This window comes from Dendrobates tinctorius, unplaced genomic scaffold (assembly GCF_039654945.1).
Source record: "Dendrobates tinctorius isolate UK_male_01 unplaced genomic scaffold, ASM3965494v1 ptg000131l, whole genome shotgun sequence".
NCBI classification, from domain to species: domain Eukaryota; kingdom Metazoa; phylum Chordata; class Amphibia; order Anura; family Dendrobatidae; genus Dendrobates; species Dendrobates tinctorius.
The window spans coordinates 1448168-1520256 of NW_027361799.1; positions in this window are offsets into that span (position 1 = coordinate 1448168).

Here is a 72089-nt window from a genome sequence, read left to right on the forward strand (position 1 = left end):
TATCCTATGTATAAGAAATATAATGCCAATACATTTTGAGCAAGTTTTTGAGGGGGTATAAACCAATGAAATATACTCATGAACATGTAACACTGTATGGATGGTCAACATAATACCAAAAAAATCATGACAGAAAAGCGTATCAATTCTAGTCTTACACACACTGAACATAAAGCATTAAATATACTAGGAGCCAATGAAAATATCGTCATAAAAAAATCAGACAAAGATGGGTCCATCGTGATACTTTGACAAAGTAGTATATGAAAAGGAAATCCTAAACATGTTACAGGGTAGAAGAGTTTACTGCAAAATATCTAATGACCCTACCAAACAATCTGAAGATAAATTATCATCACTTCTACAACATGGAATAATGGATACAGATGTCAGAAATAACAAACAGATGGAATATCTCAACCCAGAATATCCAAGAACTTCACTTTCCCACACTCTTCCCAAGACACATAAACAAAAGTTTCCTCCATCATTTAGATCCATAGTGTCGGGAACTGGGTCTATTAGCCAATAGTCTAAAACCATTAATTCAAATTTCTCCTAGTTATATAGAAGACAGTAAACATGTCCTCAATATAGTGGAGAAAATGATATGCGATGAAGATTATTCTTGGATTACCTGCAATGTCAATCCACTATATACAGAAATATCGCACAATCTAGCAATTATCGCAGAGTATAAACGGCTTCACAAATTACTCAAACGAGCTAATAGAATTTACAGTATTTTGGAAGTGATGGAATATTTATTGACACAGAATTATTTTTCTTTCATGAGTGTATTTTAAATTCAGTGCCCAGGTTGCTCTATGGGCGCTGCGTTTTAAATGTCCTTAGCAAATATTTTATGAATTGGTGGGAAGAGAAATAAAAATATATAATGTATCTAACCCATAATTGGCATCCACTGTTTGATTCAGATGTTATATTGATGATGTCATAATTATATGGCAGGGAGGTGAACTATCTGTTCCTAATTTCATTGTATATGTAAATGATGATCCTGATAACATATGATTCGCCTACAATTACAATCGAGTTAAAGTTCCCTTTCGCGATATTTTATTATATGGAGATCCATCCAAAAATGACGTAAAATGTGATCTGTACAGGGAAGCCACGGCAGGCAGCTCACTATTATATGCCACTAGTTGTCATCCCAGACATGTCCTAAACAACTTAACCACAGGTGAATATATTAGAGCCAAACACTGTTGCTACTTAGACAGGAAATACATCACTGAATGCTCTGTCATTGATGCCAGCTTCCAAAACCGGGGTTATTCATAACAGGTTTTAAATCGTACCAAAAAAATGCCAACTCAAAGAATAGAACAAAATAGCAGTCTAAAACCTAAAAAAACTACAATTCAATAAACAACCAGTAGTGTTTTCTACAAATTAAAATGCTAATTAATATGAAGTGATAAATATCCTAAAAATAAAAAGCGAGGTGTTTTTTTTATTTGTTTTTTTTTTGTTTGTTTTTTTTGACAGATAATGAACTTAAAAATATTTTATACACTGGATGTAACTTTGTGTCAAAGCATAGCTTTGCAATTGGCAATCAAATTACACCTAGGTCCCAAACTAATATGGGGATCAAAAGTAAAAATAAAACCTGGTTATCCACTGTCTGCGTCTTCAGAGTCAGACAAAATACATGGACTGTGTCCATATATGTACAATTACTAAGAAATGCAAATCAAAGAAAGATGACATAGAACATAACATAGATGATTTCATAAACTGCGGTGCAAATTATATTTTCTATATCTTATGACAAATGAGAGTACAATATGTTGGGTGCACTACCCGAACTCTGCGCAGACTCATCTCAGAACACGTATATGACATATTACATAAAATTACACGCAGTCCTTCAGGTGCTTCACAGCATTTTATTACCAAAGTGGAGATCTGAACAGTCTCAAAGTGAATGCAAATCGAAAAAGTCCCTCCACCCAAAATGGAAGGTGACAGATCATATACGGTAATTCAGGACAAAAAGAAGCATCATGGATAGTGTTGAGCATTCCGATACCGCAAGTATCGGGTATCGGCCGATATTAGCGGTATCGGAATTCCGATACTGACTTCCGATACTTTTGTCATATCGGATACCGGAATCGGAAGTTCCCATCATGCTATGAGCCTGCTTGCTTTGATTAAGCCAATGGGAATCCTCCGAAGTGTGGGCACATCCTGTTAGGCATGTAGGCATGTTAACTATTGGCATGGCTGTGATTGGCTGCCGAAATGTCATGATGCACTATAAAAGCCACCGCAGCCGCCATTTCTGGTTCACTCTGCTGTGAATTCAGTTAGGGACAGGCTGCTGTAGAAGACTGTGAGGGACAGTTAGAAATAGCGATTCCACCAAACATCTAGTGCTTTACCCAGGCTACATAAACCACCACTGTAGCCTTCTTTGCCCTAGCAGCAGTGTTCACAGCTGTCTGCAAGGGCTGTGTGAGTGCAGCTCACGCTGTGGAGTGGGTCCTGCAGCCAGTAGGCCACCCAGTGTGATCACTGCTGCCTCATACATCTTTTATTTTTTGAGCTGCATTTTTTACATAATTTCAATCTAGTGTGCTTCCATCCGAATCCATATACGTTGGTTGCAAACACTAGTAGTAGACAGCGGAGCCTTTCTGTAGCCTTTCAGTGCTAGTGTCCACTTTGCTGCACTGTTCACGGCTGTCTGAGAGGTCTCTGACTGTGTGTGAGTGCAGCTCACGCTGAGTAGAGTGTCCTGCAGCTATGTCTGGTTGTAGGACGCTCAACGTGCGTCACTGCCTCACACATATTTGTCTTTGAGTGCAGCTCATTTTTTCTTCTCCTATTAGTGTGCATCCATCCGTATCCATCAACATTGGTTGGTTGCAAACACTATATAGGAGTAGATAGAGGAGCCTTTTTTTTCTGGCTTGTGCCCTGCCGGCGCAGCCAGATTAGTATTACCCAATTTTTTTGGAGCCTCATCTTTTGCATTGTAGGTTACCTGCCTGCATTGTAATGGCTCCAAAAAGTTGGTGATACTATCAGTTTCAATTCTTTGTTCACATACTTTGAGTTTGTTTCCAACAAAGAAACCACAAAAAAAGTTCACCAAACACTACATTTGGAACTTGTGTAGGCCACTCACACACTTCATAAAATTAGTGTTTCTTGTACCTGTAACCAGCTGTTCAGGAATAAGCACACTAAGGCCCCCCTTAGGCAGAAAAGTACCATCTTAAGCAGTCTGGCAAGATGAAGAAGGCAGGGAGTAAGGCGCGTGGGCGTGGAGTTTCAGCAGGGAGAGGACGTGGGGATTCTGCAGGGAGAGGACGTGGGGATTCTGGGCCTGCTGCGGGCACCAGTGGATCAGCATCCCCCAGTTTTAGCAGGCAACAGTCCTTTATGCGCAGCTTTGTAGGACCTCAATGTACCCCACTGCTGCGGGAGGAACAAATTGAAGCCGTTGATGGATGGCAGCTAACGCATCGACTTCAATTACTTCCACAGCCTCTCAGGACCAGAGCACCGAAGAGCAACCATCTGTCTCTTCACCACCTGCCAAAGTGCCCAGGCAGTCAGAGAGACATGGACAGGAGCCATCACAGTCTCTACTTCTGTTCTCGGAATCTGTTGGCTTCGAAAGAGGGGGCCAGCCAAGCATCATTCCTGAATGTGAAGAAGAGGGAGTATGCAGTGATGCGCAACTTCTTTGTCCCTCTGAATCTGAAGAGGCGAGTGGGCCAGTGCCTATAGTCAGCACACCTCAGTACGCATCAGATGATGACGAGACTCAGTTGCCACTTTCTGGTGCGTACGGTGCTGGCGAGACAACCCCGGAGAAGCAGCTGTTTGAAGAGGGGAGGGAAGATGATGAGGTCCTTGACCCATCATGGTGTGAGGAACAGGAAGGTGGTGGGAGCAGCTCGGAGGAAGAGATTCCCCTACCGGCCAAAACAGGAGGCAGAGGGAGGGGGAAGACTTGGTTGCCTGTACCCTCCACTTTGGCACCCGTTAGGAGCATTCCTCATTCCAAAGGCAAAACGGGCGCTCCCAAGAGTTGCAGTGCGTGGTCCTTTTTTGACACAGTTGCAGATGACATTTGCTTTGTCAAATGCAAGCTGTGTCATCAGAAAGTTAAGAGGGAGAAATGTCAGAAACCTCAATACCACAAATATGTGGAAACATGTGCGCACCAAGCACGAGTTGGAGTTGCAGAGACACCCTGAAGACGTAGGCCAACGTACAGCACCACCTACCACCTCTTCAGTTCGTGTTGGGGCCTCTTCCTCCAGCTCACACACTGCTGGTTCGGCTTCCTCACAGGATCGCAAAGGAAGAACCTCTGCCACTGTTGTCCGGAGACCCTGTCAGATTCCACCCATAGCAGCATGTTCCCATCCATCACAGCCATCGGTAGCACAGGCATGGGATAAAAGGCGCCCTTACTCGGCAAACCATCCCCGAGCGCAGTCTCTGAATGCTGGCATTGCCAAACTTCTGGCAGTTGAAATGCTGTCATTCGGGCTGGTTGACACTGACACCTTCCGGGACTTAATGGCATTGGCAGTCCCCCAATACAACGTGCCCAGCCGCTTTTATTTCAGCAGGCGAGCCGTCCCTGCCCTGCAGAAACATGTTGAGGGCAAAATAAATCATGCGCTACTAAACGCCGTTAGTAGCAAGGTCCACCTGACCACCGATGCGTGGACCAGTAACCATGGACAGGGACGATACCTTTCCCTCACTGCCCACTGGGTCAATGTTGTGGAGCCGGGTACAGATCTGGAGAGTGGCGCTGTACGTGTTCTTCCAACGCCACGGATTGCAGGAATCCAGTCTGTACACATAGACTCCTCCTCCTACTCAAGTTCCTCAGAAACAGCAGAGCAGGAGCCTGTTACCACCGATATGAGCACAGCCATGGCCAAACGTCAACAGGCTGTACTCAAATTAATTTCTTTGGGGAATCGAAGCCACACAGCGCAGGCGCTCTGGAATGCTATCAAGCAGGAGAGCGATGTGTGGTTTGGGCCAGCGAATCACCAGCCGGGCTTGGTAGTGTGTGACAATGGCCGAAATCTGGTGGCAGCTCTTGGCCTAGGCAACCTCACACACATCCCATGTCTGGCACATGTGCTTAACTTGGTCGTGCAGAGCTTTCTGAGGGACTATCCGGATCTTGATGCACTGTTGCACAAGGTCCGCATAGAGTGCGCTCACTTGCGGCGTTCCAGCACGGCAAGATCACGCCTCGCTGCTCTGCAGCGACGATTTGGCCTTCCGGAACATCGCATCATATGTGACCTACCCACCCGGTGGAATTCAACGTTACATATGTTGGAGCGGTTGTGTGAGCAGCAGTCGTGGAGTACCAGCTGCATCAGGCGCAAACAAGTCGCACTGTGCGCCGTTCACACTTCAGCACCATTGAGTGGGCCTCTATGAAGGACATCTGCCTCGTTTTGCGTGCCTTCGATGAATCCACGTGGATGGCGAGTGCAGATATTCAACGTTACATATGTAACGTTGAATTGCATGCACTAGTCAGCATGACTGTCCCCCTTATCTGCCTGCTTCAACAAACACTGCAAGCACTAAGGGATGAGGTTTCGGAAGAGGTGGAGGATGAGGAGTACCAAATGCCATCTGCTTCTGGACAGTCTGCGCTACGTGTTTCCTCACAAAGGCCTAGGCAGGGGACACTTTGTGAGGAGGATGAGGAGGAGTCGATGGATGAGGAAGACATCTCTCCAGAGGAGGGAGGTACACAAACCTCTACTCAGTATGTACAGCGAGGGTGGGGTGATGCAGAGCAGGGCGAGGTCACGCCTCAAACAGGGGACAGCGGTTCTTTGGCAGTTGGGAGTCTGCAGCACATGGTTGATTTCATGCTGCAGTGCCTGAGAAACGACAGCCGCATCGCCCACATTCTCATCTCAGCTGATTATTGGGTGTACACCCTCCTAGATCCTCGCTACCGGGACAGCGTACAAAGGCTCATACCAATGTTGGACCGGGAGCGTAAACTGCGGGAGTACGAAGAGTCACTGGTGCAGTCCATAATGTTTTCCATTCCACCCGACAGCATTGTTGCTAGTGCTTTACAAAGCAGCTCTGTGCGTCGAGGCAGTGGAGGAAACTCTGCACAAAGAGGGAGCAGAGGCAGCGCCGCAGCACAAGGCAAGACCACTCTGGCCCAAATGTGGCAAAGTTTTGTGTGTCCACCACAATTGTCTACACCATCAGCGATGCCTCGAGTCAGCAGGAGGCAACGCTTCCGTCAGATGGTGTCAGACTACATGTCTTGCCCTGTCACTGTACTCCCAGATGGCTCTTCCCCCTTCAAGTTTTGGGTCTCTAAGCTGGATACATGGCCAGAGCTTAGCCAGTATGCATTGGAGGTGCTGGCTTGCCCTGCTGCCAGTGTATTATCGGAACGTGTCTTTAGTGCCGCAGGTGGTGTACTAACAGACCGTCGCACGCGACTATCTTCCGATAATGTTGACCGGCTGACTTTTCTGAAAATGAACAAGGCCTGGATCTCCAAAGACTTTGCCATTCCTCTTGCAGACTAAATTAGTGGTTGGCAACTGTATCCAGGTCTGCTGGTGTGTTCATTTTTCTACCACCTGAACTATAATCCCTGTGCTTCAACACAGCCAGTTGTTGCTCAGATGTGTCGTCTGCACAGAGAAACACACTAGCTCCTGTGTTAGTGGGGTTCAGTAACGCCAGCTGATCCCCTGCTGTGTGGACGGCAAAGTCACCAGCTCCATCAACATTCAAACCACTACTGATTTTTAACCATGCCCAACTTAGGTCTCTGGCTCCACTGTCTCTACTATTTCCCCAGGCCTCCAACCCCGCCATCTACATCTCTGAAGTGGCGTCAGCACAATCTACACTTGTTCCTGTGGCTCAGTCCCATCAGTTTATCCGCTGATGTGTGTCCGGCAAGGTCTCCTGCTCTGTCCACATTCCCATAACCAGTAGTGGGAATGAGGACAGAGCTGGCGAACTTGCCGGACAAACATCAGGGGATCAACTGACGGGACCGAGCACCAGTAACACAGGAACAAGTGTAGATTGTGCTGACGCCACTTCAGAGATGTAGCTGGCGGGGTTGGAGGCCAGGGTAAATAGTAGAGACAGTGGAGCCAGAGGCCTAAGTGGAGCATGGTTAGAATCAGTAGTAGTCAACAACCTCCATAAAAACCGCTGCCCATTGGCCTCTGCATGCGGCATGCATAATCCTGGGCTCCAACAGCATCAGTTGGTGTTCAGAAGTGTCGTCTCCACAGAGCCAAACACATTCGTTCAAGTGTTAGTGAGGTTCAGCACTGCCAGCTGTTCCCCTGCTGTGGAGATGGCAAGTCTCCTGCTGCCTTCACCTGCCAAAAGCAACAGGCCCCAGCCTGCTCCTCGCCTAATCCTGGGCTCCAACAGCGTCAGTTGGTGTTCAGAAGTGTTGTCTCCACAGAGCCAAACACATTCGTTCAAGTGTTAGTGGGGTTCAGCACTGCCAGCTGTTCCCCTGCTGTGGAGATGGCAGTCTCTCCTGCTGTCTCCACATTCCAAAGACAGTAGGCCTCAGCCTACACCCAGATTTTGCCTGGGCTTCAACACAGCCAGTTGTAGCTCGGAAATGCCGTCCACACGGAAAGAGACACTTGCTCCCATGTCTCAAGGGGGTTCAGTAACGCCAGCTGTTCCCCTGCTGTGTGGATGGCAAAGTCTCCTGCTGCCTACACAGTCCTACTACTACTGATTTTTAACCATGCTCCAATTAGGCCTGTGGCTCCACTGTCTCTCATATTTCCCCTGCCCTCCAACCCTGCCAGTTACATATCCGAAGTGGCGTCTGCACAATCCACACTTGTTCCTGTGTGACCGGACTGAACACCTGTAACACAGGAACAAGTGTGGATTGTGCCGACGCCACTTCGGAGCTGTAACTGGCGGGGTTGGAGGACAGGGGAAATACGAAAATCAGTGAAGCCACAGGCCTAAGTGGAGCTTGGTTCAAATTAGTAGAAGTCTACAACCGATCTTAAAATTTCTTCAATGCAGCCTCAGCCTGCTCCGTGCTTGTCCCTGGGCTTCAACACAGCCAGTTGTTGCTCGGAAGTGCCGTCTTCACAGAGTAAAACACTAGCTCCTGTGTTTGTGGGGTTCAGTAACGTCAGCTGTTCCCCTGCTGTTTTGATGGCAATCTGTCCTGCTGCCTCCCAATTGACAGCACATCAGGCCTCAGCCTGCTAAGTGCTTGTCCCTGGGCTCCAACATCGCCAGTTGCTGCTCATAACTGACTTTGGCACGGTTACTCCCTCCTGCCCAGCTTGGTTCCAGCCCTGCCTGCTGTTTCCGGGAAGTGTCAATGTCAGTTTGCCACCCCAAGTTGCCATGTCGTGTTGCGGTTGGGTTAGCCGAGGCTAGGGTGCCAGGAAGCACCTAAACTGCTATTTGGACTTCGGGTTCTGGTAAGAAAGGCTTGTTCCGTAGTGCCAGTAGGACAAGCACCCCCTGTAGGACTGTGTGATTCGGTAACTGTGGCCAGCTTGCGGCATGCCAACTTTGCTTTTCAGGGGTAACTTCAGCTGCCCCTCCGGGTTCCAGCAAGAATAAGAAAGAAGAAGAAGACATACATGTCTGGCAAAATATAAATGAGGCTAACATAGTCAATATCTTTGTAACTCCTAACGTCTTTAAAAAAAAAGTTTAATTCCTGCTATTCCATTTGATTGGGCTAAACCTCTATGTCTTTAATGTCTCCTACACCTCCCACAATACATTCTACATTATTCTTAGTTGTTTTTCTTCATGTAGAATTAACCTACAAGGAAAGAAAGGGTTTTTTTTTAATTCCGATATTTTGGCCCCATTGACTTGCATTGGTTCCCGGTATCGGAATCGGCGATACCGATACTTTTTTTTTCGATCCGATATTTTCAAGTATCGGCTGGTATCGCTCAACTCTAATCATGGATTTATTTTGAAATTAAATAAAAGAATGAATAGACAAACAGATCTGATGAGTATATATTGATTTTCTTTTTAACACTCAGCACAAAATATATTTCTGTATTCTAATGAAATGATGCAGTCACTATATAAAACCGCCCTTGTGATAGTCGGTATCTTGTTACTCTACGAATAAGAACTTATTGTTCAGAACGTGTCAGTGCCAGTATACCAGGTGTACATAAGAACCTTTATTTTATGTTGAATCTATTTTCTCCACAGAGCCAAACACATTCGTTACAGTGTTAGTGGGGTTCAGCACTGCCAGCTGTTCCCCTGCTGTGGAGATGGCAGTCTCTCCTGCTGTCTCCACATTCCAAAGACAGTAGGCCTCAGCCTACACCCAGATTTTGCCTGGGCTTCAACACAGCCAGTTGTAGCTCGGAAATGCCGTCCACATGGAAAGAGACACTTGCTCCCGTGTCTCAGTGGGGTTCAGTAACGCCAGCTGTTCCCCTGCTTTGTGGAAGACAGTCTCTCCTGCTGTCTCCGCATTCCAAAGACAGTAGGCCTCTGCCTACACCCTCCTATTTCCTGGGCTTCAACACAGCCAGTTGTAGCTCGGAAGTGCCGTCCACACGGAAAGAGACACTTGCTCCCGTGTCTCAAGGGGGTTCAGTAACGCCAGCTGTTCCCCTGCTGTGTGGATGGCAAAGTATCGGCTGGTATCGCTCAACTCTAATCATGGATTTATTTTGAAATTAAATAAAAGAATGAATAGACAAACAGATCTGATGAGTATATATTGATTTTCTTTTTAACACTCAGCACAAAATATATTTCTGTATTCTAATGAAATGATGCAGTCACTATATAATACCGCCCTTGTGATAGTCGGTATCTTGTTACACTACGAATAAGAACTTATTGTTCAGAACGTGTCAGTGCCAGTATACCAGGTGTACATAAGAACCTTTATTTTATGTTGAATCTATTTTTATTGAAAGAAAAATCAAGTAGACAGACATAGTAACAAGGTAAACATACAAAATGGTAAAGATTGTACATCATCTGAACATTTTCACATTATAACAATCCCTTATAACTTTATCACATCTGCTTAAGGTAAAGTTTCGCATCTTCCCAATAGAATGCATGTTGAGTATACCCTTATCCACTGTCGCTACCCAAGTTCCACCTGAATGATTGACCCTTAGTATTTGTTAACCCCGTCATATGGGTTGCATTAAACACTCTGTTTACATGAAATGGTGCGGTCAGGGGAGTAAACCTTCCTCCCATTATCTTAATTCTTAATACCATAGATGGGCAGGAGCAATGCGGTAGCGGTTGTTTGAAATATCTTTTACATTTCGCAGCGGGGGTACGTTATAGAAAGAAGGAAAGATAAAAAAAAAAAAAAGAAAAAAGGTGGAAGAAAGGACACAAAAATTATTATTAGAATGTTTAAGGGTAGTAAAGAAGGGAGAACGTGGGAGGAAGGGGAGAAAAAGAGTAATTGGGCGCTAGACTCCCGAACTGGCCCCTAAGAAGCCTCCTCAACCAGTCGGGGCAGCCCAGCAGTTTCTTTGAACAAGATCCATGGACGCCAAGTATGAATCAAGCGGGAGTTGTCCCCTCCATCTCGGCCATCAGCTCTTCCATTCGGAAAATTTCTGCAAATTCTGACACCCATTCTGCCATGGTCGGCGGTGATGTTGCTCTCCAATGGCGTGGGATTACCATACGTGCTGCAGTTATACAAAATCTGAGAATGCTCCGTTTCTGAGCTGATATGGAGCCTGGGAGGATCGAGAGGATGGCGACTTGTGGGGAAGGGGGAACATCATCACCAGTGTTTGATAAGCCTGAAACACTCTCTTCCAGAAGGGCTGTATCGCGGAGCACTGCCACCATATATGGTATAGTGTGCCCCTCTCAGTTCCACATCACCAACAAGTGTCCACCACCGACGGAAAGATAGACTTTAATCTAACGGGGGACAAATACCATCTGGTCAGTATCTTAAAATTTTTCTCCTGTGCGCCCCCGGCTGGGGACATTTTATGTGTAAATAGGTAGGCTTTGTTAAGATCCTCTACCGAGAATCTACATCCCATCTCCTCCTCCCATGCCCGGATATAGCTCGTGATCGTCTCCGAGTTCTCAACATGGAGCTCTCTATACAATAGAGAGATCAAGTGGGAAGGGGGTTCTTGTTGCTGTAATAATTTTTCCAGTCTTGTCTCTAGGAGGCGAGATGTACGACCAGCTTTGTGGCTCTGAACAAACGACCTCAACTGATTATATTCCAACCAAGAGAGCCTCTCAGTGGAAAACTGATCTTGTAGAGACCCCAAAGATGGAATATCTCCCCCCACCAATACTTGCCCCAAGAGTAAATCAGAACTAATATGCCAGCCCAAGAAACGGTTCCTGAAACGTCCCGGAGGGAAGTCTGGATTGCCAAAAATTGGTGTCAACGGGTTCAGGGCACTAATTAATCCCTTCTTAATTTTTATGCGATTCCATAGACTTAATGTCTCCTGTGCCAAAAAATCGGTCGATCCCTCAGAGCCGCTTGTCGTGAAATCGCAGCTTCGGATCCAAGGGAGGTGTCTTAAGGGAATATCAAAGGATGTCTGTTCCAGTTGGACCCATTGTTTAGAGCGATGGCTGTATCACCAGTCAAACAGGCGTACTAATGTGGATGCCCTATGATAAAGTTCTAAGTCAGGGAGACCTGCACCGCCTCTGGACTTTGGAGCCGTCAGACAGGCATATTTTAAACGGGGCCTAGAAGCCTGCCAAACGAATCGGATCAATGCGGATCTGATGGTCTGGAAGAAAGCCTTCGGCGGAGTGATCGGGACTGCCTGAAACAAATATAGAAATCTGGGAAGAACATCCATCTTGAAAGAGTTCATCCTCCCAAACCATGAGAGATTTTTTTCATCCATATTCCCTCAAACGCCTCAGGGTCGACTCTAGAAGGGGTAAATAATTGAGTTTATAAAGGTCGGTCATGTCAGTAGGAATTTGAATGCCCAAATATTGAATAGCTCCGTTCTTCCATCTAAAGGGGAAATTCACCATTATTCTCGTAAGTTCTGCTTGTCCCAAGGATATGTTAAGGGCTTCAGTTTTCTGAAGATTGATTTTAAAATTACTGACTGAACCATATTTTCTAAACTCCATCATTAGTGATGGGAGGGAAATGTGTGGCTGAGATATATACAATAAAAGGTCATCCGCGTAAAGAGAGACCTTATAATGGACACTGTCCACCCATAGACCGTGCACACTAGGGTTCTTCCTAATTGCTACTGCCAAATGTTCCATGACCACCGTGTATAGGAGGGGTAACAAAGGGCATCCCTGTCGTGTACCGTTTCCGATAACTATAGGGTCTGACAATGCGCCATTGACCCTTACTCTCGCCGAAGGGCTGGAATATAGAGCCGCAATTCTTTGTAGAAAGCGGCTCCCCAGGCCCATCTGTCGCAAGGCTGAGAACATGAACCCCCAGTGTACCCGGTCAAAGGCCTTCTCTGCGTCAATCGACAGTAGTGCCATTGGCTTATTTTTTATTTTAGTATGTGCAGTCAGAATAATGGTCTTGTTTATCCCGTCTCTTGCCTCCCTTCCTCGTACAAATCCCACCTGATCTGAATGTATAGCTAAAGGCAGAAGGGGGGCCAGTCTGTTTGCCAAAATTTTTGCGTAAAGTTTCACGTCCACATTAATGAGTGATATTGGATGGTAATTGGTCACTACCGTAGGGTCCTTTCCCGGTTTCGGTATCACTGTGATGAAAGCCTCTAAAGATTGTGGAACAAATGGGGCCTCGCCGGTAATGGAATTAAAGACCTGTGTCATAGTGGGGCTAAGTTGTTCCCGAAACATTTTTTAAAAATGAGGGGAAAAGCCGTCCGGTCCCGGGCTCTTACCGGCCGGAGTGCTCCGAATAACCTCATCTATCTCCTCCATGGTGAAATCGGTTTCTAATGTATCCGTTAGGTCTGTAGTCAGTGTCGGAAGTGCGGTATCGTGTATATAAGACTCGATTTGCGATTGGGGGTCTAGAGGTGACCGAGAGGGGTCCCCTCCGTTTATGTTGTACAATGCGTGGTAGTATCGTCTCATTATATCTAGGATTTCGGTTGGATTCGACGTCGTCTGTCCATGTTGCTTCTGAAGGGATGGAATATATGAGGTCTGACAACGTGGATGTAGATATCTAGCCATCATACGTCCACATTTATTGGCTTGGCCATATAAGAGACTTTTAAAACGATTTCTATGAATACGAGACTTCTCATTTAACAGGGCCTTCAGGTCGTCTCTACATTTGATCAAGTCACTTTGTGTCTCTGCTCTTAAGTCATTCTTGTGATTCGTCTCCAAAATTAGAATTATTTTTTCCGTAAGATCCCTAATTTCCTTATTTTTCATTTGATTCAGACGGGAACCATGTTTAATGAGTACCCCTCTAAGGACACATTTAAGAGTTTCCCATTTGATGGCCATAGCGGTGTCGTCATATGTGTGATCTTGTAAAAATGTCGTTATGGTAGTTTTAACGTCAGCTACACATGTAGGATCTTTTAAAAGATTATCGTTCAATCTCCACGTCCACTGCCTCGTCCCTGAATCAGGGGGGCTGATGTCTAGAAAGACTGGGGCATTATCCGACCATAGAAAACTACCAATAGTCGGTTTTGGATGCCAAGCCAGTGCACAGTGGCTAAGAAGAAACAAATCTATTCTACCATACGAGTCATGCGGCGTGGAGAAGAACGTGTAATCCTTCACATTGGGGTTAAGGAGCCTCCATACATCGGTGAGGTGCAAGTCATGAAGGTCTTTCTTCAAAGAGGCCATCTGTCGGGGAGAGAGGTAGGACCTCGCCGCTGTAGAGTCCAGTGTCGGGTTAAGAGTCAAATTAAAGTCCCCCCAGTATAACAACCCCGTCAGCAAAATCAGCTAAAGTCTTCAAAAAAGACCTAACGGCTCGAATTTGATCCCTATCGGGGGCGCACCATCCCCCTATGGTATACTTTGTTGAAAAAATCTGGATCTTCAAAATCACAAACCTCCCCTCTGTGTCAACCAGTGTGTCTAGTATAGTGTCTTGGAGGGATTTGTGGAGTGAAATGGAAACCCCTCGCGATCGTGAACCCGGGTTGGCGCTGTGGAACCACGATGTGTAATAGCGGTTGGATATATTAGGAACATGTCCGATCTTAAAATGTGTTTCTTGTAGTATCAATACATTAACTTTTTTCTTGTGCATACCGTACAGAACTTGTGACCGTTTCTGTGGCATGTTAAAGCCCCTGACATTTAAGGAGCCCAATGTGATCTTTGGTGTGGTAGTCTTACCAGGCATCTTATTCTAGTCTAGGGTCGAGAAAATCAGGCTTCCTCCAAAGGGGTGGGTCCGTTCCGGGGTCCAGCGCCCGCTGTGGGAAGGGGAAAGGCTAGTGGGGTGAGGTTAGGGTAGACAAGGAGTCAGAAACTAGAAAAGCAAAAAGTAACGGTAAAGTTAACAATGCGGGTGTGATTAAGCACACGCCCGCCAATAACATGAAACCAGGTGGAGGTATGTGCTAATGCTGTATGCCTCGATGGCAAGACAGCACCTCCAAGGGGGTGAGTGTACGGCAAGAAGAGAAATGGAGACCCGTCTCCTCCGGTCCCCAACCTTATAATGAAGTAATATTCGCTTGACCCTGAGGCAAGAAGATCAACCCCTTAAACTTATAATGAACATTTTCAACCACCACCCAAATCGTTGATATATCGCATCTCGCTTTCGCCTTCAAAACCATTAAAACTGAGAGTGATGACGGCTTTACAACCAAAAATCTGTTACCAGAAACTTCCATTAATCATATTTCCCATTAAATGAAACTCTATAAGATGGCGGTCCCACCACGCATCCGTAAATATTTAGCACAAAGACACATCCATCCAGGAACAATGGGGTAAAGAGGAGAGAGGGTAAAGAGGAAAGGAAAGGGGGAGACCGGCCACTCGCATCATCTGGTGTAGTCCTTTCTCCTTACATTGCCAATAAAGCCCCCTCCCCATCACGTCCCCCGTCCACCCCCGCAGAGAACCCCCCAAAGTCACATGAACCCGTTATCAGTTATTTTCTCCTCCCAACTGTGCTCATCCACGTCTATTGGGCTGTCTCTGGGGAAGTTGTCCTCCTCAAGCGTCGCCCATTCTGTAAAGGGATGGTAGGGGTGGCCAGTCGAGGACGTCCACCTCGTGTAGGTCCAAGGCAGCCGAGAATGCTGGGATTCCGCTGGGGTGGCTCAGCCGGTGCACTCTGCCCCTTTTCTGAACTCGAAGGCAGAGCGGGAACCCCCAGGTATAGGGAAGATCCTGCTGTCGCAGTTCCACCAATAGTGTGCGAAGGGCTTTACGTCTCTGCAAGGTCCATCTGGATAAATCTGGTAGGAGCTGTATGTGGGTATCCAAGTACTTAATGGGTCCCGCTCTCCTCGCCGCTCCCATGACTGCGTCCATAAGCTGGTACTTATGTACCCGACAGATCACATCTCTCTGTGGGTCCTGTGCATTAGGATGCGGGCCTAAGGCCCTATGGGCTTGGTCTAATTCCAGCGGGGTATCCTGGGGTCTATTCAATACCGAATTGAAAATGTCTCTCAAGGTGGTTCTCAGCTCCTGAGGGGGGACTGATTCGGGTAATCCCCGTATTCTTATGTTGTTCCTGCGTCCCCTATTTTCAGAATCGTCCAGCATCTCTGCCAGAGTCTGTAGCTGTCTAGCCTGAGCAGCCATGGCAGCTTCCTGAGCCTCTACTTTCATTCATGGAGGTCAGGAGTTGATTATGAGATTCGACTTTCTCTCCGCATTGCTGGATGTCATCCTTAAGTATAGAAAGCTCCGTTTTATAAGAAGATTCCAAGCGAGCAACGTATTGTTCCATATCCTGTTTCGTCGGGATATCCTTAATCTTATTATACAGCAATGCGAGATCGATTCCAATAGGTAGCATAGGCTGTCCCGTCGAGAGGGGGGTCGTAGGCCCGCATTGTGAGGTTATGGGTGTAACTAGCTGAGGAGCAGGTGGGGGAGACATGTCAGACAGTAAGTTCTCCTGATGAGCGTTTGTTGTGGAGTGATTAGGCCGCTCTCCTGTCTTGGGGTCCGCTCTCTCTCTTGAATTGTCTCCTCTCCCATGGTGACAGGATTGCTGCCCGGAGGATTGGAGCCACGTCCCTGGGAGTGTGATGTAGGGTATAACTGGTGGGCCCTTTCTGTGCCTATGCTGGCTGCATCAGCGTCAGATCTCTCCTGCCTGTCTGCGGGGTCTCCCTGTGGAGCGCATGGTGACAGGGGCTCAGTGGCGCTTCCCTCGCCATAAGAAGCCTGCCTCGCTCCCTTCACAGCCGCTAAGGCTGCCTTACCAGATCCTGGGGAGGTCCCCCTGCTGTCTCTTCTCCCTCCACTCCGCTCCCCCACCTCTGTCACCTTACTCCCTGCTGTCGGCGGGCCCGTCTGTCCCCTGTGTGCCGGTTCCAACATGGCGCCTGCGCCTGCAGTCCTCCTCTTCCCCGCTCCTGTAAAGTAGCGGGAGATGCTGTGGGGAGCTTTATCAGGTGCCGCGGGGCCTGTAGACGCACTCCCCCGGCTTCTCCTTGTGGGCATTGGGGTGCCAAACATCAGGGTGAGTCTCTTTTATGGTTGGTTCTCAGAATAGGAGCTCTCCGGTGTGCGTCCTCACTCCTCGCCCGCCATGCCATGCCCCCCAAGAACCCTTATTTTAATCGTGACTCTTTTTAAGAATTTTATTCAATAAACTATTGTTTTATGACATTTTTTTCATCTGAAATTGTTGCTGGATGTTTTTTTGATCAATTATCTTTTGCCTGGATACCAACCCAAGCCTCACATCCCTGCACCAACCGGACAAATCTTTCTTGGTGAGCTGGATATTCTTCCTTTTTTCATATTTGAGTGATAGCCGAGTATCACCAGGCACGTTCGCTCATCTCTAATCACAACACAAGAAGCAAAGAGACAACGTCCTACAAAAAATCTTCAATTGCACTGTTATCACAGACTATAATAATGTAACGATGCACTTATCTGACTCCTTGCACTTTAATGCAACCATGCGTCACTCAAAAGGCCTGGTGTGGAGTCTGAGACTTGTTGTGCGCTACATGATATGTTAAAAGCCACTGATGAACTGTTTATTATTAACACATTTTCATCTAATGTGAATGGGGCCTTTACCCTTTAGACCCCGTCTCACATAGCGAGATCACTGAAACGTCATAGACTTTGTGACGCAACAACGATCTCGCTATGTGTGACACAGCGGTGACCGGGCCCCCGCTGCGATGTCGCTGATTGAGCTCGAATGTCCTAGGCCATTTTTTGATCGTTGGCATCCCGCTGGCCAGCATGCATCACTGTGTTTGATGCCATAACAACGAAGAGCGACCTCGTTGGCAACTCAGAACTCAGCGACGCAGGCATGATTTTTGCTTTTTCTTTTCAATGCCCCTTCAGCTCCAATTGGTGGCCACTACTGCGCTATTATTCTCTGATTGGGCGACCTCATCATAAAAGAAGACCATGTAGTAGCGCTTCCATGCTTTGTTCCTGAGTGCTGAGGATAGTATTATACGGTTTTCCTTCAGCGTCCCTGTGTGAGTCGCTAGTGCGTTATTATTCGTGGATTTTACTACACCTTCTGGTTGCTCTGAGAATTTTGCAAGGTAGGCATTGTTTGGGGTCTCAAATTAGGATCTTTGTATCGTTTCCCTTTATAGGTCGGCTATCAATTATATGCAATCATAACTCTATTCTACATTGTGGTCATGCTTTTACACTTGAAAGCAAATGTGGGGGCTGCTTGGCTTCTATTTGTGTACATATGCTTTGCCATGGGCAGCCATTTTAGTTTTGCTGCCACCGCCCAACAAACACTAGTGCTTTTCAAACATAGATTTTGAGTTTTCTAAAATGTTACATGTATTGTGCTGTTCTCACTGGTGGGTTTTTTTTTTTTTTTTTCAGATGTCCTCAGATACCCAGGAATTTATTCGGAAATTGATTGAAATGTATCGCGCCCTGCCCTGCCTTTGGAAGATAAAATCTGCTGACTACTGCATTAAATATGAAAAAAGAGGCTTATAAAAGCTAGTTGCCCTCTTCAAGCAGCACAATCCCGTAGGACTCTAAATTAGTTTTGTATTACCAGCTTCTCAATAGGACATATGTACAGTTCTGTTCTTTCCATGTGATAATAATGTCAGCTGGCACAAGACTATTCTAAAAGATATGCTAAGTGAATTTACTGCCATAATCACTGGACAGGAGCCTGCAGGACAAATTAATATTACTATAAAAACACAGGTCCAGTTTCTCTTTTGGTGAAAGCAGCAGGAGGTCGGGAAGGTGAGATGTGACTGTAGGAATAAAATCACTTCAGAACTGATTACATTAGCATTTTACTAGAAGGATAAACCATACTGAGGTTTAGCCTCCCTGATACCATTGTGGCCCAACCAGCTCCTTCCATCGTCTGTTTACAGCCAATTAAATGATAATAGAGTGTACATGCCAGCTCAAGAGGATGGTGATGCCAGATGCTGTGCTTTACCCTTCAGAGAAATGGACGACGGGAAAAACCCTACTGAACTGTCAACCTTTTCCTTCTGTAAACAGCTCTGTGAGGGAGGATTTGGAGAAGTATTGATTTATGCTCAACAGTGTTCCCCAATGTATCCTGCACCAGGTACACTGGAGGGACATACATATTCATTGTAGTGATCCATTACACAGATTCATATAATATATGGCAGTTTGTTCTGATCTCTTCTGATTTTCCTCCAGGTCGTCTTGGCATCACACCCAGTCAGCGAGTTACTTATGACTGTAAAAATAATGGAAAAAAATCAGCGTAAAAAGGAGAAAGTGTACAAAGAATTAGAGATTATGAAACTTGCCACCAGGTGCCGTTACTTAATGTCACTGCGGGCATTTGCGGAGACACCAGACGATTATTTAATTGGTATGGACTATATGGTCAGAGGAGACCTGTTCAACCACATGACACATTGGATGCCGTTTATTATTCAGACAACAAGGTAAAAGTCTTATACTGAACTCTGACAATCATGCACCTGTACATTGAAGTCCTTGTATGTAACCACTGATCCATCCTCTACAGGGCCGGCCCGAACGTATAGGCGAACTAGGCGGCCGCCTAGGGCGCCGACCCAAAGGGGCGCCAGAGAAAAAATAGAAAAAAATTTATAAAAAATCTTTTCAAAAGGCAAAAAGTTTTAGGGATGGAAAGAAAAGTGTACATATTTAAGGGCAAATATGACGCAAGAGAGGTTGGTTGGATTGGCAACAATTTCGATAGAATCTGAAGTTGCTAAACAAATTAATCTCGGTGACTTAGTGTCATCCTTTTTAAAAAAAAAAAAAAAAAAAAAGCAAGGAAACAAAAATTTTAATTACCTATGGTCGTTTTTGTTTTGTGTTATTGATTACTTTGTATATATTTGTCCTATACAACTTCTCAGAACATTAAAGAGTTAGGAGAGAGTTAATTAATTATTGTTGTTGTGGTTTATTTTGCTCCTAAATTTATATCCCAAGTTTTCATCTACTGCCAAGAATAGTAGGGGCGCAACAAAATGGTTTCGCCTAGGGCGCCGTAATCTCTCGGGTCGGCCCTGATCCTCTACTTTCTACTACACAGGCTCTTTGCAGCAGAGATGGTATGAGGCCTCCAATTCCTGCATGAACATGGCATCATACATTGGTAATCAGTTCATTTTCATAAATCTGTCCCCTCTGTTGTCTAATTACATTGGCTTTCTAATGGTATATCTTACTGACCAGTCATGAATAGGAATGTATGAGATTATACCAGAACAATTCTGCTGTTATGTTGCAAATTGCCTCTTCAGAAAGAAAGAGGACTTTTACTCTACAGCACCACCTATTGGTAGTAGCGATCCTACAAGTCACAATCAACCCTTTAACGAGTCTTGTAGTATGACTTAGGATACAAGCCAAATCAGAATCTCAATACAGCAATCTTGCTGTTATGTTGTAATTCATGTCTATGTTCTGTTGCTGTGATGCTGTAGTTTCCCTCGGTATCAATAGTATCGTATCTATTGTTGAAAATTATTTTCATGACTTATTCTGACATTCAATGTCTGCTCTTTCCTCTTGCAGCGACCTGAAGCCAGAGAACATTCTTATTGATCACAATGGACACATAAAAATCACAGACTTTGGCTTATCAGCCATAAATGTGTTTCAGGGAGTGATATTGAAGAACTTTGTTGGCTCAAAGGGATACATGGCACCCGAGGTAAGGAACATCCCCGTATGATTAGTGCCAATAGTAGGACTGAGGTGCAATCTGATCCCAATATATCCTGCTCATATCTAATCACAGACCGGTCCTGACTGAGTGTGTGCAGAACTCCTTAATGGTATAGTCAGCTCATCTCCAATCTTATTTTCCAACAGGTAATGGATGGTCAAGGTTATAACCATCTAGCCGACTCCTTTTCCTTAGGCGTGATCCTATATATAATGGCTGTTGGTCATCAGCCATTTTATAGCCGAGGATCACTGGAGGAGTACCGCCAGTCTCTGGAGGAGGATGTTCCGCATTTTCCACTCGGGATCTGCTTTGATGCCGTTGACCTCATAGATGGGTGAGTAGTATTATATGAAGACGGATTATGGAGGATAACGAGGGATAAAAGAGAAAATGTGGACAGTACATAAATTTTGTGTAATAACTTGATACATGATGTAATGACTAATGGTCTCAATTCTTTTTTAGCTTCTGTGCAAAAATCCTTTTTTCTGGTATACCATAACATCGTACTTCAGAACCCACCCTTTCTTCTCCTCTATTTCCTGGAGTGAGGTTGACTCTGGCAGATCTGACCCACCATTCAGATGGAACACTTGTAAGTACAATATGTAGGGACATCCATGGTGTGATCATTACCCAGTAACACACTTGCCCACTTTACACCTTATCGTTATATCTCCCAGTATTCTGCATATACATGAGTATCTTATTTTGACATGTATATTTCTTTTCTTACAGAGTATTAGACTGATAACAATCAGCCCCATGCAAGTATCATCCATGAAGGAAGCTTTACGCTGTGATATGAAAATAATCTGACATTGAGTCCTCTGAGTTAGTTTTTTCCTTTCTCTTGATCTAAATAGCAAGTTATTAAAAGCTTAAATTGAAGGACGTATTTCAGCCATACTTGCTCTTCCACCATCTGGTAGACTCATCTACAGCTTGATGGTAAGGAGAAGACAACCTGATATGGACAGAAAGCAGGCAGAAGCTGCTCACTGACCTACCTGGCCATGTAGAAACAAAAATTTGCCCAAGCAACACGATCAGAAAATCTGTGGTTGTTTCTCTGAGATGTTTGGATAAACCACCCTACCGAACTCCTTCAAAAACTCTGTGTACGTGGCAAATACCTAGACGAGCTGATGAAGACAATGGGTGGTCACTAAATATATATGTAATTTAGATTTATGTTTTGTTTAATCATTTTGTTTTTTATTAATAAAAAGACTATTTACACTTTTTTTTTTTTTAATCTTACGTTAGAGGTTTTTCTCCACACATGCCTGAGTGTATCTGCACACGTTGCGGCTTTGCCTGTGGAACTCTTCTGCACAGATTGTACATCTCTTGGTGCAGATAAAAATCTTTGTGTGTTTTCATGCTTTTTTATGCATTTTTTTTCTGCAGATTTTAATGAGTTGTTTTCATGCAGCTGTATTTGCATTTTTGAAAGCTAAATAAAGATATATTATTTATCAAAAAAAGACTTGTGTTGTCATTTCCTTGTCCAACCCTTTCTTTTACATACTGCATTGAAGAATAATGTTTACACACAGATGGATATAGATCAATAGAGACTGTAGGTAGGTATGCATTACAATATACAGTCATATGTTAAAGTTTGGGCACCCCTATTAATGTTAACCTTTTTTCTTTATAACAATTTTGGTTTTTGCAACAGCTATTTCAGTTTCATATATCTAATAACTGATGGACTCGGTTATATTTCTGGATTCAAATGAGGTTTATTGTACTAACAGAAAATGTGCAATCTGCATTTAAACAAAATTTGACCGGTGCAAAAGTATGGGCACCCTTATCATTTTCTTGATTTGAACACTCCTAACTACTTTTTACTGACTTCCTGAAGCACTAAATTGGTTTTGTAACCTCATTGAGCTTTGAACGTCATAGCCAGGTGTATCAAATCATGAGAAAAGGTATTTAAGGTGGCCACTTGCAAGTACTTCTCCTATGAAGAGTGGCATCATGGGCTCCTCAAAACAGCTCTCAAATGATTTGAAAACAAAGATTATTCAACATAGCTTTTCAGGGGAAGGATACAAAAAGTTGTCTCAGAGATTTAACCTGTCAGTTTCCACTGTGATGAACATGGTAAGCTAATTATGCAAATTGTCTCTTCAGAGAGGAAGAGGACTAGAACTCTAGTGCCACCTATTGGAGGTAGCAATCCTAAAAGTCAATGTTGACCCATTAACGAGCCTAGTTACATGACTTAGGATAAAAGCCAAGCCAGAATCTCCATTTGCAGACACTGTTTCGGGGTACTGCCCCTCATCAGTGCAAAGTGGGAGATCTGGTTTGGCTGTGAGAGAGGCGTCTGACCAATATCCAAGAAGTATCATTTCTCCTTGCGGAGAATGACATGCTAAGCATGTCGAGGTGAGGAGACTTAAAGCCAAACCAGATCTCCCACTTTGCACTGATGAGGGGCAGTACCCCGAAACACAGTGTCTGCAAATGGAGATTCTGGCTTGGCTTTTATCCTAAGTCATGTAACTAGGCTCGTTAACGGGTCAACATTGACTTTTAGGATTGCTACCTCCAATAGGTGGCACTAGAGTTCTAGTCCTCTTCCTCTCTGCAGAGACAATTTGCATAATTAGCATATTTCCCAGAGGAGCATTGCGGCTTTAAGTCTCCTCACCTCGACATGCTTAGCATGTCATTCTCCGCAAGGAGAAAAGAACATAGTAAGGAAATGGAAGAACACAGGTACAGTTCTTGTTAAGCCCAGAAGTGGCAGGCCAAGAAAAATATCAGAAAGGCAGAGAAGAAGAATGGTGAGAACAGTCAAGGACAATCCACAGACCACCTCCAAAGACCTGCAGCATCATCTTGCTGCAGATGGTGTCACTGTGCATCGGTCAACAATACAGTGCACTTTGCACAAGGAGAAGCTGTATGGGAGAGTGATGCGAAAGAAGCCGTTTCTGCAAGCATGCCACAAACAGAGTCGCCTGAGGTATGCAAAAGCACATTTGGACAAGCCAGTTACATTTTGGAAGAAGGTCCTGTGGACTGATGAAACAAAGATTGAGTTGTTTGGTCATACAAAAAGGCATTATGCATGGAGGCTAAAAACACAGCATTCCAAGAAAAACACTTGCTACCCACAGTAAAATTTGGTGGAGGTTCCATCATGCTTTGGGGCTGTGTGGCCAATGCCGGCACCGGGAATCTTGTTAAAGTTGAGGGTCGCATGGATTCAACTCCGTATCAGCAGATTCTTGACAATGTGCGAGAATCAGTGACAAAGTTGAAGTTACACAGGGGATGGATATTTCAGCAAGACAATGATCCAAAACACCGCTCCAAATCTACTCAGCCATTCATGCAGAGGAACAATTACAATGTTCTGGAATAGCCATCCCAGTCCCCAGACCTGAATATCATTGAACATCTGTGGGATGATTTGAAGCGGGCTGTCCATGCTCGGCGACCATCAAACTTAACTGGAATTGTTTTGTAAACAGGAATGGTCACAAATACCTTCATCCAGGAACTCATTAATAGCTACAGGAAGCGACTAGAGGCTGTTATTTTTGCAAAAGGAGGATCTACGAAATATTAATGTCACTTTTATGTTGAGGTGCCCATACTTTTGCACCGGTCAAATTTTGTTTAAATGCAGATTGCACATTTTCTGTTAGTACAATAAACCTCATTTGAATCCAGAAATATAACTGAGTCCATCAGTTATTAGATATATGAAACTGAAATAGCTGTTGCAAAAACGAAAATTGTTATAAAGAAAAAAGGTTAACATTAATAGGGGTGCCCAAACTTTAACATATGACTGTATGGAGGACTATGGGGAGCCATTTCTATGCTATGAAAGGTTGTGTAGAATGCATGATAGTGTTTGGAGCGCTTAGATGATTTCTTTATACTTTATGGAGGGCTGTATTGAGGGCGTTCATACAGTGCAAAGTGGTGCGGGGGCCATTATACTGCATGTAGGGCTGTGTGCGTCCCAGGTGTACCGGGGTCACCATACAGTGCCAAAGTAGTTGAGGGTATGGGAAGCAAGATGTGCCACAGTCCGCGCTGCTGAATCCACAAAATCACCTGGGATGCAAGATGTAGTAACAAAGTACTTCTTTATTCCTTCCTACGTGTTTCGGCGCCCTTCCTGGCACCTTCGGTGCCAGGAAGGGCGCCGAAACGCGTAGGAAGGAATAAAGAAGTACTTTGTTACTACATCTTGCATCCCAGGTGATTTTGTGGATTCAGCAGCGCGGACTGTGGCACATCTTGCTTCCCATATTCTCTGGCAGTTTTTCCACTTTGGAGTGGTCGGTGGAGGTCCTGCAGCAGCTGATACTATGTTATGTCTTCAAGCCAGTTGTGGGTCACACAACTGGAATAGGTGAGTGGAACTGCATTACACCACTCACATCGTAGTGTCACTAGTGATAGGGCACTATTGCGCCTCTTGTTCCCCCACCCTTTTTGTATTGATAAAGTAGTTGAGGGGGTACAGTGGGGGTCACAGTGTGTGGAGGCTACTGTGAAGGAATTAATTATGGCGTATCATAGTGTATGAGGGGCACTTTTGTTGGCTTCATGCTTTATGGGGCCAATGAAAGGGGAATCTAAGGGCTCAATAGGAGGGAAATTTGCAAGGGCAGCAATAGGGCACTGGGAGAGAGCACCAGAGGTCCCCCCAATTTACAATCGCCGCTGTGTAATTGCAGAGCCACAATCTACCACCAACTGCATGGGATGATTTGTCAGGTGGATGATTGCCCGACAGATTATTAGATTTAAAATTGTTCTTCCTCTCTAGGTTTGTGCTTGGTTTCATCTTCTCTTGTTTGGCGTGTGAATCCAGGAAATCCCTGGATTGTTTCAGTAATTCATAGTTCTTGTGGCCTCTGACCTACAGAAAGGTGTGTGATTAAGTGTATGGAGGAGAAATAGGAATGTGGACAGATGGGGGCAGGACATTACCTGCAAGAAAAAGATCTTCCTCCATTTCCTCCTCCATTCATTGTCAATTTCCTGGTCTTTCATTAACTGAAGCAGCTGAAATCCATAAATATCAAATTGTTAGTGAATATTTTATGTTACATCACAACCTAATATTCTTTATGACTCCTATGTATTTTCTAGCCAAAAGGAATTGTGGAGTCCCGAGATGGAAAGGACTTATTTTTTGCACAGCGTTTATGCTGCGTTTTTCAGCTGCACAAACACTGTAGTATAAAAATAAGCACAAATGCCAAGTGGGCACTTATCCTTAAGACTTGCACTGAAGGCTCATGTACCATGCCACAGTAGTGCTGCGTCCCCCCCATGTGAATCATCATCATTAGAATCAGAGGACTGTGCTTCCACATATGGGGTAACCATTCACTAAATTACTAAGTAAATAAATGTAGTAATTATATTCTGCACAGGTATGTTTCCACGAAATTGCTGAGGATTGGACGCTGCGTATAGCTGCAGTGTCCAATCCGCAGCGGCCAGATGTTACAGCATAGTGGAGGGGATTTTATGAAATCCCATCTCCTCTGAGTGCAGAGATGCAGGCGGCAGACCCGCGTATACACACATGCGGCGCGTATTCAAAGACCGCAGAATGTCTATTTATCTTGCGGAGACTCTCATTCCTGCACTGCTTCAGAAGTAGTCACAAGTTCACACTCCCAGACTGAGTCCTCTAAGGGTATGTGCACACGGTGCGGATGCTTCTGCAGTTTGGCTCAGTGGTTAGCGCTGCAGCACTGGAGTCCTGGGTTTGAATCCCACCAAGGACAACATCTGCAAGGAGTTTGTATGTTCTCCCTGTGTTTGCGTGGGTTTCCTCCGGTTTCCTCCCACATTCCAAAGATGTACTGATAGGGAATTTTAGATTGTGAGCCCCATCGGGGACAGTGATGAAAATGTGTGCAAACTGTAAAGCGCTGCGGAATATGTTAGCGCTATTTAAAAATAAAGATTATTATTAGTTCTGCAGCAGATTTGGCCCTGCAGAACTGTAGCAGAGCTGCAAGTGATGTACAGTACCATTGAAGGCTATATAAAACAAAAACCGCTGTGCACATGCTGCAGATATTTCCGCACAGATTTGGTGCGGATTTAAAACTGCAGCATGTCACTTCTTCTGTGCAGTTCTGCTGCAGTTTTACATCTGCTCCACTATAGAAATCCGCAGGTGTAAAACTGCAGGGGAAATCCGCACAAAAACTGCACTAAATCGGCAGGTAAAACGCGGGTCATTTTACCTGTGGATTTAGCAAAATCTGTGCGGAAAATTCCACAGCAGAATCTGCAACCTGTGCACACACCCTTAGAGTTGAAGTTACGTTTTATTACAATTAATTTCATGCCCATAGTGCTGTGATCAGGGATATAAAAATATATGCTGGCACATGGCATCTATATAGCACTGTCTTTGCAGAGCATTAACTCTTTCACCATCAATAGATGAGCGGTAATGGGAATATTTAAAGGCTGTGTGCCTGGTCACCTGACACCAAGCAGCAGCTCATGAGACTGAGGAGCCACAGAAGTTAACCCTTAACCCCTTTCCTACATTAGAAGTACTATTCCATCCTTGTGACCTGGGACCTAAGTCGCAAGGATGGAATAGTACGTCATAGCAAGCAGGGGCGCCCCCTGTGTAGAGCGCCGCTGATCGTGGCTGGGTGTCAGCTTCTTATCACAGCAGACACCAGGCACTATGTGTCAAACATGATCTCAGTGCATAGGGGGCACAGGAGAGTAGCGTGCAGGGAGACCCCTGAGACCCCCGCAGCAGTGCAGTGCTGCTGCTGGGATCTCCTTTCCCGCAGGTCCCTGGATCCAATATTGTGGCGGGGGCCTGTAGGGAGCCGGCCTCCTCACTGTCCGCAGAGCGCAGGCATGAGGAAGCCTGTGTAGCGCCTGTGTCACACTGCTGATTTGTCACAGCGATCTGTGATGTGTCAGATCAGCGATCTGTCACATGACAGTGATGTCCCCCCTGGGACAGTGTAAAAAAGTAAAAAATAAAAAGTGTAAAAATAATTTTATATAAAATCGCTAAATAAAATAAGAAAAAAAAAATTCCCTAATAAATTCATTTTTTGAAAATAAAAAAAATAAATAAAAGTACACATTTGGTATCGCCATGTCTGTTACGACCCACCCTATAAAACTGTCCCACTAGTTATCCCCTTTATTGAACCCCTTAAAAAATAAAAATAAAAAACAAAGCAAAAAATAATGCTTTATCATCATACCACCGAACAAAAAGTGCAATAACGTGCGATCAGAAAGACGGATATAAATATCCATGGTACCGCTGAAAACGACATCTTATTCCACAAAAAATGAGCCATGATACAGCGTCATCAGCTAAAAAATAAAAAAGTTATAGCTCACACAATAAAGTGATGCAAAAATAATTATTTTTTATATAAAATTGTCTTCATAGCATAACAGCGCCAAAACATAAAAAAATGACATAAATGAGGTATCGCTGTAACCGTACTGACCTATAGAATAAAACTGCCTTATCAATTTTACCGCACGTGGAACAGTGTAAACGCACCACCCAAAAGAAATTCATGAAAAGCTGGTATTTGTTCATTCTACGACACAAAAATCGGAATAAGAGGCGATTAATTGGTCACGTGCCCGAAAAGGATACCAATAGAAACGTCAACTCGTACCACTAAAAAGACCTCACATGACTCGGTGGGTCAATATATGGAAAAAATATAGCTCTCAATATGTGGTGATTAGTGTTGAGCATTCCGATACCGCAAGTATCGGGTATCGGCCGATATTAGCGGTATCGGAATTCCGATACTTAGTTCCGATACTTTTGTCATATCGGATTCCGGAATCGGAATCGGAAGTTCCCATCATGCTATGAGCCTGCTTGCTTTGATTAAGCCAATGGGAATCCTCCGAAGTGTGGGCACATCCTGTTAGGCATGTAGGCATGTTAACTATTGGCATGGCTGTGATTGGCTGACGAAATGATGTCATGATGCACTATAAAAGCCACCGCAGCCGCCATTTCTGGTCACTCTGCTGTGAATTCAGTTAGGGACAGGCTGCTGTAGAAGACTGTGAGGGACAGTTAGAAATAGAGATTCCACCAAACATCTAGTGCTTTACCCAGGCTACATAAACCACCACTGTAGCCTTCTTTGCCCTAGCAGCAGTGTTCACAGCTGTCTGCAAGGGTTGTGTGAGTGCAGCTCACGCTGTGGAGTGGGTCCTGCAGCCACGTCAGGCTGTAGGCCACCCAGTGTGATCACTGCTGCCTCATACATCTTTTATTTTTTGAGCTGCATTTTTTACATAATTTCAATCTAGTGTGCTTCCATCCGTATCCATATACGTTGGTTGCAAACACTAGTAGTAGACAGCGGAGCCTTTCTGCAGCCTTTCAGTGCTAGTGTCCACTTTGCTGCACTGTTCACGGCTGTCTGAGAGGTCTCTGACTGTGTGTGAGTGCAGCTCACGCTGAGTAGTGTGTCCTGCAGCTACGTCTGGCTGTAGGACGCTCAGCGTGCGTCAGTGCCTCACACATATTTTTATTTGAGTGCAGCTCATTTTTTCTTCTATTAGTGTGCATCCATCCGTCTCCATCTACGGTGGTTGCAAACACTATATAGGAGTACACATCGGAGCCTTTCTGCAGCCTGTCAGTGCCAGTGCCCACTTAGCTGCACTGTTGACGGCTGTCTGAGAGGCCTCTGACTGTGTGTGAGTGCAGCTCACGCTGAGTAGAGTGTCCTGCAGCTACGTCTGGTTGTAGGACGCTCAACGTGCGTCACTGCCTCACACATATTTGTCTTTGAGTGCAGCTCATTTTTTCTTCTCCTATTAGTGTGCATCCATCCATATCCATCAACATTGGTTGGTTGCAAACACTATATAGGAGTAGATAGAGGAGCCTTTTTTTCTGGCTTGTGCCCTGCCGGCGCAGCCAGATTAGTATTACCCAATTTTTTTGGAGCCTCATCTTTTGCATTGTAGGTTACCTGCCTGCATTGTAATAGCTCCAAAAAGTTGGTGATACTATCAGTTTCAATTCTTTGTTCACATACTTTGAGTTTGTTTCCAACAAAGAAACCACAAAAAAAGTTCACCAAACACTACATTTGGAACTTGAGTAGGCCACATCAGCTCCTATTAAAGTCTAGTCCACACACACACACTTCATAAAATTAGTGTTTCTTGTACCTGTAACCAGCTGTTCAGGAATAAGCACACTAAGGCCCCCCTTTGTACTTTTTTGCCTATCTTAAGCAGTCTTGCAAGATGAAGAAGGCAGGGAGTAAGGCGCGTGGGCATGGGTGTGGAGTTTCAGCAGGGAGAGGACGTGGGGATTCTACAGGTAGAGGACGTGGGGATTCTGGGCCTGCTGCGGGCACCAGTGGATCAGCATCCCCCAGTTTTAGCAGGCAACAGTCCTTTATGCGCAGCTTTGTAGGACCTCAACGTACCCCACTGCTGCGGGAGGAACAAATTGAAGCCGTTGTCGGATGGATGGCAGCTAACGCATCGACTTCAATTACTTCCGCATCCTCTCAGGGTCAGAGCACCGAAGAGCAACCATCTGTCTCTTCACCACCTGCCAAAGTGTCCAGGCAGTCAGAGAGACATGGACAGGAGCCATCACAGTCTCTACTTCTGTTCTCGGAATCTGTTGGCTTGGAAAGAGGGGGCCAGCCAAGCAGCATTCCTGAATGTGAAGAAGAGGGAGTATGCAGTGATGCGCAACTTCTTTGTCCCTCTGAATCTGAAGAGGCGAGTGGGCCAGTGCCTATGGTCAGCACACCTCAGTACGCATCAGATGATGACTGTGCAAGCTGAAGATATGGATGAACTCTTTATGCATCAAATGGCCAAGTTCTCCAAAAAATATGACATAGTTGTCATGGGAGATTTCAACTATCCAGACATTTGTTGGAAATCTCTCTCAGGCAAAACTAACAGGTCAAGGAAATTCTTATCCTCTCTTGCTGACAACTTTATCTTCCAAAAGGTAGGGGAAAAAACAAGGGGAACTGCTACCTTGGATCTAATCCTTATAAACAGGGAGGAAATGGTTGAGGAGGTAAAAGTGGCTGGAACCCTAGGAGGTAGCGACCATGCTATTTTAGAATTTTGGATAACTAGAGGCGGAAGACCTGTGAAGACTCAGACGTCAAGGTTAGATTTCAGAAAGGCAGATTTTAAGGGATTCAGAAAGATAATTGGAGGGATCCAATGGCTGGATATCCTTAAAGACAAAAATGTCCAGGAAGGATGGGAAATCTTGAAAAATGAAATTCTCAAAGCACAGTTGTTAACAATTCCGAAAAGAGGGAAGAATAGGAAGCATTTAAGGAAACCAGGATGGGTGAACACAGAACTTAAGCACATGCTAAAAAGGAAGAAAAAAATGTTTATAAAATGGAAAGAGGGAGGCATATCTAAAGAAGAATATAATGCTGTCTGCAGAATCTGCAGGGCACAAATCAGATTAGCTAAAGCTGAAAATGAATTGAGGCTTGCAAGAGATGTCAAAAGCAATAATAAAGGATTTTGGGGATATGTCAAAAGTAAAAGAAAAGTCAAAGATGCTATAGGATTTTTACAGGATGAAAATGATGAAATGGTAAGACAGGATGTTGAGAAGGCTGAACTTTTAAATTCCTATTTTGCATCTGTTTTCTCTCAGAAAGGAAATGTAACACCAACTGTTATTCACTGTCCTATTAAGGGAATAGAAGAATCCAGGATATCTATAAACAGAAAGATAGTGAGGAAACACTTAGCTAACCTAAATGAATTCAAGTCTCCAGGTCCAGATGAATTACACCCCAGAGTACTGAAGGAGATAGCAGAAGAAATTTCTGAACCACTCTCCATAATCTTTGAAAATTCTTGGAGAACAGGAGAAGTGCCAGAAGACTGGAGAAGAGCAAATGTTGTTCCTATCTTCAAAAAGGGGAAGAAGGTGGACCCAGGCAACTATAGGCCAGTGAGTCTGACTTCTATACCAGGAAAGATCTTTGAACAAATTATTAAACAACATGTAAGTCAATACCTGGATAAGAATGAAGTGATCAAACAGAGTCAGCATGGGTTTGTAACTAATAAGTCATGTCAGACTAACTTAATTTCCTTCTATGACGGTATCACTGATTGGGTGGATCAAGGAAACGCTGTAGATATAGTATATCTTGACTTCAGCAAAGCATTTGACAAAGTCTCTCATACAATCCTTATTGAAAAAATGACTAAGTATGGAATGGACAAGGCAACTGTTAGGTGGATTCATAGCTGGCTTAGTGATCGGACCCAAAGAGTGGTCGTAAATGGCTGCACATCCAGTTGGAAGAATGTCTCAAGTGGGGTACCACAGGGCTCTGTCCTGGGCCCTGTATTGTTCAACATCTTTATCAACGATTTAGATGAAGGAATTGAGGGTAAACTGATTAAATTTGCTGATGACACAAAGCTAGGAGGGATAGCTAATACTAGAGAAGAGAGAGAGAGGATTCAAAAAGATTTAAATAAACTGGAGAAGTGGGCAGTAACTAACAGAATGGTTTTTAACAGGGAGAAATGCAAAGTACTACATCTGGGCAATAAAAATGAAAAAAGCATATATAGAATGGGAGGAATAGGGCTAAGTGACAGCACATGTGAAAAAGACTTGGGTATACTAATAGATCACAGACTGAATATGAGTCAACAGTGTGATGCAGCAGCAAAAAAGGCAAATGCAGTTCTAGGATGTATTAACAGAAGCATACAGTCTAGATCACGTGAAGTCATTATTTCCCTCTACTCCTCTTTGGTCAGACCTCATCTGGAATATTGTGTCCAGTTTTGGGCACCACATTTTAAAAAAGACATCAACAAACTGGAGCAAGTTCAGAAAAGAGCGACCAGAATGGTGACCGGTCTGCAAACCCTGTCTTATGAGGAAAGGTTGCAGGATTTGGGAATGTTTAGTTTGCAAAAGAGAAGACTGAGAGGAGACTTAATTGCTGTCTACAAATATCTAAAGGGCTGTCACATTGTAGAAGGATCAACTTTATTCTCATTTGCACAAGGAAAGACTAGAAGCAATGGGATGAAACTGAATGGGAGGAGAACCAGATTAGATATTAGAAAAAACTTTTTGACAGTTAGAGTGATCAATGAGTGGAACAGGCTGCCACGAGAAGTGGTGAGTTCTCCTTCAATGGAAGTCTTCAAACAGAGGCTGGACAGACATCTGACTGGGATGATTTAGCGAATCCTGCTTTGAGCAGGGGGTTGGACCAGATGGCCCAGGAGGTCCCTTCCAACTCTACGATTCTATGATTCTATGATTCTATGACGAGACTCAGTTGCCACTTTCTGGTGCGTACGGTGCTGGCGAGACAACCCCGGAGAAGCAGCTGTTTGAAGAGGGGAGGGAAGATGATGAGGTCCTTGACCCATCATGGCGTGAGCAACAGGAAGGTGGTGGGAGCAGCTCGGAGGAAGAGATTCCCCTACCGGCCAAAACAGGAGGCAGAGGGAGGGGGAAGACTTGGTTGCCTGTACCCTCCACTTCGGCACCCGTTAGGAGCATTCCTCCTTCCAAAGGCAAACCGGGCGCTCACAAGAGTTGCAGTGCGTGGTCCTTTTTTGACACAGTTGCAGATGACATTTGCTTTGTCAAATGCAAGCTGTGTCATCAGAGAGTCAAAAGAGGGAGAAATGTCAGCAACCTTAATACCACAAATATGTGGAAACATGTGCGCACCAAGCACGAGTTGGAGTTGCAGAGACACCCTGAAGACGTAGGCCAACGTACAGCACCACCTACCACCTCTTCAGTTCGTGTTGGGCCCTCTTCCTCCAGCTCACACACTGCTGGTTCGGCTTCCTCACAGGATCGCCAAGGAAGAACCTCTGCCACTGTTGTCCAGAGACCCTGTCAGATTACACCCATAGCAGCACGTTCCCATCCATCACAGCCATCGGTAGCACAGGCATGGGATAAAAGGCGCCCTTACTCGGCAAACCATCCCCGAGCACAGTCTCTGAATGCTGGCATTGCCAAACTTCTGGCAGTTGAAATGCTGTCATTCAGGCTGGTGGACACTGACACCTTCCGGGACTTAATGGCATTGGCAGTCCCCCAATACAACGTGCCCAGCCGCTTTTATTTCAGCAGGCGAGCCGTCCCTGCCCTGCAGAAACATGTTGAGGGCAAAATAAAACATGCGCTACTAAACGCCGTTAGTAGCAAGGTCCACCTGACCACCGATGCGTGGACCAGTAACCATGGACAGGGACGATACCTTTCCCTCACTGCCCACTGGGTCAATGTTGTGGAGCCAGGTACGGATCTGGAGAGTGGCGCTGTACGTGTTCTTCCAACGCCACGGATTGCAGGACTCCAGTCTGTACACATAGACTCCTCCTCCTACTCAAGTTCCTCAGAAACAGCAGAGCAGGAGCCTGTTACGACCGATATGAGCACAGCCGTGGCCAAACGTCAACAGGCTGTACTCAAATTAATTTCTTTGGGGAATCGAAGCCACACAGCGCAGGAGCTCTGGAATGCTATCAAGCTGGAGAGCGATGTGTGGTTTGGGCCAGCGAATCTCCAGCCGGGCTTGGTAGTGTGTGACAATGGCCGAAATCTGGTGGCAGCTCTTGGCCTAGGCAACCTCACACACATCCCATGTCTGGCACATGTTCTTAACTTGGTCGTGCAGAGCTTTCTGAGGGACTATCCGGATCTTGCTGCACTGTTGCACAAGGTCCGCATAGAGTGCGCTCACTTGCGACGTTCCAGCACGGCAAGATCGCGCCTCGCTGCTCTGCAGCGACGATTTGGCCTTCCGGAACATCGCATCATATGTGACCTACCCACCCGGTGGAATTCAACGTTACATATGTTGGAGCGGTTGTGTGAGCAGCAGGCAGCAGTCATGGAGTACCAGCTGCATCAGGCGCAAACAAGTCGCACTGTGCGCCGTTCACACTTCAGCACCATTGAGTGGGCCTCTATGAAGGACATCTGCCTCGTTTTGCGTGCCTTCGATGAATCCACGCGGATGGCGAGTGCAGATGATGCACTAGTCAGCATGACTGTCCCCCTTATCTGCCTGCTTCAACAAACACTGCAAGCACTAAGGGATGAGGTTTCAGAAGAGGTGGAGGATGAGGAGTCCCAAATGCCATCTGCTTCTGGACAGTCTGCGCTACGTGTTTCCTCACAAAGGCCTAGGCAGGGGACACTTTGTGAGGAGGATGAGGAGGAGTCGATGGAGGAGGAAGACATCTCTCCAGAGGAGGGAGGTACACAAACCTCTACTCAGTATGTACAGCGAGGGTGGGGTGATGCAGAGCAGGCCGAGGTCACGCCTCAAACAGGGGACAGCGGTTCTTTGGCAGTTGGGAGTCTGCAGCACATGGTTGATTTCATGCTGCAGTGCCTGAGAAACGACCGCCGCATCGCCCACATTCTCGTCTCGGCTGATTATTGGGTGTACACCCTCCTAGATCCTCGCTACCGGGACAGCGTACAAAGGCTCATACCAACGTTGAACCGGGAGCGTAAAATGCGGGAGTACGAAGAGTCACTGGTGCAGTCCATAATGTTTTCCATTCCACCCGACAGCATTGTTGCTAGTGCTTTACAAAGCAGCTCTGTGCGTCAAGGCAGTGGAGGAAACTCTGCACAAAGAGGGAGCAGAGGCAGCGCCGCAGCACAAGGCAAGACCACTATGGCCCAAATGTGGCAAAGTTTTGTGTGTCCACCACAATTGTCTACACCATCAGCGACGCCTCGAGTCAGCAGGAGGCAACGCTTCCGTCAGATGGTGTCAGACTACATGTCTTGCCCTGTCGCTGTACTCCCAGATGGCTCTTCCCCCTTCAAGTTTTGGGTCTCTAAGCTGGATACATGGCCAGAGCTTAGCCAGTATGCATTGGAGGTGCTGGCTTGCCCTGCTGCCAGTGTATTATCGGAACGTGTCTTTAGTGCCGCAGGTGGTGTACTAACAGACCGTCGCACGCGACTATCTTCCGATAATGTTGACCGGCTGACTTTTCTGAAAATGAACAAGGCCTGGATCTCCAAAGACTTTGCCATTCCTCTTACAGACTAAATTAGTGGTTGGCAACTGTATCCAGGTCTGCTGGTGTGTTCATTTTTCTACCACCTGAACTATAATCCCTTTGCTTCAACACAGCCAGTTGTCGCTCAGATGTGTCGTCTGCACAGAGAAACACACTAGCTCCTGTGTTAGTGGGGTTCAGTAATGCCAGCTGATGCCCTGCTGTGTGGACGGCAAAGTCACCAGCTCCATCAACATTCAAACCACTACTGATTTTTAACCGTGCCCAACTTAGGTCTCTGGCTCCACTGTCTCTACTATTTCCCCTGACCTCCAACCCCGCCATCTACATCTCTGAAGTGGCGTCAGCACAATCTACACTTGTTCCTGTGTTCCTGTGGCTCAGTCCCATCAGTTTATCCCCTGATGTGTGTCCGGCAAGATCTCCTGCTCTGTCCACATTCCCATAACCAGTAGTGGGAATGAGGACAGAGCTGGCGAACTTGCTGGACAAACATCAGGGGATCAACTGACGGGACTGAGCACCAGTAACACAGGAACAAGTGTAGATTGTGCTGACGCCACTTCAGAGATGTAGCTGGCGGGGTTGGAGGCCAGGGTAAATAGTAGAGACAGTGGAGCCAGAGGCCTAAGTGGAGCATGGTTAGAATCAGTAGTAGTCCACAACCTCCATAAAAACCACTGCCCATTGGCCTCTGCATGCGGCATGCGTAATCCTGGGCTCCAACAGTGTCAGTTGGTGTTCAGAAGTGTCGTCTCCACAGAGCCAAACACATTCGTTCGAGTGTTAGTGGGGTTCAGCACTGCCAGCTGTTCCCCTGCTGTGGAGATGGCAAGTCTCCTGCTGCCTTCACCTGCCAAAATCCAGTAGGCCCCAGCCTGCTCCTCGCCTAATCCTGGGCTCCAACAGCGTCAGTTGGTGTTCAGAAGTGTCGTCTCCACAGAGCCAAACACATTCGTTAGAGTGTTAGTGGGGTTCAGCACTGCCAGCTGTTCCCCTGCTGTGGAGATGGCAAGTCTCCTGCTGCCTTCACCTGCCAAAATCCAGTAGGCCACAGCCTGCTCCTCGCCTAATCCTGGGCTCCAACAGCGTCAGTTGGTGTTCAGAAGTGTCGTCTCCACAGAGCCAAACACATTCGTTAGAGTGTTAGTGGGGTTCAGCACTGCCAGCTGTTCCCCTGCTGTGGAGATGGCAAGTCTCCTGCTGCCTTCACCTGCCAAAATCCAGTAGGCCACAGCCTGCTCCTCGCCTAATCCTGGGCTCCAACAGCGTCAGTTGGTGTTCAGAAGTGTCGTCTCCACAGAGCCAAACACATTCGTTCAAGTGTTAGTGGGTTTCAGCACTGCCAGCTGTTCCCCTGCTGTGGAGATGGCAAGTCTCCTGCTGCCTTCACCTGCCAAAATCCAGTAGGCCCCAGCCTGCTCCTCGCCTAATCCTGGGCTCCAACAGCGTCAGTTGGTGTTCAGAAGTGTCGTCTCCACAGAGCCAAACACATTCGTTCAAGTGTTAGTGGGTTTCAGCACTGCCAGCTGTTCCCCTGCTGTGGAGATGGCAAGTCTCCTGCTACCTTCACCTGCAAAAATCCAGTAGGCCCCAGCCTGCTCCTCGCCTAATCCTGGGCTCCAACAGCGTCAGTTGGTGTTCAGAAGTGTCGTCTCCACAGAGCCAAACACATTCGTTAGAGTGTTAGTGGGGTTCAGCACTGCCAGCTGTTCCCCTGCTGTGGAGATGGCAAGTCTCCTGCTGCCTTCACCTGCCAAAATCCAGTAGGCCCCAGCCTGCTCCTCGCCTAATCCTGGGCTCCAACAGCATCAGTTGGTGTTCAGAAGTGTCGTCTCCACAGAGCCAAACACATTCGTTAGAGTGTTAGTGGGGTTCAGCACTGCCAGCTGTTCCCCTGCTGTGGAGATGGCAAGTCTCCTGCTGCCTTCACCTGCCAAAATCCAGTAGGCCACAGCCTGCTCCTCGCCTAATCCTGGGCTCCAACAGCGTCAGTTGGTGTTCAGAAGTGTCGTCTCCACAGAGCCAAACACATTCGTTAGAGTGTTAGTGGGGTTCAGCACTGCCAGCTGTTCCCCTGCTGTGGAGATGGCAAGTCTCCTGCTGCCTTCACCTGCCAAAATCCAGTAGGCCCCAGCCTGCTCCTCGCCTAATCCTCGGCTCCAACAGCGTCAGTTGGTGTTCAGAAGTGTCGTCTCCACAGAGCCAAACACATTCGTTCAAGTGTTAGTGGGGTTCATCATTGCCAGCTGATCCCCTGCTGTGGAGATGGCAGTCTCTCCTGCTGTCTCCGCATTCCAAAGACAGTAGGCCTCTGCCTACACCCTCCTATTTCCTGGGCTTCAACTCAGCCAGTTGTAGCTCGGAAGTGCCATCCACACGGAAAGAGATACTTGCTCCCGTGTCTCAGTGGGGTTCAGTAATGTCAGCTGATCCCCTGCTGTGTGGATGGCAGTCTCTCCTGCTGTCACCTCATTCAAAATACAGTAGGCCTCTGCCTACACCCTCCTATTTCCTGGGCTTCAACACAGCCAGTTGTAGTTCGGAAGTGCCGTCCACACGGAAAGAGATACTTGCTCCCGTGTCTCAGTGGGGTTCAGTAACGTCAGCTGATCCCCTGCTGTGTGGATGGCAGTCTCTCCTGCTGTCACCTCATTCAAAATACAGTAGGCCTCTGCCTACACCCTCCTATTTCCTGGGCTTCAACACAGCCAGTTGTAGTTCGGAAGTGCCGTCCACACGGAAAGAGATACTTGCTCCCGTGTCTCAGTGGGGTTCAGTAACGTCAGCTGATCCCCTGCTGTGTGGATGGCAGTCTCTCCTGCTGTCACCTCATTCAAAATACAGTAGGCCTCTGCCTACACCCTCCTATTTCCTGGGCTTCAACACAGCCAGTTGTAGTTCGGAAGTGCCGTCCACACGGAAAGAGACACTTGCTCCCGTGTCTCAGTGGAGTTCAGTAACGTCAGCTGATCCCCTGCTGTGTGGATGGCAGTCTCTCCTGCTGTCACCTCATTCAAAATACAGTAGGCCTCTGCCTACACCCTCCTATTTCCTGGGCTTCAACACAGCCAGTTGTAGTTCGGAAGTGCCGTCCACACGGAAAGAGACACTTGCTCCCGTGTCTCAGTGGGGTTCAGTAACGTCAGCTGATCCCCTGCTGTGTGGATGGCAGTCTCTCCTGCTGTCACCTCATTCAAAATACAGTAGGCCTCTTCCTACACCCTCCTATTTCCTGGGCTTCAACACAGCCAGTTGTAGTTCGGAAGTGCTGTCCACACGGAAAGAGATACTTGCTCCCGTGTCTCAGTGGGGTTCAGTAATGTCAGCTGATCCCCTGCTGTGTGGATGGCAGTCTCTCCTGCTGTCACCTCATTCAAAATACAGTAGGCCTCTGCCTACACCCTCCTATTTCCTGGGCTTCAACACAGCCAGTTGTAGTTCGGAAGTGCCGTCCACACGGAAAGAGATACTTGCTCCCGTGTCTCAGTGGGGTTCAGTAATGTCAGCTGATCCCCTGCTGTGTGGATGGCAGTCTCTCCTGCTGTCACCTCATTCAAAATACAGTAGGCCTCTGCCTACACCCTCCTATTTCCTGGGCTTCAACACAGCCAGTTGTAGTTCGGAAGTGCCGTCCACACGGAAAGAGATACTTGCTCCCGTGTCTCAGTGGGGTTCAGTAATGTCAGCTGATCCCCTGCTGTGTGGATGGCAGTCTCTCCTGCTGTCACCTCATTCAAAATACAGTAGGCCTCTGCCTACACCCTCCTATTTCCTGGGCTTCAACACAGCCAGTTGTAGTTCGGAAGTGCCGTCCACACGGAAAGAGATACTTGCTCCCGTGTCTCAGTGGGGTTCAGTAACGTCAGCTGATCCCCTGCTGTGTGGATGGCAGTCTCTCCTGCTGTCACCTCATTCAAAATACAGTAGGCCTCTGCCTACACCCTCCTATTTCCTGGGCTTCAACACAGCCAGTTGTAGTTCGGAAGTGCCGTCCACACGGAAAGAGACACTTGCTCCCGTGTCTCTGTGGGGTTCAGTAACGTCAGCTGATCCCCTGCTGTGTGGATGGCAGTCTCTCCTGCTGTCACCTCATTCAAAATACAGTAGGCCTCTGCCTACACCCTCCTATTTCCTGGGCTTCAACACAGCCAGTTGTAGTTCGGAAGTGCCGTCCACACGGAAAGAGACACTTGCTCCCGTGTCTCAGTGGGGTTCAGTAACGTCAGCTGATCCCCTGCTGTGTAGATGGCAAAGTCTCCTGCTGCCTACACAGTCGTACCACTACTGATTTTTAACCGTGCTCCAATTAGGCCTGTGGCTCCACTGTCTCTCGTATTTCCCCTGTCCTCCAACCCTGCCAGTTACAGCTCCGAAGTGGCGTCTGCACAATCCACACTTGTTCCTGTGTTACAGGTGTTCAGTCCGGTCAGTTAATCCCCTGATGTGTGTCCGGCAATGTCGCCTGCTCTGTCCACATTCCCATTATGGGATTATAACTGCACAACATATTCTGGGTGCTGAGTGGTTCCGTAACACGGCTCCCCTTTTCAGCGACGCGATCGGCATACACAGTCTGATCCTTAACGGATCGGATTGGGGATGACCGAAGTTTATGGGGTTGTTGCAAGTTCCGTTTGACGACTTAGTCCATCGGCGTTACCATTTTGTTTGCCGGGTCTGTAGTGAATGGTGAAGTCCAGAGGTTGTAGGGCTAAACTCCACCGCAGCAACCTGGCATTGTCGCCGGAGACCCGATCAAGCCAGACTAGGGGATTATGATCCATTAGGAGGGAAAACTGTCATCCATACAAATATGGTTGCAACTTTTTGAGTGCCCATACTACCGCCAGGCACTCCATCTCGATGGCCGCATAGCTTACTTCACGGGGAAGTAGTTTCCGACTCAGGTAAGCTACTGGGTGTTCTTGGCCGTCCGGCTCGACTTGGCTCAGTACTGCCCCCAATCCAAACATAGAAGCGTCTGTGTGAACCAGGAAATGTTTAGTTGGATCGGGTGCGGCCAATACAGGGGTATTGGTGAGGGCATCCTTTAGTTGGCGGAAGGCTTCCTCTCACTCTGGGGTCCAGTTTACCTGGCGGGGTTGGTTCTTATGGGTCAGATCAGTGAACGGCTTGGCTACGCTGCCGTAATTGGGAACGAATTTCCTGTAATACCTCGCTGTCCCTAGAAACGCCATGACCTGGGTTTTAGTGCGTGGGGTCGGCCATTTGGCTATGGCCTCAATCTTGGCTGGTTCTGGTCGCTTTTTCCCACTTCCCACCCAATGTCCTAAATACTGAACCTCTGCTTTGCCCACATGACACTTGTTTGGGTTCAGGGTGATTCCGGCCTGGTGGATCCTGTCCAATACTGTCTCTAGGTGATTTAGATGCTCTTCCCATGTCACACTGTAGATGGCAATGTCATCCAGGTAGGCACAAGCACAGCCCTGGAGACCATCCAGAAGCCGGTCAGCCAGCCTTTGGAAGGTCGCCGGGGCATTCTTCATCCCGAATGGCATAACTCGAAACTGGAATAAGCCGAACGGGGTGACAAATGCCGACTTGGGAATAGCGTCAGGACTAAGGGGAATCTGCCAGTAGCCTTTGCATAGATCGATGGTGGTCAAATACTTTGCCCCCGCCAGCCGGTCTAACAACTCATCCACACGCGGCATGGGATATGCATCCGTCACTGTTTTCTCATTGAGCTTACGATAGTCTACACAAAACCGTGTAGTCCCATCCTTCTTGGGCACTAACACTACGGGGAATGCCCAGGGACTATCTGACTTTTCGATGACCCCTAAACGCAACATCTCTTGTATCTCTTGTGGCATCCCCTCTCGTACAGACTCATGGATCCGGAAGGGGTTTTGTCGCAGGGGGGTCTGATCCTGGGTCTCAACCTTGTGTTGTGCCAGGTGAGTGTACTCTGGTCTCCCCGAAAACATCCTCTGTCGCTGCCTCGACAACTCCTCCGCCTGCTGTCTCTCCCAGGGGCCTAGGTCTTCACCCAAGTGTACCTGGTCCTATGTTTTAGACTGAGTCCTTTCCCCTAAGACATCCGGCAAGGGAAGTCCGGCTAAATCCTCTGCTTCAGGTGCACAGATGGCCACTACCTCTTCAGGGCGCTCCCGGTAGGGCTTCAGCATATTCACGTGGAACATGCGGATAACCCTGGGGTCGTCACAATCGGTGATACTATAGGTTGTGTCAGCTATTTTCCCCACTACCTGGTAGGGCCCCTGCCATGCAGCTTGGAACTTGTTCTGCTTAGTGGGCTCTAACACCAGGACCTTCTGTCCTATTTCCAAGGTGCGCTCTCTGGCCCTCCGATCGTACCATACGCGCTGGCGCCGCTGGGTCGCCTGCATGTTCCCACATACAGCCTGAGTCAGCTCCTATAGGCAGTCACTGAATTCCAGCACATAGGGTACAATAGGTACCCTTTCTATGGGGCCCTCCCCTTCCCAGTGTTCTAGCACTAAGTCTAGGGATCCCGTTACCCATCTCCCGTATACCAGCTTGAACGGTGGGGAGGGGGCGTAATATGGCCTTGCATCGATCCCTCCTCTTGCCAATGTGCTGGCAACTGTCACAGGTCTGGCAGTACTGACGAACCTCATAGGTTACCCCAGCCAAAAGAAGTTTTGTGTCAGACGATGCCTGGTGCGACTGACGCCGAAGTGCCCGGCCAAGGGTATGTCATGAGAGATTCGCAGTAACTCCTGCCTATACTTCTTGGGAACTACCAGCTGTCTTTTTATAGTGGAGCTCGTCCCTGTGTGGTGCTGCTCTGTGATCCGGTAGAGGAGTCCCTGCTTCCATACAAAACTGTTCCCCTTCTAGTACCCCTCTCCCCTCCTGTGCCTTCCCACGATATCTCTCCAATGAAGGATCCTCAAGTAACTCCCTCTTAAATTCATCTGGGGTGGCCCAAGAAATGTGTCTGGCTATGGGAATAGATGTAGGGCTTGGCTGTCTTGCCTGGGCCTCCTCTGAGTGTGATTCCGCCTCTGCAGCTCGAGCTTGTCTCCGGGTGGTCACAGGATATGTCTCAGCCAGAGGGGCAACCGAGAATGCAGACAACATGGGCACCAAGTCATTTCCCAGCAAGACGTCTGCAGGCAAATCCTCCATCAAGCCGACCTCAACAAAGCCATCCCCTACTCCCCAGTTCAGGTGAATCCTGGCAGTGGGCAGTCGATGTATAGCTCCCCCTGCTACACAGACTGCCACTGTCCGGTCCATCTTCTTTTGGTCCCGGACGAGATGAGGCTTCACAAGGGTCAAAGTTCCCCCGGAATCTCTTAGTCCCTGCATACGTTTCCCATTAACCCACACGACCTGTTGATGCTGTTGTCGATTATCTGCCCGGGCTGCCTGCACGGGGTCTACTTCATGCAGCACTTCCTCCACCTCTTCCACCCCTTGGTTAGTCATAGCCCCCAATGCCGGGTCAGCTTTGCCTTGGTAGCAGTGTACAGCAGCCCGGATGAAGGTAGATGTTCCCGCCTTTGGCCACTGGGTATGCTGAGTCCGGTTGGGACATTGCCTTTGCAGGTGGCCCAGCTGACGGCAGGTGTGGCATCGCGCCCAAGGGGGACAGTGGTAGGCCGGGTTTCTAACTGGTCCTCCTACAATCTTCGGTGGTTTGGGGCCCTCCAGGTCCATGGGCAGGCCCCTAGTAGCCATCTTTGATCCGGACAACTGAGGCCTCTTGGCATCATGATGTTCATCAGCCAGACGAGCAGTTTCCTCAAGAGTCGTTGGCCGCCTGCCCGAAGCCATTCCTGTGTCATGGGGGTTAGTCCATTAAAGAATCTTTCTAACAAGAAGAGCTGGAGGACGTCCTCCTTAGTGGTTGCTTGGCTCCCTTGTACCCACTGTAGCAGTGACCGCCGTAATTTACAGGCCCATCCAGCGTGGGTATCAGTTACGCGTTTTATAAGTCCGCGGAACTTTTGGCGGGATGCCTCTTGTGTCAGCGCATACCGGGCCAAGATCACTTCTTTGATCCGCTCATAGTCCATACAGTCCTCATCAGGTACCGTGCGATAGGAGTCCGCTGCCCGGCCTGTCAGCTTGCCGGCCAGAATCTCAACCCGTTCCTCCGGCTTTACTTGATGAAGGGCACACTGCTGCTCAAAGTCCTGCAGAAAGCCATCAAAATTCAAAAATACAGCTAAAAAAAAGGGCAGCACTGATTACCTGCCCAGGTCTGTGAACAAATGCACTACAAGATGCAGCCAGCCCATATATCAAAGAAGTTGCAAAACTAATAGGCTGAGAACGAGACACTATGCATTACCTACATGTGAACAGCGTCCTATTCAGGCCTCTATTGTGCAAATGTATACTAAGCAACCAATCATAGAGCAGGTTTCATTTGTCAAAAGAACAATACAAAATAGTAGGAACCATATAAGAGGGAGAAGAAGGAATCAAAATGGCCGACAACCTAAACTAGTTACTAGTTTTATGCAATGTATTAATGAATGCCACTTATACATTATTTTTCAAGCATGTCATTTTTATCCTCATCCATGTATTGCCCGGCCCCACCATACACTTCTTTCTTTGATGCAGAAAACAGAAACTATAATGCCAGCTCACCGTTGAGGTTTATAGGAGTCCAACATGCACGGAAGCACGAGCAGACCACTCACGTGTAGCAATTACAGGAAAAAGAACACTGTTCAAAATGCTTCGCTTGCTCCTGTTAATTATATTTTTTTTTTTGATGGAATAAAGATCAGGCCGGGGTCACACTTGCTAGAAACTCGCAGTAGTATCGTGTCTCAATAACCGGCACTGCCGTTGGCACTCGGACCGAAGCGCTCAGCTGCTTAGAAATGCATGCAGCCGCACACTCCGGTCCCGAGTGCCAGCGGCAGAGGCGGGTATTGAGACACGATACTACTGCGTGACCCCGGCCTGATCTTTATTCCATCTAAAAAATAAAAATCTAAAGAACAGGAGCAAGCGAAGCATTTTGAACAGTGTTCTTTTTCCTGTAATTGCTACATGCGAGTGGTCTGCTCGTGGTTCCGTGCATGTTGGACTCCAATAAACTTCAACGGTAAGGCCTCTTTCACACATCAGTTTTTTGCCTTCAGGCGCGATCCGGCTTTTTTTGGAAAAAACGGATCCGGCAAAATGCAATGCCGGGTCCGGTTTTTCCCCATTGACTTGCATTAGCGCCGGATCGTGCCGGATGGCATTGCGTTTCATCCGTTTTTTGCCGGATCCGGCAACTTGTCTCATTCCGGCGTCTTGAAAAAACATCTACTGTATCGTTTTTTGTCTCCGGCGAAAAAGCCGGAAGCGCCGGATCCGGCGCTTCCAGCTTTTTGCTACAATGAAAGTCTATGGGCGCAGGAATGCGCCGGATCCAGAAAAAGACGGATCCAGCAACCGGATCCGGTTTTTTTAAGTCTGCGCATGCTCAGATCCAATTGGCCAGCCTCCAGGAACAGAGACGGATCCAGCAAAAAAACGGATCCGTTTCTACAGTTCTCCAAAATTTATGCCGGATCCGTTTTTTCTAAAAAAAGCCAGATCATGCCTGACGGCAAAAAACTGATGTGTGAAAGTAGCCTAAGTTGGCATTATAGTTTCTGTTTTCTGAATCAAAGAAAGAAGTGTATGGTGGGGCCGGGCAATACATGGATGAGGATAAAAATGACATGCTTGAAAAATAATGTATAAGTGGCATTCATTAATACATTGCATAAAACACAATGTTTGATCTTTATTATACTGATCATTGATAATTTTATACATGTCTTAAAGGGGCACTCCTGCTGATATTCTTTACTACCTCGTATAGTGCAGTACAGGCCTTTATTGAGGAATAATGTAGAGTTTTTTGTGTATGCCTCGGGTACACCTCTTTACTTGATGTAACTAGTTTAGGTTGTCGGCCATTTTGATTCCTTCTTCTCCCTCTTATATGGTTCCCCTAGTGCAGACTACATTTCCCATGATGCCACAGTCTCAGTATAAGGCCGGGGTCACACTTGCAACTGCAATGCGAGAACCTCCCGCATCAATACCTGGAACTGCCTCTGGCACTCGGGATCGGAGTGTGTGGCTGCATGTTTTTCTATGCAGCTGAGCGCTCCGGTCCCGAGTGCCGGCCGCAGTGCCCGGTATTGATGCGTGAGAGTCTCGCATTGCAGTTGCAAGTGTGACCCCGGCCTAATTCTTTCTTCCATGTAATGTCAGCCAGTGATAGATCAGTGACACACAGCTGCTGTTCCTGGATGTATAGAGCTTTGGTGTATGTAATGTGATGCAGCCTTTCGCCTACTAATATCGCTGCTCTCTGATATAAAGCAAAAACAATAGGCCGAATTTATTCTGTCTAGAAAAAGAGCGACCAATGAGAGTGCAGCTTTCATTTTACCTCAGCAGAGAACAAAACAAATGATTTTCTGTGGTCACCTATACTGCCCATAGCAACCAATCATAGAGCAGGTTTAATTTGTCAAGAGAACAATACAAAATAGAAGCTGCTCTGTGATTGGTTGCTATGGACTGTACAGGCAGTTTTGTTTTTCATCAATATCTTTAGGGACAAGAAGAGTGGAGCAGCATGAGGAAGATGGGGAAGAGGGGTGCCGCCAGGAGGGCTTTTAATAGCTAAAAGTGTCATCCTATAGATCACAGGAAATCAGAAACTGACACCCTGTGTGCACATTGGATCATGTACCGGAGTGGTTGTCAGACTTGAGAACACTTGACCCATCTTCCTATGATTAAAGGGGAAATGTAGAGATGTAATGGAGGTTGGAGGAAATGAATTCTACACACAAAATCCTTGTTTATTATCAATATTCTAATTTATAAAAAGGCTTTTCACATTTTCCAATGTCGTGGTTGTTACCGCAATGATGTGACAGGTTATATTCCTGTTTACCTTATTATATTTGCCTTCTGCATTCTTGTGTGTTGTCAGTATAGGATGGCATCATTGCCCATGACCCGGTCCATCTGCCATGTCAGTAGTCTGTGGCCACCTGACATGAGCAGCTAAGAGGCGAGAGAACCAAATATAACCTACCAACATCTACAGCTCTCCTCTACTAGCCAGGCCAGACGCCTCTCATTTACAGCAGACACAAAGAGTGAAGCAAAGCGGCAGTAAAATATATACCAACAAACGATTGCAATATATAGAACTCAAGCGATCAGATGTCAAGGTTCTTAACCCCTTAATGACCAGAGGTATTTTTGTTTTTGCATTTTCATTTTTTGTTCCCATTCTTCCTAGAGCCATAACTTTTTTTAAATTTTTGGTCAAAATGGCCGTGTGAGGGCCTGCTTTTTTTTTGTGGGATGAGTTGTACTTTAAAATACACCATTGGTTCTAACATATCATGTACTGGAAAACAGGAAAAAAATTCCAAGTACGGTTAAATTGAAAAAAAGTGCAATCCAGCACTTGTGTGTTTTTTTTTTTTCTTTCCATGTTCACTAAATGCTAAAACTGACTCTTGCAATTATGATTCTCAAGGTCATTATGAGTTCATAGACGCCAAACATGCCAAATTTCATTTTAATTTAAGTGATGAAAAATATTCCAAAATTTCTTTAAAAACAAAAAATTGCGCCATTTCCAATACCTGTAGCATCTCCATTTTTTGTGATCTCGGGTTGGGTGAAGGAATTTTTTGGCATGCTTAGCTGTTAGTTTTAATGATACCATTTTGTGCAGATATAATCTTTTGATCGCCCATTATTGCATTTTAATTCAATGTTGTGGCAACCAAAAAAATGTAATTCTGGCTTTTTTTTTCTCGTTACGCTATTTATTGATCCGGTTCATCTTTTTTATATTGATAGATAGATTGGGTGATTATAAATGCTGCGATACCAAATATGTGTTTGTTTGATTTTTTTATTGTTTTATTTTAAATGGGTTGAAAGAGGGTGATTTCAACTTAAGTTTTTAAATGAAAAAAAAAATATATATTTTTTTAAATTTTGGCATGCTTCAATAGTCTCCATGGGATACTACAAGCTGCCAGAATCCGATCGGCTCTGCTACATACAGTCGATGATCAGATGACATGTGCCCAGAAAAGTGCGGGCTTAGCGCCCACTATACAGGGGGAGTCTGACATAGGCGTACTATTACGCCCAATGTGGGTAAAAGGTTAAAAAGACTAAAAAATTAAAAATGTATATATTTTTAAATATAAAATAAATATTGTAAGGTGGCTGCCAGACACATAGCAGAGGGAAGATACATATCACAGAGGTGGATGTCCTCTGTGATATAAACCTAGAATAATGATCTAACATACATAGTACTAAGAGGGTTTAATCCATCATAACAGGCACCGGGGTTTAATGTGAGCATTGAGGAGTTGGATGGGACCCCTACTCACCATATCTCCACCTATGGTGCGCATTTTACATGAAGCTGGTGCTGCACACCCAGAGTCAGTGCGTATGCCCGAGGAGCGGATGGGCAGCGCACATGCGTGGGACTGGATACTTGGTTGCCATGACTTCTGGCCAGTCACAGCAATCAAATGTCATCCTTGGGCATGCCTAATTCCAAAAGTACACCGATTGATCCGTGACTAAGAAGATGAAGTCCCCACTCCATGACTGAAAGAAAAGGTATGAGAGGGATTCACCTAATGATAAAAAAGTTGTAAAAAATACAATACTTGGAGCTTTTTTGACAAAAACATGTTAGTAATGTACACTGCTTCACTAAGAGCACACCGGGACAAGCTTAAGGCCTCATACCCATTGGCGATTAAAAGAAACGGTCCGATTTCTGGACTGTAAAAAAGGGTGGTGTTATGCGAGTGTCATGCGATTTCTATGCGATTTTGAATCTTTCCATCCGTTTTCCATCCGTTTTACATGCGTTTGCAATCCGTTTTTATTTTCCCAGTAACTTTTTTTCTACAGTCATTTACAGGACCATTTACAGGGTTCTATACCACAGAATGGTAATGAATCCGTTTAAAATGGATGGTTCGTTTTGGTGCGTTTTTTTAATCGCACCCATTGACTTGTATTGGCGAAAATCGCTGCAAATTACAGCATGCTGCGATTTTTTTTCTCAGACCGATTTTGGATGAGAAGAAAATTGCAAGTGAGATGTCACCCATTCACTAACATTGGTCAGAGTGCAATCCGATTTAAAATTTAAAATCGGATTGCAATCGTCCGATTTTATCGCCAGTGAGTATGAGGCCTAACAGCTAAACACAAGATGACAGGTTCCCTTTAATATCCTGAAATCAGCATGTGACTGGCTATATTCCCACAATAGTTTTATATTTAAATCATTCTTGTTAAAGGGAAGCTGTGATATCCTTTTTCATAATTAAAACTGCCCCCAATATCTTGCTTGTGCATCACTAACATGGTCTTCTCATGCAAAACTTTCCACTATTTATCTAAAAAAAAAAACACTTTTTATCCTTTGGTGATTCACATACCTTCTCTTCCAGGCATGAGGTGGAGCTTTTATCCTTCCAATCACAGGTCTCTTCAAATTAATTTATGCCCATCGCACTCTGAGCGATTGTCTGGACTGCCTTGATGTCGTGGCAATTGCCCAGTAAATAAGATGCAGTGCAATATTAGGTGCATGTGCATTGAATGTGAGTGTGTGTTCCCAGCTTAATTTCATATCTGCGCATGCTCTCGAGCTGCAGAAACCAAGTCCAGCGCATTTGGTGCACGCTCACAATGCATATGTCACTCAGACATTGACTCTCTGCGGCTCCAGAGCATTGGGACCTCGTAGTCATTGCATATGATGTAGTCACCTAAGAATGTTATTGATGCACATTGCATCACTAGCAAGACATCTGTAGTTTCACTTATGAAAGATAGTCGGTAGTGATGGGTGAGTAGCATCGTTGCTCTGGTCTTCCCGAGCATGCTCAGGTGGTCTCAGAGTATTTTGGCATGCTCAGAGATTTAGTTTTTTGTCGTCTCAGCTACATGATTTGCAACTTGTAGACAGGCTGAATACATGTGGGAATTGCCTAACAAACAGGCATTCCACACACGTATTCAAGCTGTCTAGCAGTCGCAAATCATGTAGCTGAGGCGATGAAAGTTAAATCTCCGAGCATGCCAAAATACTCAGAGATCACCTGAGCATGCTCGGAAAAACCCGAGCAACGAGTATACTCGCTCTTCACTAAAAGGCGAGTTTCCACAAATTCTTAGAGATAAAGAAGATCCAAAAATCTGCTCACAAACACTCCCAGTCCCTTAGATGATAGGTCTACCTATAGAGTTGAAGAAATCTTTATGGTTTTTAGGTAGCAGATAAAAGGTGGAGACTACCAACCATTTCATAATGAGTCATTCTTTATGTTGATGAATTGCTCCACACCACTTGTAAGCATTGCAAGGGGTTGACTCAGTCAGCTGCTTACAAAGGTAAGCACAGGAAGGCTTCTTGTGGTAAATCGCCTGCTGGCTTATTAGAGCACAGCATAAACCTTAGCAGGGTTGAACAAAGTAAATGTGGCCTTTCTGGCCTAATGTAAAACAACACAAAGATAAAGTTCAATAGATTCCTTTTTCCTGCAAGACTGACCCACAGGCAATGCTCAAAGTCCTTAGCTCCTCCTGGAGCCACGTCTGGAGACTGCCCTCTCCAAACACACTCAGAGAAAGAAAAACAGTGGCTGCATATTTAACTCCCCAGCCAATGCCTTGAGGCTGATACACTGTTATCCCTTGAGATTCTATCCCTAAAGGAACATTAGATTACATTTACAGTAACAGATAATAAGGTGCCGCATGTGTTACATGTGCACAGTGTCCACAGAAGGGAGAAGGCAGTCGAGGGTTCCCGCCACCTCCTTACATGAGCATGCCCAAGATACTCGGATAAAACATAAGCATACTCAGATAAGACTTATTCCGAGCATGTTGGTCCATCACTAGTTTCAAGTTCTCAACTCTTCAAAGATTTCAATGCAGACTGGGGTTTCAAGATGTGCTTTTCAAGTTATTTTTTTAAGAAATGCCAAGAAATAGGGTGCACTGTAGACCAATTAGTTGGCCAAGTAAATTTAGTGTAGCAGATAAAGAAACATCATGGTTGCTTTCCTTCGAAATTGGAAGACATTCAGCAGTGCCATCAGCTAAGAACTGGCTGTGACAAGCGGGAATTGGCTCTAAACATCTACTGTTTGGATTAATCTGGTCATAAGTGATTATTATGGATGAAGAAAGCATGGAAACAAGGCAAAGTGACACAACAATACAATAAAACATTGGAGTGATGATATGGCCCCAGAGAGACCTGATCTCAACATCCAGTCTGTCAGGGATTACAGGAAAAGACAGAAGGGTTTACCTAAATTTACAATGGCAAGATGTTTGGTACAATCTCCTGCTGAGTCACTCGAAAAATTTGTGCAAGTGTAACTAGGAGAATTGCTGGATGCAAATGATGGTCTCCAAATATTGATTTAATTTAGATTTCTTTTTCCTTAATTTTAGATTAACTCTTCTATATTTTGCAGCATTTTTTCCACACATGTTTAGAAAAGTTCATTGTACTCTATATATTATATTATGTCAGGCTTGAGATCCACATTAACCAGGTTTTCGTAGACCATTACATTTTCCTATAATTTCATTGTGGCTGTTTGATCGGAGAAGGATTATCAGGATTTATGGCACATTTCATATTTGAATATTTTAGATTAGTAAGCTGATAAATAATTCAAAAGTTTAGGATCAGGCTGCGATTTGGAGTCAGAACATGGCAACCTTGAAAATGTGTACATTCAAAAGAAGAATATTCCACCCTTGAAAGCAACAGTCCAGCATTATATCCTTCACACCATCCATCAGCGGCAGGTCAGTCAGGACAGTTGGATTATGTACAAATCATCATCTTGGTATATTCTTGGATTCTATTTCACTGACAGCGTGTACAGTATGTGTCCTAACATTCTTATTTCCATGCTAGCCACCAGTAGGGTAATGATCTCATCTGCTTTCAACCACCACTAGAGGGAGATCTGTATACATCGGCTATTCCTGTCGATAGGAGTGTTATACCACTTTGCATAGATTGCCCCCTAGTGGTGGTGACAGGCATCTTGTGAGTGGCGTAGTTATGTGTCTGGGAAAGAAAATCTGTTTATTTACTAAAAAAATGGTACCACAAGTAAAGTGTACCACCATGGTACCGCACATACGTGTGCTTGCACCTATCAGGTATTTAGTTTAGGTATACAAGTGTTGAGAGTGCCCAAAATGAATCACCTCTTAGTCAGGGTCCTTGCTTGGCAACTTTTTTATATACTTTGTATTTTCAACCACAATCAATATTTCTCCTTGCTGTTAGTAAGTAAAAAAAAAAATCATTTTCACAAATGCCTCTACTTATGAAATACTTCTCACAGCTGATGGTTTACCACAGATGTAATCGGTGTAGACAATCCTCTGAGAGTTCATCACCCAGGAGTGAGACTTGTGCTGCTAAGCAGGAGATGAACAGCTCCTTAGTGACCACCAATGTGTCTATGCACTGACCTGAGATATAAAAGAATAGCTTCTCCTGACAGATGAGAATGCCGCAGATGTTGGCTGCACACTACAGCTGATACCCCACTGCATCAGTTACGATCGGCGTTGGCGCCCTCTATGGCTGTGTAGCCCCTCAGATGCTGCTGTCCATAGTGACTACGGCATCCAGATGGTTAACAGAGTGTGGAAACTCTCCTTAACTCCATTGGCACTCTGAGATCATGATTGGGTGGTCCTAATGGTTTCCGTGGCAATTCATGGCCAATTAACAGCCTTAGAGTCTGATGGCTATAGGGGCCTGTTCAGATGTTAGCTTCATTTAAGTGGTAAAAATAACATTTTTCTTTCCTGTTATGCCAATTTGAATTAATTTGTGAAAAGCACCTGAAGGGTTAATAAACTAACAGCAGTTTTGAATACTTTCTGGGGCACTGTTTTTAAAATAGTATCACTTTTTAGGGTTTTCCATTATATACGGGGGCCTCTCAAAAAATTAGAATATCCTGAAAAAGTAAATTTATTTGACGACTTTCATATTCTATAGAGTCATTACACACAGAGTGATCTGTTTCTTGTGTTTATTTCTGTTAATGTTGATGATTATGGCTTACAGCCAATGAAAGCCCAAAAGTCATTATCTCAGTAAATTAGAATAATTAACAAAAAACACCTGCAAAGGCTTCCTACGTATTTAACCCCTTTACTCCCATTAATTAATTAATTAATTTCATTAATATAACTTGTGTTTATTTGTGAAAAAAATGGAAATTTGGCAAAAACTTTGAAAATGTCGCAATTTTCCAACTTTGAATTTTTATGCCCTTAAATCACAGAGATATGACACACAAAATGCTTAGTAAGTAACATTTCCCACATGTTAACTTTACATTGGCACAATTTTGGAACTTTTTTTGTTAGGAAGTTATAAGGGTTAAAATTTGACGAGCGATTTCTCATTTTTACAGTTTTTTTTTGTACCACATCACATTTGAAGTCACTTTGAGGCATCTATATGATAGAAAATACTCAAAAGTGACACCATTCTAAAAACTGCACCCCTCAAGGTGCTCAAAACCACATTCAAGAAGATTATTAACCTTTCAGGTGCTTCACAGGAATTTTTTTTGAATGTTTAAAAAAAATAAACATTTAACTTTTTCTTCACAAAAAATTACTTCAGGTCCAATTTTTTTATTTTACCAAGGGTAACAGGAGAAATTGGACTGCAAAATTTATTGTGCAATTTGTCCTGAGTACGCTGATACCTGATATGTGGGGGGAACCACTGTTTTGGCGCATGGTAGAGCTCGGAAGGCATGGTTATTTAAAAAATACTAATAAATAAAATATTAAAGTTTTAAACATATTTTAATGGATCATAAGGCATAAAAAATTACATGTGCATTATATAATACAAGGCAGGACAATATACCAAAACCACTGAAATATAAATAAATGAGGCACCAATGAAATATCAAGATATAAAATCCAAGATTGGTGGACATAAGGTGACCCAAGGTTTATAACAAAAGGCTAAATTAATAAAAACGGGTAAGACAATGCCACAGTACACATAATGAAGAATATAAAATGCATAATGAATCAAATGTGCTTAAAAAAGACGAAAAGAAGAAATTAACTCGCTACAATAAAGTGCAATGTCGTAGCTCAATATAATGCAACACTACGTGGTGACTCACTGCACATTTTGGTTTAATTGTCATGTATTGGCACTCCTCGACTCATAAAGGTTATGCACATTTGAGAGTTATGTACCAACTAAATGTACTCCATACCATGGAACAGTCTATGGGTGAGTAATATAATACTGATAAAATTCTGGGAAAGTTGAGACTTTTATGCCATCGAAATCTACACAAGAATATGTAAGTCTATAGATGAGCTTTATAATACTGATACATAGAGTTGAGCGACTTTTGGTTTTTTAGGGTCGCGTTTCGTTTCGTGAAACCCGACTTTTCCAAAAGTCGGGTCGAGCAAGATCGTCCGATTATAGGGAAAAGTCGGGGTCGTCCCGAAACGCGAAACCCAAAGTAAGTCAATGGGGAATAAAAGTCGGCAGTGAGAGGAGGACAGGAAACACACCTAAAGTGCCCATTTGAATGCCAAAAGCATCAATTCTTCTTACTTAAGCTTGTCAACCTTAATTAACTTCATAATACAAGTTACGCACTGAAAAATGGGGGTTATTTGGCTAAAGTTGTGGGGGGGGAGGGCTGGCTGCAGGTTTTCATGTGCCCTGGGCGAAAGAGCGCCCCTTTAACACATACCACAACTCATCATGCTCCGATACGGCAGAGAAATAGCGGTATAGTACAATGAAAAATACCTCACTTTTTACATCTCATGACGAAGCCCATCTATTTCTCCATACAGAATCATTGGTCCCATATAATGTTTGAAACAGTATATGATGAGCTCCACATAACGCTACAGTATATGTTGGTCCCCATGGATGAAGCTCCACTGTCTTATGGGCCCAAATAATGCTCCAAACATAATGGGCCCCATTTCTAATGCTCTAGTGTATAATGGGCCCTGTAAATGCTGCTCCAGTGTCTGATGTCCACCTTTGGAATGTTACAGTGTATGGTGGGCCCCATCTATCATTCTCCAGAGTATAGTGCTCCCCAAAAATTGCTGTCCCAACATTGAAAACAATCAAATAAGTCTCCTCGCTAGGGAATCCCTGTAGTAGTCTAGACTCCTCGTCGTCCCCATCTTCCATCTCACTGCACAGTATTTCAACTTTGCAAGTGCTGTGATCCTGGGCAAGCAGGGGGGCCCACTAGTTGGCGACGGCACTGGCACAGGGCCCCTGATAGTACGGTGGTGTGTCTGATGGCGGGTGGGCCGAACCTGCACTTTCATCTGCAGCTTCCTCTTTGTCACCATGTAAGATGGAACTGTATATGGGAAAAGTAACCTGAGTTTCATCAGGGTCAGATTCAGGCCGGGTAGCGTGCGAGGGGAATGTAGTGGTCTGGGTCAATGTACCAGCAGATTCATCGAGCAGTGGCTGGGCATCAGTGCACTTGTGTCGCCCCCAGGAGTACGGTCACCACAGTGGCATTACCTTCTTCCTAGGGAGTGTGATGTCATGCTTGGGAGCAACGAAGGATCTCTCTAGCAGGTTAACTGATTGGGCGGCGTTATTCCCACGAGTCATGACCCTCCAAACAGCGTTCATGAAGGCAAAGTGTTTGTTTTACGTGGGCAGTATGGTTGCAAAGCTGAACCTTAAAGGAATGTCCAGAAGGGCACCACCAGGAGTGGAGCCTACGGTTAAATTCGACTCCACCTGGGAAACCTCAACCATGCCAGCTACAGAACAGATGGACACATTGCAAGCTTAATTCCGTTAACGAACGAGACTCCGTCATGCCCCGCGGTCCGAGTCCGGCTTACTAGAGGGACACGTGAGGCTCTGGCACATGAGATTGGCCAATAACTGGTGTGTCATGCCCTTACATGTCCGTGGCTGCATGTGCGCTACACTGAAAAGGCCAGCGTTTGTCGTTTACAGGTGCAGATAACCCGCTGAACAACGTTAGTGATGGGGATCACTGATTACAATTATTACCCTCGAAAAATGATTTCCCAGTAAGTGCAGGTCAACCGCAGGTCCGGAATTTGGCCTAAACGTCATTCCTGAAAAAATGAAAAACTTACGTGTGCAAACCACAGGTGCTGTAGCTTGCTTAACAGCTCGCCAGCCGTTCTCACGCCCAGTATGGATTACACGTGATTGCACAAAGGTGAGAAAGGGTACCGTATCCCCGAATAACATGTATGGATAGCGTACACATTCAAAATATATGTCTCAGGAGGCAGGCTCAGACGGTGTTAGGCCCAGTATGGATTGCACGTGATTGCACAAAGGTTAGAAAGGGTACCGTATCCCCGGATAACATGTATGGATAGCGTACACATTCAAAATATATGTCTCAGGAGGCAGGCTCAGACGGTGTTAGGCCCAGTATGGATTGCACGTGATTGCACAAAGGTTAGAAAGGGTACCGTATCCCCGGATAACATGTATGGATAGCGTACACATTCAAAATATATGTCTATACATCAGGAGGCAGGCTCAGACGGTGTTAGGCCCAGTATGGATTGCACGTGATTGCACAAAGGTTAGAAAGGGTACCGTATCCCCGGATAACATGTATGGATAGCGTACACATTCAAAATATATGTCTCAAGAGGCAGGCTCAGACGGTGTTAGGCCCAGTATGGATTGCACGTGATTGCACAAAGGTTAGAAAGGGTACCGTATCCTCAGATAACATGTATGGATAGCATACACATTCAAAATATATGTCTCAGGAGGCAGGCTCAGACGGTGTTAGACCCAATATGGATTGCACGTGATTGCACAAAGGTTAGAAAGGGTACCGTATCCCCGGATAACATGTATGGATAGCGTACACATTCAAAATATATGTATCAGGAGGCAGGCTCAGACGGTGTTAGGCCCAGTATGGATTGCACGTGATTGCACAAAGGTTAGAAAGGGTACCGTATCCCCGGATAACATGTATGGATAGCGTACACATTCAAAATATATGTCTCAGGAGGCAGGCTCAGACGGTGTTAGGCCCAGTATGGATTGCACGTGATTGCACAAAGGTTAGAAAGGGTACCGTATCCCCAGATAACATGTATGGATAGCATACACATTCAAAATATATGTCTCAGGAGGCAGGCTCAGACGGTGTTAGGCCCAGTATGGATTGCACGTGATTGCACAAAGGTTAGAAAGGGTACCGTATCCCCAGATAACATGTATGGATAGCGTACACATTCAAAATATATGTCTATACATCAGGAGGCAGGCTCAGACGGTGTCAGGCACAGTATGGATTTGACGGCCCAGATTACACAGCGGAGGAGCAGGGAGAGGTAAAGATTGCAAATGCTGGGGCCCTGCCCAAGCAAGGGGGGCCCACTCGTGGGCGTCGTTACTGGCACTGGGCCCCTCATAGTACAGCGGTGTGTCTGACGGCGGGTGTGCACCACCACCGTCAGAGACACTTGATTGCACTATGAGGGACCCTGTGCCAGTGCCCGCGCCCAAGAGTCAGCCTACCCACCTGTCCAGGGCAACGGCACTCGCACGGTGTCATGCGCTAGGTGGTGACCCCGGCCATGGGGGGGAGGCAGCACAGTTAGGGAGTTTTAGAAAGTGGCATATGTTGATGTTGGACATTCAGCTGATGCAAAAGGCGAAATAGGTGAAGTCCCAGGAAGAGGTGGACCAAAGCAAGCCATTTTTCTGTCACCCTATGTGTCATCAGGGGAAGGTGGGACAAAATCCTTGGAAACCCATGCATGGTTCATTTTAATGAAGGTTAGATCATCCACATTTTGGGTTGACAGACGGGTCCTTTTTTCTGTCAGGATTGATCCAGCTGCACTGAAGACTCTTTCCGATAGCACACTTGCAGCTGGGCAAGCGAGCTCCTGTAAGGCATATTGTGCCAATTCAGGCCAGGTGTCCAGTTTAGCGGCCCAATAGTCAAAGGGGAATGACCTGTGTGGGAGAACATCGATATGGGAGGAAAAGTAGTTTGTAACCATAGTTGACAACTGCTGTCTCCTGTCACTTTCCATCGATGCAGTATTACCAGTTGTGTGAGCGGTATTTGAAAAATCAGTCCACAACATTGTCATGAAACCCCTGTCTCCAACGCCACTTCTGCTGTGTGCACCACGAACACCTCTGCCAAGCTGCCCCCGGCCCGTACGGCTCGCGTGAGAACCATCACCGCTGCTGTGTGCTGGGAATGCCTCAAGCAACCGATTTACCAGAGTTGCTTGTTTATTAGCCAATATTAGGTCAAGGTTCTCCTGTGGCATGATGTTTTGTAATTTGCCTTTATAGCGTGGATCCAGGATGCTGGCCAACCAGTAGTCGTCATCGTTCATCATTTTGGCAATGCGGGGGTCCCTTTTTAGGATCTGCAAGGCATAATCTGACATGTGGGCCAATGTTCCCGGTGTCAATGATGCACTGCGAGTGCTGGGTGGAGGAGCAATTTCTGGCAAATCCACATCCCTCCAGTCATGCACAAACCCTGTACCAGACCTTGCCACGCCAACATTTTCACTTGTCCCACGAGATGCATCCTCCTCCCCTAAGTAATCATCCCCATCATCATCCTCCTCCTCCTCTTCTTCCTCCACCTAGTCCAGGAAAGGTCCCTGAGCAGACAATGGCTGAATGTCATCAAGGATTCCCTCCTCCTCTTCCTCCTCATCAACATTGGCTGCAGACGCCTGCTCCTTAAGGTGCGTCAAAGTTTGCATGAGCAGACGCATAAGTGGGATGCTCATGCTTAGGATGGCGTCGTCTGAGCTTACCAGCCGTGTGCATTCCTCAAAACACTGAAGGACTTTACAGAGGTCTTCCAGCTTCGACCACTGCACACCTGTCAACTCCATGTCTGCTCTCAAAGTGCCTGGCCGTGTATCCTCCCACAAATGCATTATGGCCTGCCTCTGCTCGCACAGCCGCTCCACCATGTGCAGGGTGGAGTTCCACCTTGTTGCAATGTCGATAATGAGGCGGTGGTTGGGAAGGTGGAGCAATCGCTGCAGCTTCTGCATACGAACGGAGTGTACAGGCGACCGGCGGATGTGCGCGCACAGTCTTCGCACCTTCTGGAGCAGGGCTGTTAACTCCGGATAATTTTTGAGGAAGCACTGCACCACCAGGTTCAAGGTGTGAGCCAAGCAAGGTATGTGGCTGAGTTTTGAAAGGGCTATGGCTGCCACAAAATTACGGCCGTTATCACTAACTACCTTGCCTGCCTCAAGATGTACACTGCCCAGCCATGACTCAGTTTGTCGCTTCAAGTACTCGGCCAGCACCTCGGCAGTGTGTCTGTTGCCCAAACACATCATCTGCAACACAGCCTGCTGACGCTTTCCACTAGCTGCTCGATAGGGGGACATATCGTGTGCAACAGTGGCAGCTGCAGATGGAGTGCTCGTACGACTGCGCTCTGTGGACGAGCTTTCGCTTCTGGAGGAGGAGGAGGGTCGAACACCTACAGCCAACTGTTTCCTATACCGTGGGCTAGGCAGCACTGTCCCACCACCGCTGTCCCCTGTGGACCCTGCATCCACCACATTAACCCAGTGCGCAGTGATGGACACGTAACGGCCCTGGCCATGCCGACTGGACCATGCATCAGTTGTGAGGTGCACCTTTCCGCTCACTGACTGCTTGAGTTCATGGACAATGCGGTCTTTCACATGATGGTGGAGGGCTGAGATGGCTTTGCGAGAGAAGAAGTGGCGACTGGGTAGGTCATAGCGTGGTACTGCATAGGCCATGAGTTCGCGGAAAGCTGTGCTTTCCACCAACCGAAAGGGCATCATCTCAAACGAGATTAGTTTGGCAATGTGGGCGTTCAAACCCAGTGTACGCGGATGAGAGACTGAGTACTTTCTTGACCTACTCATAGTGTCTGGGAGGGTGAGCTGGACTTGAGAGCTGCATATGGTGGAAGTAGCGGTGGACAGGGCGGACTGAGAGAGGGTTGATGATGGTGATGGAGTTGGTGTTCTTTCTGATGGCCTAGAATCAGTCTTTCGTTGATATAACAGTGGGATTCCCTGACTGCTGTGGTCTTGCAACGACACCTCAACATTTGCTGCTGTGCTAACCGGTGGGCTTACAGTGGGGTAAACAATGTAGCGTTGCTGACTACCTTCGTTGTGATCAGTTGCACATGTGGCACTTGAGGTTTGGTGTTGTGTCCACGCTTGCAAGTGCATGCTGGTTAAATGTCTAAGCATGCAACTGGTATTCAAATTTTTCAGATTTTTCCCTCGGCTAAAGGTCTTTGCGCACTTCTTACAGATAACCTTGGCCTGATCATGAGGATTTTGTTCAAAAAAGTGCCACACTGCACTCTTCCTACTTTGGCAGACATTTTGCGGCCTAGCACGCTGTGATCTTTTGACCCTCTGGACAAGCTGTCCAGCAACTCTTTTGATGTTTGGAACCTGTCTTTGGAGTGCTCCGGGCCTGCCAGATAACAGCTGTTGCGATGTCGATGTCTGCTGTGGATGCTCCTCATCTGAGCTATTGGAAGCAGCACCCTCTTCCCCCAATGGATGCCAATCTGGGTCAACAACTGGGTCATCCATCACCTCCTCTTCTATGTCATGTGCACCTTCCTCTGTGTCACCGTGTATGGTGGTATAGTGTGCGGGAAGGGGCACCTGAGTCTCATCAGGGTCAGAATCTGGCTCTGTATACTGCGAGGACAATGTAGTGCTCTGAGTGAATGTACCAGCAGAATCATCCATCAGCGGCTGTGCATCAGTGCACTCCATGTCAGATTCATCTTGGCCTGGGTAATTCACCATTTGACTTGATAATCCAGGCATGGTATGTGAAAACAGCTCCATGGAGTAATCAGTAGTATGGCCTGCGTCATCCTTCAATCTTGGTTTGGGTGAAGGACACAAGGAAAGGTGTGGTTCATGAACATGAGCCTCCAATGACGACTCAGTGCTTTTACTTTTTACAACTGAAGAAGAGGAGGCGATAGAGCTGGAGGCTGAGTCAGCAATGTAAGACAAAACTTTTTGCTGATGCTCTGGCTTTAAAAGCGGTTTGCCAACTCCTAGAAAACTAAGCGTTCGAGGCCTTATGTAGCCAGACGATGACGCAGGCTCAACACCTCCTGCATTCGGTCCTATTTTGCTCTTGCCACTACCATCAGATCCACCACCAACACCATCATTACCAGCTGCCAACCCCCGCCCAATTCCACGGCCTCTTCCACCAGCCTTCCTCATTTTTGGTAGAAATGTAGACAAAATCCAACAAACTATATAGTAATGTAAAACAAGGTTCAAGGTGTCTATAGGACAGGGGAGATTTTGAATTTCTGCACACACTTGTGGACACTGGACACTTTTGGATTGTGTGAGGCCCACTGATATCTGAGCGCTATGTGACAGGCTCGATGGCACAGCTGTGACCAAAGTGACTAGAGGATAAGGGAGATTTTGAATCTCTGCACACACTTTTGGACACTGGACACTTTTGGATTGTGTGAGGCCCACTGATATCTGAGCGCTATGTCACACGCTCGATGGCACAGCTGTGACCAAAGTGACTAGAGGATAAGGGAGATTTTGAATCTCTGCACACACTTTTGGACACTGGACACTTTTGGATTGTGTGAGGCCCAATGAATATCTGAGCGCTATGTGACAGGCTCGATGGCACAGCTGTGACCAAAGTGACTAGAGGATAAGGGAGATTTTGAATCTCTGCACACACTTTTGGACACTGGACACTTTGGGATTGTGTGAGGCCCACTGATATCTGAGCGCTATGTCACAGGCTCGATGGCACAGCTGTGACCAAAGTGACTAGAGGATAAGGGAGATTTTGAATCTCTGCACACACTTTTAGACACTGGACACTTTTGGATTGTGTGAGGCCCAATGAATATCTGAGCGCTATGTGACAGGCTCGATGGCACAGCTGTGACCAAAGTGACTAGAGGATAAGGGAGATTTTGAATCTCTGCACACACTTTTGGACACTGGACACTTTTGGATTGTGTGAGGCCCAATGAATATCTGAGCGCTATGTGACAGGCTCGATGGCACAGCTGTGACCAAAGTGACTAGAGGATAAGGGAGATTTTGAATCTCTGCACACACTTTTGGACACTGGACACTTTGGGATTGTGTGAGGCCCACTGATATCTGAGCGCTATGTGACAGGCTCGATGGCACAGCTGTGACCAAAGTGACTAGAGGATAAGGGAGATTTTGAATCTCTGCACACACTTTTGGACACTGGACACTTTTGGATTGTGTGAGGCCCAATGAATATCTGAGCGCTATGTGACAGGCTCGATGGCACAGCTGTGACCAAAGTGACTAGAGGATAAGGGAGATTTTGAATCTCTGCACACACTTTTGGACACTGGACACTTTTGGATTGTGTGAGGCCCACTGATATCTGAGCGCTATGTGACAGTCTCGATGGCACAGCTGTGACCAAAGTGACTAGAGGATAAGGGAGATTTTGAATCTCTGCACACACTTTTGGACACTGGACACTTTTGGATTGTGTGAGGCCCAATGAATATCTGAGCGCTATGTGACAGGCTCGATGGCACAGCTGTGACCAAAGTGACTAGAGGATAAGGGAGATTTTGAATCTCTGCACACACTTTTGGACACTGGACACTTTTGGATTGTGTGAGGCCCAATGAATATCTGAGCGCTATGTGACAGGCTCGATGGCACAGCTGTGACCAAAGTGACTAGAGGATAAGGGAGATTTTGAAACTCTGCACACACTTTTGGACACTGGACACTTTTGGATTGTGTGAGGCCCACTGATATCTGAGCGCTATGTCACAGGCTCGATGGCACAGCTGTGACAAAAGTGACTAGAGGATAAGGGAGATTGGATTGCTTTTAAAAAAGCAGATTGCGGAGCAGTGGGTAAACAGCAATGCCAGCCTGTCAGGAAGCCTTAAAAGGCAGCCCAACAACCAACACCACTGATACACCACAATATAGCCTCCCCTTGCACTGCACACACAGTGACTGGTGTGTTGTGCAGGCCAAATTGCTAGCAGCAGAAGCAGTTTTTTTTTCTTCTCAGCAGGACAAAAAAAAAATTGGGATTGCTTTTAAAAAAGCAGTTTGCGGAGCAGTGGGTAAACAGCAATGCAGGAATGTCAGGAAGCCTTAGAAGGCAGCCCAACAACCAACACCACTGATACGCCACTATATAGCCTCCCCTTGCACTGCACACACAGTGACTGGTGTGTTGTGCAGGCCAAATCGCTAGCAGCAGAAGCAGTTTTTTTGTCTTCTTCCCTGCCTAACGCTCTCCCTACAGAATCAGCAGCAACCTCTCCCTATACTGAGATCGGCAGAAGTAAGATGGCGGTCGGCGTGCACGCCCTTTTATACCCCCTGTGACGCCCACCAAAGCAAGCCAATCACTTGCATGCCCTTCTGAAAGATGGTGGTGACCCCTGCCTATGTCATCACGTTGCCCACAGTGTCCGTGGATCCTGATTGGCTGAAAAAGAGCGCAAAACAAACTTTTGAAACGCGACTTTTGCGCGTAAGTCGCCGACCTCGTGGCCGACCTCATCCTAGGGTCGGGTTTCGTTTCATGAAACCCGACTTTGCCAAAATTCGGCGACTTTTGAAATTTTTCGACCCGTTTCGCTCAACTCTACTGATACATTTTGAACACTTTTTTTTGAGGGATCTATACCAGCAAAGTGTAGCCAAGAATAAGTAAATTTATGGATGAGCAATATAATACTGATAAATTTGTGAAAAATGTTTTGTGGTTTGATACCACAGAAATCTACCCTAGAACATGTAACACCCTATCTATAAGAAATACAATGCCAATACATTTTGAACAAGTTTTTGAGGGGTATAAACCAATAAAATATACTCAAGAACATGTAACACTGTATGGATGGTCAACATAATACCAAAAAAATCATGACAGAAAAGCGTATCAATTCTAGTCTTACACAAACTGAACATAAAGCGTTAAATATACTAAGAGCCAATGAAAATATCGTCATAAAAAATCAGACAAAGATGGGTCCATTGTGATACTTTGACAAAGTAGTATATGAAAAGGAAATCCTAAACATGTTACAGGGTAGAAGAGTTTACTGCAAAATATCTAATGACCCTACCAAACAATCTGAAGATAAATTATCATCACTTCTACAACATGGAATAATGGATACAGATGTCATAAATAACAAACAAATGGAATATCCCAACCCAGAATATGCAAGAACTCCACTTTCCCACACTCTTCCCAAGACACATAAACATAAGTTTCCTCCATCATTTAGATCCATAGTGTCGGAAACTGGGTCTTTTAGCCAATAGTCTAAAACCATTAATTCAAATTTCTCCTAGTTATATAGAAGACAGTAAACATGTCCTCAATATAGTGGAGAAAATGATATGTGATGAAGATTATTTTTGGATTACCTGCAATGTCAATCCACTATATACGGCAATATCACACAATCTAGCAATTATTGCAGAGTATAAACAGCTTCACAAATATACAAATTACTCAAACGAGCTAATAGAATTTACAGTATTTTGGAAGTGATGGAATATTTATTGACAAAGAATTATTTTTCTTTCATGAGTGTATTTTACATTCAGTGCCCAGGTTGCTCTATGGGCGCTGTGTTTTAAATGTACTTACCAAATATTTTATGAATTGGTGGGAAGAGAAATATTTATATAATGTATCTAACCTATAATTGGCATCCATTGTTTGATACAGATGTTATATTGATGATGTCATAATTAGAGTTGAGCGACTTTTGGTTTTTTAGGGTCGCGTTTCGCTTCGTGAAACCCGACTTTTCCAAAAGTCGGGTCGAGCAAGATCGTCCGATTATAGGGAAAAGTCGGGGTCGTCCCGAAACACGAAACCCAATGTAAGTCAATGGGGAATAAAAGTCGGCAGTGAGAGGAGGACAGGAAACACACCTACAGTGCCCATTTGAATGCCAAAAGCATCAATTCTTCTTACTTAAGCTTGTCAACCTTAATTAACTTCATAATACAAGTTACGCACTGAAAAATGGGGGTTATTTGGCTAAAGTTGTGGGGGGGAGGGCTGGCTGCAGGTTTTCATGTGCCCTGGGCGAAAGAGCGCCCCTTTAACACATACCACAACTCATCATGCTCCGATACGGCAGATAAATAGCGGTATAGTACAATGAAAAATACCTCACTTTTTACATCTCATGACGAGGCCCATCTATTTCTCCATACAGAATCATTGGTCCCATATAATGTTTGAAACAGTATATGATGAGCTCCACATAATGCTACAGTATATGTTGGTCCCCATGGATGAAGCTCCACTGTCTTATGGGCCCAAATAATGCTCCAAACATAATGGGCCCCATTTCTAATGCTCTAGTGTATAATGGGCCCTGTAAATGCTGCTCCAGTGTCTGATGTCCACCTTTGGAATGTTCCAGTGTATGGTGGGCCCCATCTATCATTCTCCAGAGTATAGTGCTCCCCAAAAATTGCTGTCCCAACATTGAAAACAATCAAATAAGTCTCCTCGCTAGGGAATCCCTGTACTTGTCTGGACAGGTGCTGTAGCTTGCTTAACAGCTCGCCAGCCGTTCTCACGCCCAGTATGGATTGCACGTGATTGCACAAAGGTTAGAAAGGGTACCGTATCCCTGGATAACATGTATGGATAGCGTACACATTCAAAATATATGTCTCAGGAGGCAGACTCAGACGGTGTCAGGCCCAGTATGGATTGCACGTGATTGCACAAAGGTTAGAAAGGGTACCGTATCCCTGGATAACATGTATGGATAGCGCACACATTCAAAATATATGTCTCAGGAGGCAGGCTCAGACGGTGTCAGGCCCAGTATGGATTGCACGCGATTGCACAAAGGTTAGAAAGGGTACCGTATCCCTGGATAACATGTATGGATAGCGTACACATTCAAAATATATGTCTCAGGAGGCAGGCTCAGACGGTGTTAGGCCAAGTATGGATTGCACAAAGGTTAGAAAGGGTACCGTATCCCCGGATAACATGTATGGATAGCGTACACATTCAAAATATATGTCTCAGGAGGCAGGCTCAGACGGTGTCAGGCCCAGTATGGATTGCACGTGATTGCACAAAGGTTAGAAAGTTTACCGTATCCCTGGATAACATGTATGGATAGCGTACACATTCAAAATATATGTCTCAGGAGGCAGGCTCAGACGGTGTTAGGCCCAGTATGGATTGCACGTGATTGCACAAAGGTTAGAAAGGGTACCGTATACCCGGATAACATGTATGGATAGCATACACATTCAAAATATATGTCTCAGGAGGCAGGCTCAGACGGTGTCAGGCCCAGTATGGATTGCACAAAGGTTAGAAAGGGTACCATATCCCTGGATAACATGTATGGATAGCGTACACATTCAAAATATATGTCTCAGGAGGCAGGCTCAGACGGTGTTAGGCCCAGTATGGATTGCACGTGATTGCACAAAGGTTAGAAAGGGTACCGTATCCCCGGATAACATGTATGGATAGCGTACACATTCAAAATATATGTCTCAGGAGGCAGGCTCAGACGGTGTCAGGCCCAGTATGGATTGCACGTGATTGCACAAAGGTTAGAAAGGGTACCGTATCCCTGGATAACATGTATGGATAGCGTACACATTCAAAATATATGTCTCAGGAGGCAGGCTCAGACTGTGTCAGGCACAGTATGGATTGCACGTGATTGCACAAAGGTTAGAAAGGGTACCGTATCCCTGGATAACATGTATGGATAGCGTACACATTCAAAATATATGTCTCAGGAGGCAGGCTCAGACGGTGTCAGGCCCAGTATGGATTGCACGTGATTGCACAAAGGTTAGAAAGGGTACCGTATCCCTGGATAACATGTATGGATAGCGTACACATTCAAAATATATGTCTCAGGAGGCAGGCTCAGACGGTGTTAGGCCCAGTATGGATTGCACGTGATTGCACAAAGGTTAGAAAGGGTACCGTATCCCCAGATAACATGTATGGATAGCGTACACATTCAAAATATATGTCTCAGGAGGCAGGCTCAGACGGTGTTAGGCCCAGTATGGATTGCACAAAGGTTAGAAAGGGTACCGTATCCCCGGATAACATGTATGGATAGCGTACACATTCAAAATATATGTCTCAGGAGGCAGGCTCAGACGGTGTCAGGCCCAGTATGGATTGCACGTGATTGCACAAAGGTTAGAAAGGGTACCGTATCCCTGGATAACATGTATGGATAGCGTACACATTCAAAATATATGTCTCAGGAGGCAGGCTCAGACGGTGTCAGGCACAGTATGGATTGCACGTGATTGCACAAAGGTTAGAAAGGGTACCGTATCCCTGGATAACATGTATGGATAGCGTACACATTCAAAATATATGTCTCAGGAGGCAGGCTCAGACGGTGTTAGGCCCAGTATGGATTGCACGTGATTGCACAAATGTTAGAAAGGGTACCGTATCCCCGGATAACATGTATGGATAGCGTACACATTCAAAATATATGTCTCAGGAGGCAGGCTCAGACGGTGTCAGGCCCAGTATGGATTGCACGTGATTGCACAAAGGTTAGAAAGGGTACCGTATCCCTGGATAACATGTATGGATAGCGTACACATTCAAAATATATGTCTCAGGAGGCAGGCTCAGACGGTGTTAGGCCCAGTATGGATTGCACGTGATTGCACAAAGGTTAGAAAGGGTACCGTATCCCCGGATAACATGTATGGATATCGTACACTTTCAAAATATATGTCTCAGGAGGCAGGCTCAGACGGTGTTAGGCCCAGTATGGATTGCACGTGATTGCACAAAGGTTAGAAAGGGTACCGTATCCCCGGATAACATGTATGGATAGCGTACACATTCAAAATATATGTCTCAGGAGGCAGGCTCAGACGGTGTCAGGCCCAGTATGGATTGCACGTGATTGCACAAAGGTTAGAAAGGGTACCGTATCCCTGGATAATATGTATGGATAGCGTACACATTCAAAATATATGTCTCAGGAGGCAGGCTCAGACGGTGTCAGGCACAGTATGGATTTGACGGCCCAGATTACACAGCGGATGAGCAGGGAGAGGTAAAGATTGCAAATGCTGGGGCCCTGGCCAAGCAAGGGGGGCCCACTCGTGGGCGTCGGTACTGGCACTGGGCCCCTCATAGTACAGCGGTGTGTCTGTCGGCGGGTGTGCACCACCACCGTCAGAGACACTTGATTGCACTATGAGGGACCCTGTGCCAGTGCCCACGCCCAAGAGTCGGCCTACCCACCTGTCCAGGGCAACGGCACTCGCACGGTGTCGTGCGGTAGGTGGTGACCCCGGCCATGGGGGGGAGGCAGCACAGTTAGGGAGTTTTAGAAAGTGGCATATGTTGATGTTGGACATTCAGCTGATGCAAAAGGCGAAATAGGTGAAGTACCAGGAAGAGGTGGACCAAAGCAAGCCATTTTTCTGTCACCCTATGTGTCATCAGGGGAAGGTGGGACAAAATCCTTGGAAACCCATGCGTGGTTCATTTTAATGAAGGTTAGATCATCCACATTTTGGGTTGACAGACGGGTCCTTTTTTCTGTCAGGATTGATCCAGCTGCACTGAAGACTCTTTCCGATAGCACACTTGCAGCTGGGCAAGCGAGCTCCTGTAAGGCATATTGGGCCAATTCAGGCCAAGTGTCCAGTTTAGCGGCCCAATGGTCAAAGGGGAATGACCTTTGTGGGAGAACATCGATATGGGAGGAAAAGTAGTTTGTAACCATAGTTGACAACTGCTGTCTCCTGTCACTTTCCATCGATGCAGTATTATCAGTTGTGTGAGCGGTATTTGAAAAATCAGTCCACAACATTGTCATGAAACCCCTGTCTCCAACGCCACTTCTGCTGTGTGCACCACGAACACCTCTGCCAAGCTGCCCCCGGCCCGTACGGCTCGTGTGAGAACCATCACCGCTGCTGTGTGCTGGGAATGCCTCAAGCAACCGATTTACCAGAGTTGCTTGTTTATTAGCCAATATTAGGTCAAGGTTCTCCTGTGGCATGATGTTTTGTAATTTGCCTTTATAGCGTGGATCCAGGATGCTGGCCAACCAGTAGTCGTCATCGTTCATCATTTTGGCAATGCGGGGGTCCCTTTTTAGGATCTGCAAGGCATAATCTGACATGTGGGCCAATGTTCCCGGTGTCAATGATGCACTGCGAGTGCTGGGTGGAGGAGCAATTTCTGGCAAATCCACATCCCTCCAGTCATGCACAAACCCTGTACCAGACCTTGCCACGCCAACATTTTCACTTGCCCCACGAGATGCATCCTCCTCCCCTAAGTAATCATCCCCATCATCATCCTCCTCCTCCTCTTCTTCCTCCACCTAGTCCATTAGAGGTCCCTGAGCAGACAATGGCTGAATGTCATCAAGGATTCCCTCCTCCTCTTCCTCCTCATCAACATTGGCTGCAGACGCCTGCTCCTTAAGGTGCGTCAAAGTTTGCATTAGCAGACGCATAAGTGGGATGCTCATGCTTAGGATGGCGTCGTCTGAGCTTACCAGCCGTGTGCATTCCTCAAAACACTGAAGGACTTTACAGAGGTCTTCCAGCTTCGACCACTGCACACCTGTCAACTCCATGTCTGCTCTCAAAGTGCCTGGCCGTGTATCCTCCCACAAATGCATTATGGCCTGCCTCTGCTCGCACAGCCGCTCCACCATGTGCAGGGTGGAGTTCCACCTTGTTGCAATGTCGATAATGAGGCGGTGGTTGGGAAGGTGGAGCAATCGCTGCAGCTTCTGCATACGAACGGAGTGTACAGGCGACCGGCGGATGTGCGCGCACAGTCTTCGCACCTTCTGGAGCAGGGCTGTTAACTCCGGATAATTTTTGAGGAAGCACTGCACCACCAGGTTCAAGGTGTGAGCCAAGCAAGGTATGTGGCTGAGTTTTGAAAGGGCTATGGCTGCCACAAAATTACGGCCGTTATCACTAACTACCTTGCCTGCCTCAAGATGTACACTGCCCAGCCATGACTCAGTTTGTCGCTTCAAGTACTCGGCCAGCACCTCGGCAGTGTGTCTGTTGCCCAAACACATCATCTGCAACACAGCCTGCTGACGCTTTCCACTAGCTGCTCGATAAGGGGACATATCGTGTGCAACAGTGGCAGCTGCAGATGGAGTGCTCGTACGACTGCGCTCTGTGTACGAGCTTTCGCTTCTGGAGGAGGAGGAGGAGGAGGGTCGAACGCCTACAGCCAACTGTTTCCTATACCGTGGGCTAGGCAGCACTGTCCCACCACCGCTGTCCCCTGTGGACCCTGCATCCACCACATTAACCCAGTGCGCAGTGATGGACACGTAACGGCCCTGGCCATGCCGACTGGACCATGCATCAGTTGTGAGGTGCACCTTTCCGCTCACTGACTGCTTGAGTGCATGGACAATGCGGTCTTTCACATGATGGTGGAGGGCTGGGATGGCTTTACGAGAGAAGAACTGGCGACTGGGTAGGTCATAGCGTGGTACTGCATAGGCCATGAGTTCGCGGAAAGCTGTGCTTTCCACCAACCGAAAGGGCATCATCTCAAACGAGATTAGTTTGGCAATGTGGGCGTTCAAACCCAGTGTACGCGGATGAGAGACTGAGTACTTTCTTGACCTACTCATAGTGTCTGGGAGGGTGAGCTGGACTTGAGAGCTGCATATGGTGGAAGTAGCGGTGGACAGGGCGGACTGAGAGAGGGTTGATGATGGTGATGGAGTTGGTGTTCTTTCTGATGGCCTAGAATCAGTCTTTCGTTGATATAACAGTGGGATTCCCTGACTGCTGTGGTCTTGCAACGACACCTCAACATTTGCTGCTGTGCTAACCGGTGGGCTTACAGTGGGGTAAACAATGTAGCGTTGCTGACTACCTTCGTTGTGATCAGTTGCACATGTGGCACTTGAGGTTTGGTGTTGTGTCCACGCTTGCAAGTGCATGCTGGTTAAATGTCTAAGCATGCAACTGGTATTCAAATTTTTCAGATTTTTCCCTCGGCTAAAGGTCTTTGCGCACTTCTTACAGATAACCTTGGCCTGATCATGAGGATTTTGTTCAAAAAAGTGCCACACTGCACTCTTCCTACTTTGGCAGACATTTTGCGGCCTAGCACGCTGTGATCTTTTGACCCTCTGGACAAGCTGTCCAGCAACTCTTTTGATGTTTGGAACCTGTCTTTGGAGTGCTCCGGGCCTGCCAGATAACAGCTGTTGCGATGTCGATGTCTGCTGTGGATGCTCCTCATCTGAGCTATTGGAAGCAGCACCCTCTTCCCCCAATGGATGCCAATCTCGGTCAACAACTGGGTCATCCATCAACTCCTCTTCTATGTCATGTGCACCTTTCTCTGTGTCACCGTGTATGGTGGTATAGTGTGCGGGAAGGGGCACCTGAGTCTCATCAGGGTCAAAATCTGGCTCTGTACACTGCGAGGACAATGTAGTGCTCTGAGTGAATGTACCAGCAGAATCATCCATCAGCGGCTGTGCATCAGTGCACTCCATGTCAGATTCATCTTGGCCTGGGTAATTCACCATTTCACTTGATAATCCAGGCATGGTATGTGAAAACAGCTCCATGGAGTAATCAGTAGTATGGCCTGCGTCATCCTTCAATCTTGGTTGGGGTGAAGGACACAAGGAAAGGTGTGGTTCATGAACATGAGCCTCCAATGACGACTCAGTGCTTTTACTTTTTACAACTGAAGAAGAGGAGGCGATAGAGCTGGAGGCTGAGTCAGCAATGTAAGACAAAACTTTTTCCTGATGCTCTGCCTTTAAAACCGGTTTGCCAACTCCTAGAAAACTAAGCATTCGAGGCCTTATGTAGCCAGACGATGACGCATGGTCAGCACCTCCTGCATTCGGTCCTATTTTGCTCTTGCCACTACCATCATATCCACCACCAACACCATCATTATCAGCTGCCAACCCCCGCGCAATTCCACGGCCTCTTCCACCAGCCTTCCTCATTTTTGGTAGAAATGTAGACAAAATCCAACAAACTATATAGTAATGTAAAACAAGGTACAAGGTGTCTATAGGACAGGGGAGATTTAGAATTTCTGCACACACTTGTGGACACTTTTGGATTGTGTGAGGCCCACTGATATCTGAGCGCTATGCGACAGGCTCGATGGCACAGCTGCCTGTGACCAAAGTGACGAGAGGATAATGGAGATTTTGAATCTCTGCGCACACTTTTGGACACTGGACACTTGTGGATTGTGTGAGGCCCACTGATATCTGAGCGCTATGTGACACGCTCGATGGCACAGCTGCCTGTGACCAAAGTGACGAGAGGATAATGGAGATTTTGAATCTCTGCGCACACTTTTGGACACTTGTGGATTGTGTGAGGCCCACTGATATCTGAGCGC